Source organism: Mauremys reevesii, linkage group 5 (assembly GCF_016161935.1).
Source record: "Mauremys reevesii isolate NIE-2019 linkage group 5, ASM1616193v1, whole genome shotgun sequence".
Classification (NCBI taxonomy): domain Eukaryota; kingdom Metazoa; phylum Chordata; order Testudines; family Geoemydidae; genus Mauremys; species Mauremys reevesii.
The window spans coordinates 75,956,219-76,028,307 of NC_052627.1; the positions used below are offsets into that span (position 1 = coordinate 75,956,219).

The 72,089-nt window shown below is 40.4% G+C and overlaps 1 long non-coding RNA gene across 2 annotated transcripts; it reads right to left on the reverse strand.

Annotated features, from left to right (window-relative positions):
• Positions 1–5,208: 5,208 nt before the first annotated feature.
• LOC120406721 lies at positions 5,209–58,426 on the reverse strand. Of its 2 annotated transcripts, none has more exons than XR_005599524.1 (3): positions 58,286–58,426; positions 52,040–52,193; positions 5,209–5,375 (listed from the first exon to the last, which is right to left on the reverse strand). It is a non-coding gene; the product is annotated as an uncharacterized LOC120406721 (long non-coding RNA). The 2 variants fall into 2 exon arrangements; XR_005599523.1 differs by lacking the exon at positions 5,209–5,375 and adding an exon at positions 51,151–51,264.
• Positions 58,427–72,089: the final 13,663 nt, after the last annotated feature.

Here is a 72,089-nt window from a genome sequence, read left to right on the forward strand (position 1 = left end):
CAATGAATTATGGATTTTAGCAGCCTTTGATGTGGTATAATAAATCATGATCATTTGACTGATTCTGATCTGCATCCTGACTTTGGGGAATCATATTTAGGATAGAATGCAGGCAAAGTAACACTTTTAAAATAAATCAGATACTGTTAATGATATCAACACTATTTTGAATCAAAAGTTTTGCCCTCTGCACAGCATGCAGACCCTAATATAAAGAAGAATTAATTAAAAGTACCTCCTGCAACACCTTTCCATTGTCTATATATTTGTAAATCACAATAAAATAAGTGCTAATCATGAAGTCACTTCAGGGGTCAAGGTGAAACAAGAAAAATTCTTACCTATATTTCACAGAAACAATGGGGATACTCTTAGTGTTGACAGCCATTTCAAAGGTGCACCTGATCTTTATGCCATATGTAAATGTAAACATATTCCACATCTGACATGAATATCAGAGAAAAAATTTTCTTAGCCTTGTCTTCCTTATGTCTAGTTGGTATTTTTTTCTTCATTTTCTCTGTTCCCACGATTCTCCAGTCACTGGGGTCACTGAAGTCAATGGGAGTTTTGCCATTTACTTCAGTGGGGCCAGGCTTTCATGATCATTTTCTTTTATTTTTGTTCCGATCTGTTATCTTTACCTCTGAACGTCTATTTTTCCTGTACTTCTCTTTGTCACTTGGGCTGGATCGCTCCTTCTTTGTGATTCTAAATTTGGATTTCAGGGAAAGAGCTAGTCTCAGCACGTGGTGAAGGAAGAAAAATGGTTTCTCAAAGCCTCAGTTCAGGAGTGGTGTGTGCTGCCAAGTTATAGTACATGATTAATAGAAATTGTTAAGTAACTGGTATCTTGTATATTACAATGTAGAATCATCATTTTATTCCTTCCAGCTTTCAACAGACCCTTGTATTGACTCCTGCACTAGGGAATAAGGAGGAAAGTTTAGCTCTCCCAAACCTTTTCATACTTATGCTGGTCTGGGCAGAATTGGACCCAAAGTTATGAAGACTATGTTTAGTTTCAGAAACTCAGTTACAAAAATTTGTGTTGACATCCTTATGAATTTCTGATCACAGGACTAATTTAGAGCACTGTTGCATTGAGTAGGTGTCCTGGTTACAGGAACAGCTGTGCTTTAGAACCCTTTTTAGTTTCTCTCAACTGACCCTCTTTGGGGACAGGTTTTACTACTACCTTTATCCCTCTTGGGGTGGGACCACACAGACCTATCATTCTGGGACTGGATCTCTGGGCTGCACCCCTTATTCAACAGTGTTAACCCAACAAGCCCAAATGTGTTTGCCACTTGTAAGCCATTTTCCTCTGGGAGTCTGTGACAGGAGCTGATTTATGTGATTCAAAACCCGCTTCGTCAAAACAAGGCATTATTTATTCATTCACACAAAAGTGCATAGCAATCAGAGACAAGGGTTAAAACAATAAAGGCCTATATGCATATTTCGACTTACTTAACCCTTAATCTTTTCTTGCAAGCTTTGGTAAATTGCATTCATAGATTCATAGATTTGAAGGCCAGAAGGGACCATCGTGATCATCTAGTAAACCTCCTGTATAACACAGGACATAAATTTCCACAAAATAATTCCTAGTACATATCTTTCAGGATGTTTTGCTATCTTAATTTAAAAATTGTCAGTGATGGAGAATCCACCATGATCCCTGGTAAATTGTTCCAGTGGCAAATTACACTCACTATTAAAAATGTATTCCTTATTTCCAATATTTGAATTTATCTAGCTTTAACTACCAGCCATTGGATCCTGTTATACCTTTCTCTGCTAGACTGATGATCCTATTATTAAATATTTGTTCCCCATGTAGCTACTTGTAGACTGTAATCAAATCACTCTTCTCTTTGTTAAGCTAAATAGATTGAGCTCTGAGCCTGTCACTATAAGGCATGTTTTCTACTCTTTTAATATTCTCAGGGTTCTTCTCTGAACCCTCTCCAATTTTTCAACATTGTTCTTGAATATTTGACACAGAATTCAACACAAGTTCCAAACACTTAAGTAAAATAACCTCTCAACTCCTACTTGAGATTCCCCTATTTATGAATCCAAGGATCACATTAACCCTTTTGTCCACAATGACACACTGGGAGTTCATATTCAGATGATTATCCACCATGACCCCCAAATATTTTTCAGAGTCACTGCTTCTCAGGAAAAAGAGCCCCTTCCTGTAAGTATGGCTTACATACTTTGTTCCTAGATTTATACATTTACATTTAGATGTTTAAATGTTTGTTTCCTTGCACCCAGAAGATAGCCAGTCTGAACAAAAGACAGGAGGACTTACAGACAGAAATTATAGAAGCAGAGATGCCAAAGAATTGCACCAACACCAGGAAGAGGTAGGTCTATGTGTCTGTGTGCTCCCCACTATAAAGAACAGACAGACATGTCACCAAAACTGATCTGAAGAACAGAAAGGTGTGCTTTCTGTTGGGAGCTCAGATACAGGAGGTGGACCTGAGGCTGTAGAAGATCCTAACGGGAGCAGGAAAGAATCCACTGTTTGTCCTTCATGTGGGAACAAATGATACTGCTAGATTATGATGATCAACAGATGGATCAGGCAATTGTGCTATAAAGAGGACTTTGGGATGTTTGACCACTGGGAAGCATTCCCAGAGAGGGGACTGTTCTCATGGGATGGCCTCCACCCTGAATAGGGAAGAAATTGGCACAACTGATTAAAGGAGCTTCAAATTAGGAATTCAGGAGAGATTGTTAGGAGATGCTCATGTAATCTCCATGCCTGATTCTACTAATGAACAAGAGAAAATCAAGTAAGAAAGAATAAGGTAATGGAAAAAGGAACAACAGAGGGTAGGAGAATGGACATCAAGAGGAAAGATAGTGTTATTGGTATTGGCCCTAATGGTAAAATAGGTGAAACTGAGGTTATGAGTCTATTACAGGAGTAGGTGGGTGAGGTTCTGTGGCCTGAAATGGGTAGGAGATGAGACTAGATGCTTTTAACTAGCCCTTCTGGCCATAAAGTCTGAGTCAGTTTACCAAGCAGTCCAGATAGTTCTGTATCAGTGACCTGTCTTCTTCATTATTTATAACTCCCCCAATTTTTGTGTCATCTGCAAACTGTATCACTGATCATTTTATAGTTTCTTCCAGATCATTGATAAAAATATTAAATAGCACAGGGCCAAGAACAGATCCCTGCATTACCCCACTAGAAACATACCAGTTAACCAACATTTAATCCATTTAATGTGTGTCATGTTAATTTTTTTGACTAAAATGTTGTGCGGTACCAAATCAAACCCCTTACAGAAATCCAAGTATTACATCAACACTATTACCTTTATCAACCAAACTTGTAATCTCATCAAAAATAGATATCGTTAGTATGACAGAATGGATTTTCCATAAATACATGTTGATTGGAATTAATTATATTTTTCCACCCCTTTATTTGTCTAGCCCTATATGAGCTGCTCCACTATCTTGCCTGGGATTGATGTCAGATTGTCTAGATTATAATAACCCTTTCTACATATTTGAACAACATTAATTTTTTTCCAGTCTTCTGGAACTCCCCCCGGGTTCCAAGATTTATTGAAAAATCAATATTAATGTTCCAGTGATTTCCTCAGCCAGCTATTTTAAATATCTTGGATATACGTTATCGGGACCTGCTGACTTAAAAATATCATATAGCCCAGTCACCAGCATATCTGGGTTGGGAGAAGCAGATGGCTCTCCTGCAGTCTCTGACTCCTATGTGTCAGTGTCAATGTCTCCCCCACTTTCTAACAGCTATTGATCACCCACACATGACCCCCTTCCTGCCTAGGCCTGGTGTCCTTAAATAGTGTAATATCCCTTTTATTTTAGGCTTAGCTCTTGAAAGAAAAAACCTTAATAGCCTGGTTAGAGCCAGGGGCATTCCCCAATTAATTGCCCCCCCCCATTGTTTCCCTTAAGGACTTTATCTCTGTCATTGATTTGTTTCCTGTTTGTTTCCATCTAAATTCTCCTTGGATTTAATTCTATGCAGTCAAGCAGGATATCACACAAGTAACTTGGTGTGTGATATTTATACAAATTAATACACATAACTTTCTCCACACTTGGCATCAGATTGAGCTAAATGTTTTATATGAAAATGTTAACCAGATTATGAAAATTTCAATCTAGAAATCTGTTAAGACCTTTGGTTTCATTTCAAGTTTCAAGACTTTACAAAATGCCTGTTTCTGCCTCCATACACAATAAACCATGCAACAATTTCCCAAAAGTAACAAGTGTACATACCACTTGCTTTGGCTCATGATTTTATTAGATTAAATATTTAAAGCTAACAATGAGCTGCTGTCAGTGATTCCCTTGAAAAATGAAGTTTTATATACAGTTTGTATTACCAGGACCTCCGAATCTCAACCTGAGCCTTCCTGATGGCATTGCCAAATACACAGCAGCTGCACCTCTAAAGGCCTTCAGCAAAATATTACCATCAAAAATTGCTTGCAGCTCACATCTGAGATCCAGTGTGGGCTTAGAAAAATACTGAAAGATTTTTTTATCAGTCTGTTGGCAGTTGCATAGTATAACAAATCTAAATCATGATATTCCCTTTGAAAGATCAATATGCAGATTTTTTTCAGTTTTCAGAGGCTATTGAAAAGTCTCAAATTAGAGTTTAGAACTAAAAGAGTTCATGGCCATGGGCATAATCATTTCACACAGTGCAAGAATATGTTTAGTAGCTGCTAAATAGAAATAATGAGATTTGTATGCATAAATTCTCTATACGACTGATTTTTTTTCTTCTCTCATTTGTAGGGTGACCAGACAGCAAGTGTGAAAAATCAGGATGGGGGTGGGAGGGTAATAGGAACCTATATAAGAAAAAAGACCCAAAAATCGGGACTGTCCCTATAATGTCAGGACATCTGTTCACCCTACTCATTTGCTGGCAGATAGCCTGAGGAATGAAAATATGGCAAAACCTTCTATTTAATCTGTGGTGGCTAGATAATGTTATCCCATTTGTTTTCACTCCATTAGCAAAAAAAAAAAAAAAACACAACCCAATAATAATTCAGCATCTTAATCCCATATAAGAGGCTAGAACACATTGCAATGATCACATATTTAGCACTTGTATACATTGCACACAGAAGCAAAATAGTTCAGAACTAACTGTAATTATGGTCAACATATCTCAAGATCAGCAGCAGAGGCGTTAGATGGCATTACAGACTCACATAAAATAGTCTGTGGTGGTACTTAAAACAAAGATTTTAGCCCCTTTTTGTGGCTTTGGAACTGATGGATGTGGTGCTGGGTTTTCCCCTCCTTTAAAGCAGAGCTGCTCTTGTCTCCTGGAAAATTTTCAAAATATAATGTTAAGATACTCCAAGCAAAAATACAAAAGCAAAAACATGGGACTGTGCCTGGGGTACCCTCTCATTCCTAAACATCTATTGGATATTTGTTCTCTTATACCTGTAAACTGTTACTGGCCGTTCTGTGAGACTTGCAGTTTTGAAAGTTTTTGCATATATTCCCATCCATAACTGCTATAACTAAAAAGTATTTGATAAAGATTGAAGGTACAAATTACAATATCACAGATATAGTAAAAAAGCACACTGGACCAGGTCATGACTCAACTTCTCAGCCAGCATATGCTAGAAAATGCATTTTAAACTCTTATATCTAAGTCACTGAGCTATTGGGCAAATAAAATAGCTCATTAATGGTTACATACTTACCATGTAAGTATTTTCATAAAACTGGTAGTTTATTACCCCAAAGAAGCTACTGTGTCCCTAAAATCTATGTATTTCATGAGACGGCTGTTATCCTTAGCAAATTTTGCTTGTGATTCCTGTTTCATGTTCCTGAACTCACTGGGAGATAAATTCTAACGAAGCTCAAAGAGTCATCAGAACAGTAATCGAAAGGACATATGGCAAGTTTATGTGTGTTTTAGATGTCTACATAAATCTTGTGTCATGTTGTCATACTGCCCATATATAATTACAAGATCTTCTATTACCAACACCTATATTAAACAGATTGTCTTCAAACATAATTTTCTTTACAGGAAGAGGTAGAGGCTAATATGTGATAAACCACTAGTGTATTTGGATGAACATCATTGCCCCCTGAGGACTGGCAAGATGTTATAGAGGTCAAAGCCACAAGAACCTGACTTATCCATCATTATTATTTAGTTAAGTGAAGGAAAGGAAGCAAATCACACTAAAGAAAACTCTTTATATGCCACATTTACTGCATGAAGTGGTATTAAAAATGAAATTAATGTGTTTGCTTTGTTATTTTCAGAGCTCTTCTACTCTGCCGTGAACTACCTCTCTCTAGCTAGGAACTCCATGTGAACAGAAGACACAATTGGTAGCTTCTGAGAGGATCATGTCCACAACAAGTTTTTATCCAGGCCTAAAAATGAGTCCTCACTGAGGCATATGGAGGTAGATCTCATCTCTCCTTCAGTGGAAGCTTATAGGAGAAACTCCATGCTGTTATTGCTCCTGTTTAATAGGTAGGATTTCAAGCACCATTCCTGAACTCAGCACATAGATACTACTATTCACAGGCCTGATTATTTTGTGCTGCATGTGTCATGATAAAAAAAAATCAATGTTATCACTGCCCAGGATTTAGGTTTCTATAATAGTTTTTTTGATGTTTTATCCCAAACATGTCCACCAAATCTTATACAGATATGATCCTTACCTTCTGTGATGGTCCACACCACTAGGGTCAGGGCAGTGTGGGCTATCGGTCATGGTCCGTAAAGCCCTTCAGTGCAAGGCAGCGTGGCATAGCGGCCAGAGTCTATGGCACCACCCTTTGGTGCAGGGTTGTGGGGCCTAACAGCCGGAGACCATTAAGCAGCCCTTTGGCCGGAGTCTATAGCATTGGAGCACCCCTTATGGGGTGTGGCAGCCCCAGTAGAGGGGCCCAGGCCCACCCAACTCCACCGGGCCCCGACCCAGGGCCCTAACAGTGGTGTAGCGGTTTGCCACCGACTCAGCAGGGGAGTCATGCTGAGTTTCCCCTGGTGAGAAGTACTGCTACATCATCCTCCCTGGGTCACTTCCTACCAAAGTCTGTGTCAGGGTTTCCCATGAGACATTGGGTCCTCTGTGTTTGGCGGGGCCAGTCGTCTCCAGGGTTTCCTCCAGTCACCAGAGTGCAGGCGGGTCGTGGATGGCTTCAGTTCCTGCCACAGTCAGAGGCTTTGGCTGGCCCTCTACAGGAGCTTCCCAGGCAGGTCCTTCCCCTTCAGCCTCTCACCCAGAATGAGCTGTTCTCCCTCCCTTTATACTACTAGAACACTTGGAGCATGCCTAGTCTTGCCAGGGGGGCGGAACTTCCGCTGTCAATACCTGGGGTTTAACCCTGTCTGGGCTAGTGTGGGGTAAGAGGACCCTGTCACACCTTCCATAATCTTAAATATGGATGCACAAATGACTCAGTTCAGTTTTTGAAAGAAAGTGCTTCTTATTATTTGCTGCATCTGTGAATGAACAATTGAGCAGCAAATAATAATAAGCACATTCTTTCCAAAAGGCTATGTATGTTCTTTCATTGAAGGCTAAGTATGTCTAATAGTGCTTATCGTAGTATAAAAGTCTGTGGATAAGGTGATAACTGCATAGAGTACTGGATTTGGAATTTTCTAAATCAGCCATTCTTATACGAGTATGGAATCATATGAAACATGTCCAATATTAAAGTGTCTTGGCGTAAGAGATTTTGAGGGATTACAGTGTGTTGTTTCCCTTACATACTTGTTGTTTCTCTTACGTACTTGGATCTCACAATATAACAAGATGTTTATATAATAGCAAAAATAGTATTGACATTCATAATGCACATTGTAGTTTTGTGTCACTAGAATGGCACTACAGTAATAGTTAAGACGACATTTTTCTCCTAAGCCATTTGCTTCCTGGCTGAAACATCTTATACTTGGAGAATTTATCTTGTGAAGTTTTTTGGGGAAAAGTATTCAGTCATTTTTGGGTTCTCAAGCATGGGAAACATGCTAATCATGCTTTAAGAAATGTTTGTGGGATTTTGTGCACTTGGATCATCAAACCAGATTGGATATAAAACTTCAAATTTGGCAAGTAGTCCCCAGTCATCAATGTAGAATGTTCTTTGCTACATTTGGGGCGGGGAGAGGCTAAAAAGTAGAACTGGTTAGAAAATTGGACATATATATATATAATGTCCAATTTTCTTTCTATCTACCTACCTATCTCCAAATGTATATATAAACTATATTTTATATATATAAAAATACACACACTCACACATACACAAATGCACGTGCACACTTACTCATACACACCCTCCCCTTGGAAAATATTGACTTTCTCAAAACTATTAATTTTGGCCAAAAACAGAAAGTGTTTGTTTTATTAGCTAAACTGTTTTACAATGAACACTCATCTTCCATGGAAAGCAGACATGTTTTGAAAAAAATAATACCTTTTAAAATTTTGAAATAAAACTTTCAACCAGCCACACTACGAAGCAAAGAGAGTTGAAACAGCTTTCTGAGGTAGAATTTTTCTACATTAAGTATTGGATCATGCCTTTGGTGAAGTAAATGAAAAGACTCCCATTGGTTCAGTAGGCTTTATATTAAGCTTTAATACTATGGAACCTGATTATTCATCTATAGTCAAATTATATTTACAAAGCCAAATCATTAAGTCTTTTGTTCAGCCAAAATTCTCACTAATGTCAATAAGTGAAAGCTGTGTAGGATATACAAAACTGACCTATAAGTAAAATAGAGTGGGCATCCTGCATTTCTTCAGTGCTTTTCAAAGGACTTGCTCCTTTTACTGTGAAGCTTCACTCTGCTTATCATGAAGTTTAATGCAATTATGTCCATCTTCTGACTTTGAGCACAAGCATTTACCCAATGTGCTACTGTAAAAGTAGTTGTTGCATACATAAATATAGGTACACACCTACGCTTGCATTTCTGTTATAGGCACAAGTCAGTTAAGAAGTTTAGCGAATCTGGTCCTAAATATTTAATGGAGCATTGTTCCATCACATAAACACATCAGTTTGGCATGATGTGTGTGCTTTTTCTCTTGAATATCTATTCTATGCAGTTTTTTTTGTGGCACATTCATTATCTATTGTTCCTTTGACTCCAGTCCTCAACATTTTAAAGTGCATCACTCATCAAATAATCCCAATTCCCAACATCTCCATTAAAACACTCTGCACATTTATGTCCAAGTCTGATTCTACACTGCTTTTGATCCTATATTTCAGAGCAAAAAAAAAACAAACAAAAAAAACCCTGTGGCTTATTTAAATTCATGAATAAACAAGTGTTGAATTACTTTTTGTAAATGATTCTATTTAAAATCAATTGAAAGTTTAGTATACAGTGCAATCCTGTTATACCCAGCTGTTCAAGATCAATATAATACTGGGATTAATCAACACTAGCTCATATGCCCCAGAGGATGGAACATTCTTCAAGTGGCATGATGTCTGAATGATGAAATTGAAAAGGGATAATTGTCACTAGATATCTTGGGACTGCCCCCTCAATTTATATTAAAAAGAGAAAGAAGCAATAAAGTTATTTATCTGTGCTAGCACTGAGGTCTAGCAATATCTATTCCATTCACAGATTATTTTCATTGTACATCTCTGATGCTACTGTATGCTAACATTGGTAACAATTTATTGTATATAGTCAGACATATTAATTAGGTATGTACTTTTCTTGTAGTAGTCATAATAAAATCAATAGGTAATCACAGAGTAACCATAATTACTTCTAAAGAAGTTCCATTGTAATTCAAAATTCATGAAGCTTAAGCAGATGGGCACTGGGTGTAAAGTCTTTTCCCTTAATGCAAATACATTCTTAGCTTTCTAACATGAATTGGTTATTCTTTCTATAGAAAGAGTTGTTTTAATGAAAGCTCTTAAGACTCCTTTCTTTATTTGAAAAAATATGCCACTGAGACAGAACGATGTGAAAACAGAAAAATGTCCTTTCTTCCCCTAGCTGTCAGGTTTTTTTTTTAATTGCTGTAGTAGAAATATAATCCATAGTCTAAGAACAGTCATTATTAGACACAGAAGCAAACAAAATCAAAACTATTTTTAGTGTCTGACCACAATGTTTGAATCAAACCCCTAATTTTAAATTGAATAGATAGCTATGAGAGAGACTCATCAATTTGTAGGTGGCATGTATGCATTTCTCTGCTTACTGAGGTGTCTACTCATGTGCTTCAGGAAGATATGTCAAAGAATGACATCTCCCAAAGGAAGCATATAGATGAGGAGTAATTTGGGAATCAAGACAAAGCACTTAAGAGATGTGAAGTTTTATGCTAATAAATTGGTCACATTTAATATGATATGAACAGAACTAGTTCAGCAAATGCAAAGAATATGCCTACTTATCACATTAAAGTGCCTAAGGGCATCATTCAGTTCACACACTATGTGATACCCATAAAGTTCCAACATGAGTGATATTTTTAAAAAAAATTCAGTTAAGGGAAAGAGGAATTCTGTGGTTATAGGGAACCTTCCAGTCATTTGCATTAGAGATGGACTGACAGCACAAACATCAATTCCCTGCTTCTAGTTCAGATGATGTCTAGTAATTACCGTCTTCTCACTGACACTATAATTATTTGTTTCTGTTGAGCATTGTGTTATTTTTTTAATCTTATCATAAAACTCAATAGTAGCAACAGATTAGAAACCTGGTTACATCTTATTACATTGTGTGGGTTAACTCTAGGAAGTTACATTGTCTTGGAAAAATGCTTAGGGTAGTTAAAATCAGATGGAAGAATTTAGAGCAGCGTGAATTACTTCAGTGAAAATGGGTGATGACCTTCACCTAGATTGTCAAATCTTCAAGATGGGGTCCTTGTTTTCTTGTATTTGTAAAACAACTATAGAATAATTAACATAATTATCTATACAATCATTGCCCTGTTTATTAATAATGTAAAACTGAAGAGGAAAGTTGCCACACACAGAGTGTAGTACAGGTAGGCAAAGGCAGTGTAAAGGTCAACACTAACATTCATAAGGTTATATAGGAAGACAAAATGTCACCAAATCCTGAATTCAGTGGAGTTACTCTGCATTTATACTCAAATAATTAAGACTAGAATTTAGCCAGTGATGACATTTGTGAAACTAGCATAGACAGAAAAAGTAAGAAAGCCTTTACTCCACAGGTAGGTTTGGAAGATAAAATAAAAAAGAACAAGTTAAAAATCACTTAGAAAAGTTAGATGCCTGTAAGTCACCAGGGCCTGATGAAATGCATCCTTGAATACTCAAGGAGCTAATAGACGAGGTATCTCTGAGCCTCTAGCTATTATCTTTGGAAAATCATGGGAGACAGGAGAGATTCCAGATGACTGGAAAAGGGCATATATAGTGCCTATCTATAAAAAGGGAAATAAAAACAACCCAGGAAACTACAGACCAGTTAGTTTAACTTCTGTGCCAGGGAAGATAATGGAGCAAGTAATTAAGGAAATCATCTGCAAACTCTTGGAAGGTGGTAAGGTCATAGGGAATAGCCAGCATGGATTTGTAAAGAACAAATCTGATAACTTTCTTTGATAGGATAACTAATCTTGTAGATAAGGGAGAAGCAGTGGATGTGGTATACCTAGACATTAGTAAGGCATTTGATACAGTCTTGCATGATATTCTTATCAATAAACTAGGCAAATACAACTTAGATGGGACTACTATAATGTGGGTGCATAACTGACTGGATCAATCATACTCAGAGAGTAGTTATTAATGGTTCCCAATCCTGCTAGAAAGGTATAACAAGTGGGGTTCCGCAGGGGTCTGTTTTGGGACTGGCTCTGTTCAATATCTTCATCAACGACTTAGATATTGGCATAGAAAGTACACTTTTTATGTTTGCAGATGATACCAAACTGGAAGGGATTGCAACTGCTTTGGAGGATATGATCATAATTCAAAATGATCTGGACAAACTGGAGAAATGGTCTGAGGTAAACAGGATGAAGTTTAACAAAGACAATGCAAAGTGCTCCACTTAGAAAGGAACAATCAGTTTTACACATACAGAATGGGAAGAGACTGTCAAGGAAGGAGTACAGCAGAAAGGGATCTAGGGGTTATAGTGGACCACAAGCTAAATATGAGTCAACAGTGTGATGCTGTTGCAAAAAAGCAAACGTGATTCTGGGATGCATTAACAGGTGTGTTGTGAGCAACACACGAGAAGTCATTCTTCCACTCTGCTCTGCGCTGGTTAGACCTCAGCTGGAATATTGTGTCCAGTTCTGGGCACCGCATTTCAAGAAAGATGTGGAGAAATTGGAGAGGGTCCAGAGAAGAGCAACACGAATGATTAAAGGTCTAGAGAACATGACCTATGAAGGAAGGCTGAAAGAACTGGGTTTGTTTAGTTTGGAAAAGAGAAGACTGAGAGGGGACATGATAGCAGTTTTCAGGTACCTAAAAGGGTGTCATAAGGAGGAGGGAGAAAACTTGTTCATCTTAGCCTCTAAGGATAGAACAAGAAGCAATGGGCTTAAACTGCAGCAAGGGAGGTTTAGGTTGGACATTAGGAAAAAATTCCTAACTGTCAGGGTGGTTAAACACTGGAATAAATTGCCTAGGGAGGTTGTGGAATCGCCATCTCTGGAGATATTTAAGAGTAGGTTAGATAAATGTCTATCAGGGATGGTCTAGACAGTATTTCGTCCTGCCATAAGGGCAGGGGACTGGACTCGATGATCTCTCGAGGTCCCTTCCAGCCCTAGAATCTATGAATCTATAAACAAATTGATAGTGGCGTTGATGATTAATTAACTGTCCCTCACCCTTTGCAATAGCTGTGGATAAATTTATAAGACTTTTTATTATCAATAGTACTTGTAACTATGCGTGCGAAGGGAAAAGTAATCAAAACTCATATGTTTCAAGGTGTAAGCTGATCGCCTCCCAACCCATCCCACATCTGCAGAATTACACAATTAGCTAAGTGCACTTTAGAATGAGGTGAAGTTGAAGCATCAGGTATTGGCCAGTGCGACCAGCTGAATACCATACTTGATGGACCAATGATCTAAGCAATACAGCAAATCTTATGTTACCTGTATTGCTGAAGCAGAACATTGTGTAAGTTGACTTGGAAACATCTTGACAGTGTTTAAAAGGTCACAAAGACACTATCAGAGTCCATTACACCAGCATGAACAATTTGGAAGTACATTTCCTGAGAGACAGTCAGGAAAGTTATTTGAGTTAGAGTAGGAAAAAGTAAATTTTATTCGGGTTTACTACTGAAATGAAAATAGAAGCATTTTCTATTAATTTGGATGGGCCATATTTCAAGGGAAAGCAAATAATTTTCTGAAAGCATCCAAGCTGAAACTAGAATGTTTGAATAAGAAATTCTAGAGTGAGGTACGGAACTCAATAAAAACAAAAAAATATTAACTTCTACAAGCCAGGCTGAGGCAATAGTTCTTATTTTGGAGGGCTATTACAGTAGCATTCTCTCTTAGGTCTCATGAATAGTGGGAAAAAAAAACCTGCAGTAGATGAGATCTGTGTAACTGTAGCACCAAATAGGTAGTATGTCAAAAGGGTGACAATGGAAGATGATTATTTTAATGATATTGCCTACTATAGCTTTAGAGATGTACATTTTACATGATTGTGGGAGTGATGAGGATCATGGTACAGTATATAGATAGACTGTCTAAAGCTGTCAATCGTGCTAGTGGGTTTGGGATAGGAATAATAAAGTTGAATATTGTTGAAGGTAAAAATCAATAGTTAAAACTACTTAACTTTTTAACATTCAAGCTGTTAAATATGATTAAATGTAGCAATTGCTATAGGGCATGTAAAGAGCATAAAAAGATTAAAGGGATGCGAAGTGATAACCCAACAGTGCATCAGCAGCACTGGTAGAGACAGTAATAGGCTGCATATTCTTCACACTGCTCCCTTGCTGCTTGAACTCTTCTCTGTTGCAGAGTAGATTAATGAAACCAAGAAGAACTTTATAAAGGTAGCACTTTACTGTTAAAACCAGTTAACTATCTTATCTCCCCATGACACTAATGTTACCTTTTCAAACTGTAAATTCTTCCTACGTTCTCCATGTACCTGGAGGCCCTGATTGTTACAAATTATTTGCTCAGTGTAACTAGCAATTTCATTGAGTTCTAGCTATTCCATTAAAGCTCAATGGATTCAGGGGGAAAATGCAAGCTGTATCTTGTCAAATTTTAAAATGCATTTTTCCTTGTCACCTATTAAGCTGTTTCTGTCTACAGTTCTGTACATTAATTTGCACATTTTTCTTCATCTCTAACTCTTCCTTAGAATGAAAAAATAGTATTGAAAAAATATTCAAAACAAGTTAACTTTTTATTTTCAGTATTTTTCAATACTATGCTCATCTGTACTTTCTGGTACTGGGTTTATCTTATTATTTGTGCTTAGTGACCCCAGTTAAGGATTAGGGTGTCATGGTAGTAGGGCAGTGTACAAAGAAATAAAAAAGAGATTATAACAAGAAACACCATGTGACTGAAACAAATTAATAGAGTTGGATGCAGGGAGGAGGTAAAAGTAAAATTTAGTGGCTAGATCAAGAAGTATCAAGATAAAATGGCAGTGATTGTTCCCAAAGTATTTCTTGAGTAATCCCAATCATGAAGCATGGGAACCTTCATAAGAAAGCCTGACTAATTTCAAAGATTTGAGATTCAGATTATCATTTACTTCTGGGTCCTTACTTAAATCCAAGTCCCTAGATACTGAAGGTATTTCAAGTGCTGAAGTACCTGGGTATCTCATAGAATGCCAGGGTTGGAAGGGGCCTCAGGAGGCCATCTAGTCTGACCCCCTGCTCAAAGCAAGACCAATCCCCAAACAGGTTTTTGCCCCAGATCCCTAAATGGTCACCTCAAAGATTGAGCTCACAACCCTGGGTTTAGCAGGCCAATTCTCAAACCACTGAGCTATCCCTCCCCACATAAGGATATTGCCTTTAAGAATGAAAATGGATGGGCAGAGCCTTGTTCCATTAAGAACTAAACCTCAACATGTTGGTGAACTGTTCTCCCACTGGTTTCCCACACTGGGAACATGCGGACAGAAGATTCTACAATTAAAACTCTAGCTCCTTGAGCTCTAGTTGACCTGATTAGCCCTGTACTCAGCTATGTTGTGAATAGACTGCTAATATATCAGCTAGTTAAGTCTCCCTGCTTAGAGAGGCTGGCATGGTGACTCCACAGTTAGGACTCATTTTAGGGTTGCCAACTTTCTGATTGCAGAAAACAGAATACCCTTGCCCGACCCCTGCCATACCATTCCCTGTGGCCCTGCCCCACCCCTTCTCCATACACCCCTGCTCACTCCATCCCCCCTCCCTCTGTTGCTTGCCCTCCCCCACCCTCACTCACTTGCTCATTTTCACTGGGCTGGGGCGGGGGGTTGGGATGCTGAAGGGGGTATTCCAGGTGCTGGCTCTGGGTGATACCTCTGGTGTCTCCTGGAAGTGGACAGTATGTCCCTGCAGCCCCTAGGCACGGAGGTGAGCGGGGGCTCTGCACGCTGCTCTTGTCCACAGGCACCGCCTCCGCAGCTTCCATTGCTCCCAGTTCCTAGCCAATGGGAGCTGCGGAGCCAGCACTCAGGGCAGGGGCAGTGTGCAGAGCCTCCTGGGCCACCCCTGTGCCTAGGGTCCATAGGGAAATGCCAGCCGCTTCCAGGAGCTGTGCGGAACCAGGGCAGGCAGGGAACCTGCCTTAGCCCCACTGCTCCACTGATCAGACTTGTAATGGCCCAGTTAGTGGTGCTGACCAGAGTCGCCAGGGTCCCTTTTTGACTGGGCATTCCAATCAAAAACCCAATGCCTGACAACCCTTACTTAGTTGTACCTTCATATCATTGTCCACATTGTGGATCTGCCAACCCCTGCAGGAGCTATGGGAAGCACTGTGGTTCAGGCAGGCACATTGACTCTAGGAGCAACCAGATGAGTGTAGGGGAGTGTACCCACTGCTACATCACTGAAGAGGATATAGTGTATGTTTTGGGAAAGGGTGCACTCTTCCCCACCACTCTGCCACTGCTTTTGAGGTGACTAACATTACTAGACAGGAGCAAGCACTGCAGCACTGTCAGAATCATGTAATGGGATTAGGATGCAATTTTGAGGAGGGAATCATTTCACTTGCCCCCACCTTATTCCCAGGCACAAGTGGGGCCTTAATGATTTGCTGAATGTTTTCTTTAGTTTTTTGATACACCGTGGATAACATGAACTCATGTACCCTGAATAAATGTACTTTTCAGAGACATTCTCTACCACCCTACTTAACTATCCTCTACCATGCCAGGGCTGCCTCCCTAGTGTTCTGTGGGAGGCCCACAAAAGAGGTTTTTTTGTCCAGGTGGACAAGCAAATCTTTGCCCTATAGTTGTGGCCTTTGAGACCTGTGGAAAAGATTTATAAAAGAAAGAATGGGAAAGCATACAAATAACCAGGTAAACAAGTGATTGCTTGAGTAGTGATGGATGAACCTCAAAAACTTCAGAGGTTTTGTTTGGATAAAACATCTTACTGTTTCGATGATTATCTGAATGATGGACTGAGAAATCACTCTTGGAAACCCCAGCAAAACATAAGATTTCTAGCTCTACTTTGTTTCATTTGGTTTACAAAAACTTTGAAATTACAGTATTTTACTTCATTGTCAAATGTTTTCAAGCCTCAAAAATCTTTAAAATGTAGGTAACATTTTAGTTGATTCTTGACTTTAATAGTATATTAGTCTCTGTTAATGCAAATGGGACTGACAGTGAACATTTTTGTATGCTGAAGAGTAATCTCAGATGGTTTATCTTTTAATGTGCAATTAGGGGACTGTTGCTATCCACTCCTAATGTTAAATCGTATGAATGGTTTGGGACTGACTGACATAAAATCTGTTGGCTGAGAAGTGATAACACTTATAAAATTTATGGATGACACCATGTGAGAGGGAGTACTGCATTTAGGAAGGAAAACAAATACACAAATACTAAATGGGGAATAACTGGCTGGGCAGTAATATTGGGCTGAAAAGGATCTGGGGATTATAGTGGGTCACAAATTGAACACAAGTTAACAGTGTGATGCTGTTGTGAAAAAGGCAAATGTCATTCTGGGATATATTAACAGCAGTGTTGTATGTAAAACATGAGAGGTAATTGTTCCTGTCTTCTCAGCACTGGTGAGGCCTCAGCTAGAGTACTGTATCCAATTTGGGGCACCACATTTTAAGAAACATATAGATAAATGAATGGATAAGATGATGGTGTAGAGAGGAGGAGTTTAGATTCATTAGGAACTGGGGAAACTTTTGGGATGGGGGAGCCTATACAGGAGAGATGCGCTCCACCTAAACCAAAGTAGAACCAGTCTGCTGGCACTTAATATTAAAAAGGTTGCAGAACAGTTTTTAAACTAAGAGAGGAGGGAAAACAGACTGCTGCAGAGGATTGGACAGAGACTTCTCTTAGAGGACAGTATAGAGATTCTCTAAGTTTTAGTCAGGAGGAGGGGAAAAGGATAATCTAGGGGCCAGATCAGATGAGAAACATTCACATAAAAAAGAATCAGACACATCAGAAAAGAGCAGACAAATAAACAGTGACAAATTTTTAAAGTGCTTGTATATAAATGCTAGAAGTCTAAATAAAAAGATGGGTGAACTAGAGTGCCTCATGATAAAGGAGGATATAATAGGCATCACAGAAACCTGGTGGACTGAGGACAATCAATGGGACACAATCATTCCGGGGTACAAAATATATCGGAAGGACAGAACAGGTCATGGAGGGTGGAGGAGTGGCAATATATGTGAAAGAAAATGTAGAATCAAATGAAGTAAAAATCTTAAGTGAAACCACATGTTCCATAGAATCTCTATGGATAGTAATTCAAAGCTCTAGTAAGAATATAACATTAGGGATCTATTATCGACCGCCTAACCAAGACAGTAATAGTGACGATGAAATCTTGAGGGAAATTAGAGAGGCTATCAAAATTAAGAACTCAATAATATTGGGGGATTTCAGTTATCCCCATATTGACTGGGAACATGTCACCTCAGGACAAAATGCAGAGACAAAATTTCTCGATACTTTAAATGACTGCTTCTTGGAGCAACTGGTACAGAAACCCACAAAGGGAGAGGCAATTCTCGATTTAGTCCTGAGTGGAGCACAGGAGCTGGTCCAAGAGATAACTATAACAGGACCGCTTGGAAGTAGTGACCATTATATAATAACATTTAACATCCCTGTGGTGGGAAGAACACCTCAACAGCCCAACACTGTGGCATTTAATTTCAGAAAGGGGAACTATGCTAAAATAAGGGGGTTAGTTAAACAGAAATTAAAGGGTACAGTGACTAAAGTGAAATCCCTGCAAGCTGCATGGACACTTATCAAAGACAACATAATAGATGCCCAACTTAAATGTATACCCCAAATTAAAAAAACACAGTAAAAGAACTAAAAAAGAGCCACCGTGGCTTAACAACCATGTAAAAGAAGCAGTGGGAGATAAAAAGGCATCTTTTAAAGAGTGGAAGTCAAATCCTAGTGAGGTAAATAGAAAGGAGCATAAACAGTGCCAAATTAAGTGTAAAAATGTAATAAGAAAAGCCAAAGAGGAGTTTGAAGAACAGCTAGCCAAAAACTCAAAAGATAATAACAAAATGTTTTTTAAGTACATCAGAAGCAGGAAGCCTGCCAAACAATGAGTGGGGGCCCTGGACGATCGAGATACAAAAGGAGCGCTTAAAGACGATAAAGTCATTGCAGAGAAACTAAATGGATTCTTTGCTTCAGTCTTCATGGCTGAGGATGTTAGGGAGATTCCCAAACCTAAGCCGGCTTTTGTAGGTGACAAATCAGAGGAGTTGTCACAGATTGAGGTGTCACTAGAGGAGATTTTGGAATTAATTGATAAACTTAACAGTAACAAGTCAGCGGAACCAGATGGCATTCACCCAAGAGTTCTGAAAGAACTCAAATGTGAAGTTGCAGAACTATTAACTATGGTTTGTAACATGTCCTTTAAATCAACTTCTGTACCCAATGACTGGAAGATAGCTCAGTGGTTTGAGCAGTGGCATGCTAAACCCAGGGTTGTGAGCTCAATCCTTGAGGGGGCCACTTAGGGGTCTGGGGTAAAAATTGGTCCTGCTAGTGAAGGCAGGGGGCTGGACTCAATGACCTTTTAAGGTCCCTTCCACTTCTAGGAGATTGGTATATCTCCAATTATTACCTTTAGCGAATGTAATGCCAATATTTAAAGAGGGCTCTAGAGGTGATCCCGGCAATTACAGACCGGTAAGTCTAATGTCAGTACCGGGCAAATTAGTTGAAACAATAGTAAAGAATAAAATTGTCAGACACATAGAAGAACATAAATTCTTGGGCAAAAGTCAACATGGTTTCTGTAAAGGGAAATCGTGTCTTACTAATCTATTAGAGTACTTTGAAGGGGTCAACAAACATGTGACAAGGGGGATCCAGTGGACATAGTGTACTTAGATTTCCAGAAAGCCCTTGACAAGGTCCATCACCAAAAGCTCTTACATAAATTAAGTTGTCATGAGATAAGAGGGATGGTCCTTCATGGATTGAGAACTGGTTAAAAGACAGGGAACAAAGGGAAGGGATAAATGGTAAATTCTCAGAATGGAGAGGGGTAGCAAGTGATGTCCCCCAAGGATCAGTCCTCAGACCAGTCCTATTCAACTTATTCATAAACGATCTGGAGAAAGGGGTAAAAAGTGAGGTGGCAAAGTTTGCAGATGATACTAAACTGCTGAAGATAATTAAGACCAGCAGCATGGTAAGGGGGCTGGGCTGGGGCTGCGAGGATGGGATGGATAAGGGGCAGGGAGCTGTTGGAGAGCGTGGAGGTTCGGGGGGAGCAGTCAGGGGACTGGGTATGGGGGGGTTGGGTAGGCGTGGTAGTTCCGGGGGTCTTTTGGGGTGGTGGTTGATGGGGTCGAGGCAGTCAGGGGACAGGGATCAGGGCAAGTTGGGTATGGGGTAGGCTCCCGTGGCTTTTTAAAGGGCTGGCGCAGTAGAAGCAGGGGAGCCCCGGGCCCTTTATATAGCCCCCAGAGCCCAGGAGTAGTGGGGGGCTCCAGGGGCTATTTAAAGGGCCCGGGGCTCCAGCTGCCTCTGCTGCACTGGTCCTTTAAATAGCCGTGGGAGCCCCGCTTCTTCCCCAGGGCTCCCACAGCTATTTACAGGGCCAGGGCAGTAGAAGCAGGGAAGCCCTGAGCCTTTTAAATAGCCCCCGGAACCCTGGGCTGCTGCTGCTACCCCGGTGGGGGGGCACTTACCTTACAGGGTGGGCTGGAGCTGGCTCTGACTCCCTCAGCCATGCCCCTTCCAGGGACCAGAGCTGGCCCCAGCATACCGGTAAGTCACTGGACTTACTTTCACCTCTGGTCTCGGGAAGGGGTGGTGAGGAGACAAGGAGTGGTGGGGGGTGTTGATGGATTGTGAGTTCTGAGGGGGGCAGTCAGGGGCAGGACGTGGGTTGGGTTGGGGTCGGATGGGGGGGGAGACAGGCACGTGGGGCTTGTACTCACCGCACGGTTCCCTACCGGGTCTTTGGTGGCGGGGGGGGGGGCAGTCTTCACTTGCTCCGGGTGAAGGACCCGCCACCGAAATGCTGCCGAAAACCTGGAGCGAGTGAAGACACCCCCCCCATCGCCGAAGTGCCATCGAGGACCCGGTAGAGAACCTGTTATTAGGATTTTGGGAGCTCATCACTGGTTAAGACCAAAGCAGACTGTGAAGAACTTGAAAAAGATCTCACAAAATTCAGTGATTGGGCAACAAAATGGCAAATGAAATTTAATGTGGATAAACGTACAGTAATGCACATTGGAAGAAATAACCCCAACTATACATACAATATGATGGGGGCTAATTTAGCTACAACGAATCAGGAAAAAGATCTTGGAGTCATCGTGGATAGTTCTCTGAAGACGTCCACGCAGTATGCAGCAGCAGTCAAAAACGCAAACAGGATGTTAGGAATCATTAAGAAGGGGATAGAAAATAAGGTGGAGAGTATCTTATTGCCCTTATATAAATCCACGGTACACCCACATCTTGAATACTGCGTACAGATGTGGTCTCCTCATCTCAAAAAAGATATACTGGCATTAGAAAAGGTTCAGAGAAGGGCAACTAAAATGATTAGGGGTTTGGAGAGATTAAAGAGGCTAGGAGTTTTCAGCTTTGAAAAGAGGAGACTAAAGGGGGGATATGATAGAGGTATATAAAATCATGAGTGATGTAGAGAAAGTAAATAAGGAAAAGTTATTTACTTGTTCCCATGATACAAGAACTAGGGGCCACCAAATAAATGAATGGGCAGCAGGTTTAAAACAAATAAAAGGAAGTTCTTCTTCACGCAGCACACAGTCAACTTGTGGAACTCCTTACCTGAAGAGGTTGTGAAGGCTAGGACTATAACAGTGTTTAAAAGAGAACTGGATAAATTCATGGAGGTTAAGTCTATTAATGGCTATTAGCCAGGATGGGTAAGGAATGGTGTTCCTAGCCTCTGTTTGTCAGAGGGTGGAGATGGATGGCAGGAGAGAGATCACTTGATCATTGTCTGTTGGGTTCACTCCCTCTGGGGCACCTGGCATTGGCCACTGTTGGTAGACAGGATACTGGGCTAGATGGACCTTTGGTCTGACCCAGTATGGCCATTCTTATGTTCTTACGTAAATTGCAGAGAATCCAGAGGAGAGCAACAAAATAAGAGACATAGAAAGCACCATCTATGCTGAATACTGAAATGTTGAAAGAACAGGATATGTTTGGTTTAGAGAAGAGAAGCCTAAGGAAGGTATAAGACACTTCAAATGTTTAAAAGGTTTTTATAAAGAGGATGGTGATCAGTTGTTCTCCGTGTTCATTCAGGGGAGGGAAAAAGGGAATCAACTTCTTTTCAGCCAGGGAGATTTAGGTTAGATGTCAGGAAAACTTTCCACTTGTAAAGCTAATTAAAGCTAATTAATTACTGGAATAGGTTACCATGGGAGGTTGTGAAATCCCCCGTTACTGACAAACAGACAAACACCTGTCAGGGATGGCCTAGGTATATTTAATGCTAACACAGCCCTGGGCTAAATAACCTCTTGAGGTGTCTTCCAGCCCTACATTTCTAGGTTCTATATTTATTTAACCTTAACTCCTGTTCAACATATTTTTTATCTGGGAGTCTAAATAAGATCAAAAGAACTTCCTGTCATATGGCTGCTTTTATCACTATGAATGCGCTATATGGGAAATACTTCTCCATTTCGCTCTTCCTCTCGCTATATAATCAGTTCTCCCCTTCCTCTCCCTTCCAAATCATTATATTTTCTCATACATGAGACACATAGGCACATTCAGTAAGGGATCCTGCAAGGCTACTCAAAATAATTTCCAGGATAGTCCATGAGCAAGAGAGATGCCACGAGACACCCTGTGAAACACTGCAGATTTAGGGGCCCACAAGAGTCCTGAGACAGAACTCAGAATAAATATCCTTGTGATGGAGTATTTACCTCACATAGATGTTGAGATGATTAATGTGGGCCTGAGAGCCAATTAATTTACCTGGAGAGTGGGCCAGACCTAATGAAGGATGACTCCCAGCTGGGGGATGAGGAGCAGGAAGCACTTCATAGAAGTGGCCAGCAGGGATAGAGGAGAAGCTCTCAATAATCTGTCTCTGGTTAGCAGAGGAGCTTCAAGAGGGAGTTTATATCCTAGTCCTGGTGAGAGAGGATATCAAGGGTTAAAGAGGCTCCTGAAATGGCCCTGAGAGAAAGCCAACCCAAAGGTGGATGGTATTGGGAGTAGACTAGAGTTGAGGATCCAGACTAGTTACTCGCTTTAGTGGGAATTTACTTTCTAAATTTAGATTCTGATTATTTTTAACACTAAACCCTGTAGGTCATGGTATTGTTAGGCCTGAATGAAAATATAGCAGACAAAACAGTTATGCTAACCTGACTGAAATCAGGCTAGCAAAGGTTTTGGGTAATCCCCGAGTGGAAAAGTATTGAAAAGCAGCATTGTTTTACAGAGCCCTGGAAAACGTGAGACAAGCCTGAGATAAACCAGGGATTGCATGGCTGGCATACCATTAGCTGTGCTAAGGACAGTGTTTGAAGAGCTGATAAGGAACTCTAGCATCCCACGGTTCAGATTCTAACTTTTGGTTGAGTTATAGGTTTGTTTAAAAACTCCCCTGTATTTCTAACTTTTGGGCAGGGGCGGCTCTAGACACCAGCGCGCCAAGCAGGCGCTTGGGGCGTCCGTTTCCCGGGGGGGCGGCATTTGGCTCCGGTGGAGCTCCCGCCGGCATGCCTGTGGCAGGTCCACCGGAGCCCGGGATGAGCGGACCTGCCGCAGGCATGACTGCGGCAGGTCCGCTCGTCCCGGGCTCCGGTGGACCTGCCGCAGGCATGCCGGCAGGAGCTCAACCGGAGCCGCGGGAAGAGGGGACCAGCCGCGGGACCGGGGAAGGGCGGCGCAGCGCTCCGCGCTGCTTGGGGCAGCCCGATTTCTAGAGCCGCCCCTGCTTTTGGGTGTTGTTAAGATATAATTAATAATCTAAAGTTGTAGACATAAAGTCTAGGCATGTGTGTATATTAAAAGTGTCTAGTTTTAAGTTGTTAAACAAAGGGGGGTGGGTTTTGCTCAAGTGAGTGATGTATGACGTAATAAAACTGTCTATATAGGCTAATGCTAAGCTGTAAAAAGGGGCTGGTTCTCACTGGAGACGAGCAGCCTTTTGTTGATGCGTGCACTTGTCAATAAAAGGCTTTTGATCGGACCTTGCTGGTGTTGCCTGTCTCTCTAGCTGAACAGACAACGAATTTCGCTGTCGGGGTTAAAGTCCCCAACAGTATCGGCTAAAATATTTCAGCAGATAGGTAGACAAATTAAACAGATAAATAGATGCCTAATTGAACTGTGAAATGCTACTATTGTTATTGTTCTCAATTTACTTTGTTGAATTTTAATGTTAGAAGATTATCAAAGCGTAGCCATGAGAAAATGTTTTGCATTTCAAATGCATATGCTGAATGGCATGAATCTTAATTATCTTGGGTGAGCCAGACTCTCAGGTTAGTCCTACTTTTTGGCTTTATACTTTAATGCAAATGTGTATTTCATATGAAAAACTTGGAACAGAATGTTACATGTTCACCAGCTGCCATGATAGTGAAGATTTCACTCTAGTGTTACATATTTTATCAGGGAAAATAGTGCCAGTGCTGTTTGCAGCTTCAGAATTGAATTTTTTGTTTAGGGAGAAACACTGTTTTTGATGTCAGAGAAGTTGCATCTGTGTTCATCTGATCTGTCAAATATGCATTACAATTCAAGAGGCAAACTACATTGTTATTGCAGATTGGGAGGGGGGGGGGAATTAAAATGCCAGGAAATGTAAAGAGCTTGAAGAATGTGTTCCAGTCTCATTTGACAAGAGAGATTTGTCAAACTGTCAATAGTACTGATTAACCCAACAACCAACCAGTATCACTTTTTATCTTCCCTTTTGTATAATTTATTGTAAGTAACATTTTAAACAAGTATTCACTGATAAAGGATTTGTGTTGTGGCAACTGTAAAACATCCAAGCACAAGCTGTGATGAACTTTTCCAAGGTATCTTTTGTTGTATCATTATTTTATTTTTTAATTCAGAATCTAGCACAATTTGAATTTGCACTTACACTGCAAGTTCACTGTACTGGGTGTATGGTGCAATTTAAATGTGAGATAGAAAAATGCTAATGAAAACAGGTGGTATTTTCAAAATAGAAAACAGACAATATTGAGCTCATCTTTATTAAGTAATTACACTTCTCATTACCTTTTCCTTCTGATACCAGATTGGTTGTTACTCCACAGGGAATATATGTAAGGTTTGTATATTCAAAATGACATGATATCAGTTTGTTAGTAAAAATAAAGTTGGCATATAAAATTTTCCTGAATTTGAACAAGGTATATGGTAATTTAACTGTCTAAAAAAGAACACATTTTATCCACAACACCTCTGACCTTATTCATGAACACAATATCTCTTTATTCTGATATCAGAAATCCTGTTAGTTATCACAGTGTACAAGACTGGTAGGAAAAACATTTATCAAAATTGTATCTAAGCTAGCAGCCATCTAGAAAACAACTCAGCTTTAGGAAGCTCAGCTTTCTAATACTCAACTGACAGAAACTATCTTGCTAAAGCTAACTAGCTATCCCACAGTCCCTCCTAGGCACTCATTTTCCAAATTTCTAATGCCTATTTTTGAGAGAGGTGAGAATGATAGACAACATAGGTAATTTCCAAATCCAAGGCTAGAATCAACTTGCCAGTGTTTAAAGAAAGTTTTAAAGGTCAATGACCCCAAAAGCTAGTAGGTCCTTCTGAGCTCAACTCAAAATGTACTTCATTTTCAGATGGCCCTGACTTTGTCCCCGTGCAAAATGCATTCATGTAGCTATTTGTTTCAAACTGGGCTAAGCTGTACAGATGCAAGTCACTTTTTAAACAGATGCAGCACATGTGCACTAGGGGTAAAATGCAAACACAGCAACCCCAAAACAAAATAATAATACAAATCAAAACATTGTAGAAAAAGGGTCATTTTTTCAAAAACATCTAATGACATATTGACTTTCAATTATTCTGAATGATTTTCAATGAGGCTTAGGTTACTAAGTGATTAAGGCCTCAATCTTTAATTTCAATGGGAGCTAGGTGTCCCTTTGAGGGTCTGGACCTAACGCATTTTTGAAAAGGGAACCTAAGCTCCCAAACCTTAGGCACATTTGAAAATTTTACCAATGCTTTAATATTATGAGGTCTCATTGCAGTACCCTGCTATTAAATCTAGACTATGAAGGACTATTTTTATTAGATGTTATTAGGTCTGTGGATTAGTGAAGTGAAAATTAGTGAGGTTCTAATGAATTCCAACTCCATCCCATGTTTTCACAGTTGATTCACATCCTACACATTTTAGGCATAAAACAAACATAGATTTTCTTAAAAGATGTTAACGTTTAAGGGGCCTCTTAGCCCTGAGGCAATTTCATCTCTAGGATGTCATCTAGAAAATATTTTGTTAATACATTCTCTGCAGTTTTGTTTTTTGCCATGAACAATGAGCAACCTTAATTCCTTGAAATAAATCATAATTCTCTTGTTTACTTTTCTGTCACGAACAAGAAAGTTTTTGCTCTTTCTGCTCTGTTTTGTATTATGAACCTAATAAATTATAATAAATGTAATTCCCTATTGATCCTTTTTCCCACTCCCAATCCTTTCTTGCCTAAAATGCCTGTCAGCACTTTCAACACTTTCTTGTTTCTCCAACATGTGGCCTTAGGCTGTAGCTTGACAAAGATACCCTAGGTACCTTCATCACTTCATAGGTGGCAGCTGTCACCTTGCCATAGGTACTTCTGCTGAAATTACATGCTGCTTCTAGGTCCTTTGCTATCCACCCTGTATTCTTACATGCAGAATAGAATGCTTCAGATATGGTAGTAACACAATTCCCTCTCAATTATTCCTATAATAAAACAGAAGTTGTTACTTCTGTTTTCCAGTATATTTTATGGAAATGTTGGCTTTTGGTTTACCAGGCATTGGACTAACACAAGATCCAAAATGCATAAAGTGTCGTGCTAGAAAGGGAACTATAAAATGTCACGACCATAGTGCTGAAAAAGAGCTCATTACATCAATTACATCAGCGCAATTGCTCATTTACCTCAATATGAGCACCTTTCTCATAGCACATACATCTGAGCTCCTTTTAAAAGTCAGCAGATAAACCAAACATTCAGCAATTAAAAGATTGGAAGTTACAGACTACTTGAAGGGTAATGAATTTATCTGCCTAATCATTCAGATTAGGGAATTTAAAAGCATTGTGTATTGCACTAGGCTGACAATTTCACTATATTTCACAATGTGCTGCCAAAGTTTGAACAAAAGGTTCTCTCAAAATTTTTCCACTTCAGTTGGCAATATATTTCTCAGATAAAATACTCCCTCTCTCCCCCACAATGATCCGCCAATTCCAAATTATTTCCCCAACAGCCAAATGTCCCTCCCCTCATTGTCATACTCTCCTCACAAATTCAGTCAATTCCATTCTCCTCCCTCACATAAATTCCATATTTTCCTCCATCTGTTAATTTATTACTCTTTCCCACGTGCATACACATTAATTTAATCTATTCCACACTATGGCCACTACAGATCTTCTCTGGCTGTTCAGCAAATTAAGTTTTTGTCTGGTGATGGATGAAATAGAACTAATTTCTTTGGGATAGTATACTTGGGCAAGTAGGGACATAGGATATCTTAGCCCTTCAAATGCTGGACTCGGACTCGGCATGCATAATTGCTCCATGATATTCTCTGCCATAAGACAATATTGATAAGAACAGTTTTTTTAAGGATGCCAAGAAATCCTTCTAGATGTTTAGACATTTATATGGATAATGATAGAGATGAATAGAAAATTGAGAAGGAGTATAAATCTACATTATTCAGCTCATGAACCAACTTCTAACTGATGTCTTTAGGAAGAAGCTTTTCCTATAACTAGTTAATCTACAATTGTTTGCTCTGGGATTTCATCCACTTTGTCTGAAACATCTGGTACTGGTTATCATCAGAGGGAGGATACAACACTCGATGGACCGCTGCCTTGATCAGGTATGGTAATTCCTGTGTTCCTGTACAGAGGAATCTAATGATTTGGAGGATTCATTATGATATATCTCAAACCTAATCAACACATTTTATATTACAAGAATAGCAGGGGTACTGGTGCGGATCATTAGATTGCCCCAGTCTCCTACAGAAGAAGTAGAATGTGTCAACCCTAGTGTTAGATTTACAATTGTTTGTTTTCAAGGCTAGAAATATTTTTTCCAAGAACAGTTCATATGTTCCTTCATGAGGCTCAAAGGCCAGTTCTGTTGTTAACAAGGGACTTGTACAAGCTCATAAGATTCCTTCAGCTCTGGAGCGACTATGGATAACAAATTTGATGTTATTCACATGTTCTTCAAATGAAATGCATTAATGCATTGCAAAACCCTTATTGATCCAACTGAACTCAGCAATCTGAGTGCCAGCTCCCTCCTCTCATAATCTCTGTAATGCTAATTTAGGTGCCAGATTGTAGTTGACCATGCTGAGAAGTCCAACAGGACGGTAAATATGAAAGGTTCCCTCCCTGTCACCACCACTTATACACAGGCTTAAGATACATTCAAGTACAGCTCTTGCAACGTTATTGCAAGTCTCACAATATTTGGTGTTTTAATAAAATCCCAGCTCTGGGAACCAGGTGAGAATCTGTTTTTATTTAGCATAAAAAAGTAAGTGTTTAGTCCTTACAGTTTTGAAGAATAACTTCAACACTTGAACTGTAAAGTATCAGCGGGGTAGCCGTGTTAGTCTGGCTCTGTAAAAGCAACAGAGAGTCCTGTGGTGAATACCCACGAAAGCTTATGCTCCAATACATCTGTTAGTCTTAAAGGTGCTACAGGACTCTCTGTTGCTTTGAACTGTAAAGACACATAACACTGAAGGCAAATACAAAGAACACCAAAATTACATTTTTTTTTTAAAAAATCTCATGATATTTGAATGGAGTTGGCATACTGAGTCACAATTCTTGTTTGTTTTGACCTGAAGGAGGAGGCCAAAGCACAGTGTCAACAGTAGTACTACTCTTTCCAAAGAGGACTGGTGCTCTTCTACATTGCCAGTGGACTGAAGCAGATGTCAGCAGTGTACATTGCCTCTCTTTAAAGTGTGTATACTCCCCAAGTGATTTTCAGACAAGTCTTCCCTGACCCTCAATAATGAAGCATTCAGAATCTCTCTTTGACCTTCCTCCTGTACAGAGGCTACCTTTTCCACTGACCTCCAATGTTGTTTCAATTAATTCTCAGTTCTGTTTGCTAATAACAATGAATTTTGCAAATTACAAACAAGCAACTAACCTCTACATCAGAATGTTACAGGGCTGCCAATCAACAATAAATATTGAATAAAAATAATATATGCATTCAGAGCACATCCATTTGTTCAGGAGAATTTCAAAGAAGTTACCATACTTGACTTTACTGAATTCATGATCCTGGATCCTGACCTTACAGACGAACCTCCAAAATTCCCATATAGTGTTCTCCACTGAGCAAACCTGCAGCTCATAAAGTATTTGATCATACCTAAAAATGCACTAGAAAACTAAACTTCTAGCCAAGAAAATCCTTTTCCATATGTCTTGCAAAAAAAAAAAAAGTATACGAAAACTTAAATGCAGTGCTTTAGTAAAGAAAAGCTTGTATCTTGTTAGAAAGCTCCACATAACACTTGGAAAATATTCTACCAGTAGGACAGCCTCAGAGGATTCTCTAAAATTAAACAAATAAAATCCAAAATGAAAAATGCATATTTGTCCATCTGTGCATTTTGTAATCGTAATGACAAACTTGTTGTTTTGATACCATGGGCATTAATAAAATCAAAGACCTGCCAGTACAATCTTTGTATTTAACAGATTAAACTAATTATCTTGTAGGGCCAAATTTAAACTCTCAGTATTAACTCTTATTTGTCCAGCTGGAAAAGATAAAAAATATTATATGCAAGGAGCAAAGCTAGGAAATATCCACAATAAAAAGGGATTAGTTTTTAATAATATGATGTGCTTGTAGACCTGAATGCCCTAATTATCCACATGCACACAGGTTGCTGTACCATGACATTCCAGAAGTAATGCTTTTGAATAGGCACTTTTGAATATGTTTCTAGGGATGTCCATTGCAATGCTAATCAATCATCATTTTCTCTAGCTGCAGAGTCTTCTCCTTAATTGTAATGAAAACCTCAGGATGCCACTGTGGTGTACAGTCTCTGATTTTATTTTTATGTTTTCCCTTCCCTATAGGTCTGAATATATCAAAGTTGGGGTAAGACATCAAGTCCTTCTGCTCCAAGAAGCACAGGCCACTAATATGTGAGTTACTGCCAACTGTGCTTAAGCTATAGTGCTATTGAGGCTTATAACATGAAATGACACAGAGCATGCTACTGCTATAATCTTTGGGCCAGATCCTTTAGGGCAGGGTTGCCCAACGTCCGGCCCACAGGCTGTATGCGGCCAACCAGATAATTTCATAATGCCTGTGACCTGCTTCAATGCAATATATTAACAGCTGATTCATTAGCATTTTGTTGTCATGTTTACATCATTATAATTTACACAAGTGTGAAAAACAGATAATATTGTACATAGAAACATCCTATCTACATACATACGAAACAAGTTGAAGTTAAAATCTTATTAAAATGCATAGAATCTCTTTGGCTCACACAAGGTGGTACTTAGGTTTATGTGGCTTTCCTGTGTAATATAGTTGGGCATCACTGCTTTAAGGGAACACTGTAGCTAACATAATTTAGAGCAGCCGTGAGCCTACTTCAGGACTGGAGGAGAGGAAATGTGTTTTGTGGTCATGGGGATCTATCATATTGTCTTCACTTGCCCCCTATATTGTCTTTGGTCTTCAGTGAGGTACTCAAAATTTTTATCCTCGCCTTCAGGGCCCTGCACAGCTTTACTCCTGCCAGTGTACTGGGTCTGGTTCTTGAAGGGGAGGGCAAGAAACATAAACTCAATTAATTTGGATGGGGTATTATGGTCTAAGACGCAGGCAAGCAAGGTGCTTTTGTTGACTATATTGTGGGTAGAATGCAGAGAGGAAAGATGGAAACGAGGAAGCCAGAAAGGAGGGATCTGAAAAGATAATTAAGGATAAGAGTTTATCTGCAGGGATGTACCTTTTTATACAATGTAAAGAAGAAATGGTGTATCATCCCTGATCCACTACATTATGCAGTCACACACTCTTCATCTTCAATTCTTCCTCAAACCCCTCTTCTTTTGGTTGGTCTTTCTAATCTGTGCCCTGTCTTCTGTTGCTGGTACTCTTCATATACTTATTTAAATATCTTGAGGCCAAGAGTTTAGGATTTACACAAGGATTAGACATTTATATGGATAACAAGAACAACCACGGTTACATTACAGAAGAGTAAACCTTTTAATTTTTTTTACATCAAATATAAACCTCATGTTTCATGGGATGAGCCAAGCTCCAATTGTCATGATTTAAGCAGAAACTTCTCCTATGGGCAGATAATTTCATAAATGTACATTACAGGGATTCTTGAACCATCTGCTCAAGCATCTGATATTGGTCATTGAGAGAATTGTAGATTTCATGTTACCTGTAGTAACCATAGATCTCACCTGTCAAAACACAGACTTAAATTAAGGTATATGTGAACTCCACTATCTTCAGCTTTATTAAAGTTATATGGAATCCAAATGATAAGACTAATACACTGTAAATTTACCAATACAGGCCTTGCCTTCCCTGTGTTGAAGGCAAAGATGTTGTTTTGACACACAAAGCACCATGATAATTGAAGTATGTGGGAAATTCTTTTTCATATACCTGTTGCCTATCTTCCAGAACAGAGACAAAGCCCTTGAGTGTCGCTTCCTGGGCTTGATTCTGATCTTACATCACGGTTTTATATTAGTGTAATTCAGTTTAATTCAATATTGAATTACTCCACAAATAAGATCAGAATCAGGCACCCTGTGTATACCCAAGAGCCACAAAGGTGAATAAAATACCACCTCAGGCAGATGAAACCTATGAAAGGTGAGGACTCACATCATGTGTCCACAAAGATATCCCTATTCTTTCTGTACACCTTAATTCTATAAATATAAGTAATAGATTCCAAGGCCAGAAAGAACCATTGGGATTATCTAGTCAGACCTCCTGTATAACACAGGCCATAGAACTTCCCCCAAATAATTACTAGAACATATATTTTAGAAAAATATCTAATCTTAATTTAAAAATGGTCAGTGATGGAGAATCCATCATGACCCTTGGTAAATTTGTCCAAAGGTTAATTACTCTCATTGTCAAAAATGTATGCCTTATTTCCAGTCTCAATTTTTCTAGTTTCAACTTTCAGCCATTGGACCACATCATTCCTTTCTCTGCTACAATGAAGGGACCATTATTAAATATTTATTCCCCCTGTAGCTACTTATGGATTGCAATCAAGTTACCTTCTGTGTCAGCAGCTCTTGTCAGGCCTGACATACTCTATACACCTAACACACTGTTGTCATAATCTGTATCTAAAAGGTCTCATGTAAGGTATCACATACAAACTGGGAAGACTGAAAATCATTTTGTGATATATGGATGGTAAACTCACATAAGACCTTATACAAAACATGCTGCAAACGTGTTCATTAAATGTATTTGGCAACCAGTTCCTAAGCCACGCCTGTTGCTGCTTGAATGTGTCTCCAACGTAAATTGGGCAAGGTGTGACCAAAGACTGAGGGCTGGTCTACACTAAGGGGAAAAATCGATATAAGATACGCAACTTCAGCTACGTGAATAACGTAGCTGAAATCAAAGTATCTTATATCGATAACTTACCCGTCCTCACGGCGCGGGATCGATGTCCGGGGCTCTCCATATCGACGCCGCCACTGCCGTTCGGGGCGGTGGAGTTCCGGAATCGATAGAAGCGCGTTCGGGGATCGATATATCGCGTCTAGATGAGACGCGATATATCGATCCCTGAAAAATCGATCGCTACCCGCCGATACGGCGGGTAGTGTAGACGTAGCCTGAGAAAAGCACATTTACATGCAAGGTACACAGAGCCATCAGAAAAGCAAGTGGGGAAAGAGGAATACTTAACAATCTCAATGGGGGCTGGGGACTGCACCCCCAGGAGGAAGCCTTCCTCCTTCATGTAAAAGGGTCAGTGAACTTTGGGAGATATAAGCAGAAACAGAAAGCCATTTTAGTATTCATCACTTAGGGAATTAAAAGGGGGCAGAGCTCTTGAAATCACAGAACTTTGTATCCTTCAACCAAGGGATTGAAGTCTCTGGGAACTGAGAAACCTTCTTTGGCAAAGATTGTAACTTGCTAACATTAATTTTTAGTCTTGTTTGCTTGTAACCTTTTCTATTTTTGGTCCTTACTAGAACATATATTTTAGAAAAATATCTAATCTTAATTTTAAAATGGTCAGTGATGGAGAATCATACCATTTTATGTCCTTTTGTGAAATAAACTTGTTTTAATTTTATTATAAACCAATCCAGTGTCTGATTGAAATAAGTGTGTTTGTCAAACACCAGTTAAATTAATGAGCTCCAGTGTATTGTCTCTTTAAAGGAGCAACAAACTTAATATCTTCTGTAAGTGTTCAGTGACAGCTACAGCAGCACAGGAGCCAGCAAACAGAGCTGTAAACAGGGGTGTTTGAGTGGGACTTCTGTTGGAGGAGAAGGTATTTGTAGCTATTTGTAGTTGTAGTTGTATATGTAGAGTCTGGTAAGGGAAGCGTGCTGGGAGAGAAGCTGAGCCCTGATTAGGGGATGTGGCTTCTCTGACTGGGGTCCTATAAAGGTAGGTAGCCAGCCAGTCAGGCAGCGGCACAGACAGCTACAGCAGCACAGGATCAAGCAAACAGAGCTGTAAACAGGGGAGTTTGAGTGGGAGTTTGTAAGGGGAGTTTGGGGGGAAGACCAAGAGGCAGGCAGAGGAACAGACAGGCTAGTGAAGAGAGTGTGTGGTGTTCTAGCAGTGCTTTGGTGCTCATTGGGGATTTGTTTTGCTGTGGGTGGCGGTGCTGTGGTTTGTTTTGTTTCCCAGATTTACAGGATTTAGGTGGGAAGCCTATGACAAATACAGAGGCAGCAGTGGTAGTGACCGAAGCAGTGGAAGACACAATGAAGATGACTAGATGTGGAAGCTGCGACATGTACAGGATCCTGGAGAGAGTACCTGAAAAGAGTTTCGTCTGCATGGAGTGCCACCTGATAGAGCTGATGGACGAAAAGATCCGAGGATTGGAGATGCAGGTGGAAACTCTGGTAGAGTTTAGAAGGGGGTCCAAGCAGATGATGGAGCAAAGACATGAGGAGGCTGTAGGGAAACGCTCAGACTTGCAGATGGAAGCAGGACCAAAGAATTCTGAGGGGAGACTGCTGGGTGAGGAAAGTGGGCAATGGAAGCATGTGACTAAGAGAACCAGGCAGAGGAAAAGATGGGCTAGTGAAGGAGAAATAGAGCTCAGGAACAGGTGTGCAGAGTTGGAAAATAAAGAAGGGGCACAACAGGTGGTCACTGAAGGTGAGAGGGCAAGGAGGAAGAGAAGAGCAGCTAGTCTATAGGGAGAGGAGTACAGTCAATGGAGATAACACAAAATATGAACCCCAGGAGGATACGGAATGAGTTGTGGAGGATTGCAAAGGTGAATAGGAATCGAGAGGACTTGCAGCCAGAGGTTACAGGGGATAGACCGGAGAATAGCACCATCACCAGGAAAAAGGCAGGTGATTGGGGACTCCTTACTGAGAAGAACAGCCAGACCTGTGTCTGAATTAGCTGGGGGTTCGTTCAAGCTTGGTATTGAGTGAGGAAAATCAGGCAGGACCAGGGTAACACTGAAAAGCCAAGTGGCTACGTTTATTTAGGGGATAATTACAACTTGGGCTGGGGGAGTAGGCAACTTTGGCTGGGATGGTATTAAGAGTACAAACACCCCCCAAAACACAGTAATAATCCACTTTATACTGCTCACCACACCACACCAAATAGGCAGACACACCAATCACACAGATAGGAATCAGGTTCGTCAGGGCGATGCCTGGTGCAAACACAGAAAAGAGACCCACAGGCCACTGCCTCAGCCACCCTTGTTTTCACACAGAGGGTAAACCCAGAGTGTGGTGCGGCTGCAGCTAGGCAGATTCCACTCACTCAGACCGCGGGGACTGGACCCCCTTGGTCAGCCACTCTCTAAGTAGAGGCAGCTCCCCAGTTAAACACACACACACTGGGCACAGACAGAGCAGTGATTCAAACACATAAAACAATTTGCAATTAACAATTCAATAACTAATAGAACAATAATACAAGCTAGCTAAACAATTGTGCAATTCTGAGCTCACTAATACAATCCTGAGTAGATATTTGGTACCAAGTTAGGGAGGGGAAAAGTAAGAGGCTAAATAAGCTAACTGTCAGATATCAAAAAGCAAATACCACACTCCAGGGGCAGCTGACCAGCAGAACAGACACCAGAAGCATGACGAGCTGACAGGGATCAGGTCCAAACGACAACGAATCCAAACGATACGACACGAGTGCACTTTACCGGGAGGAGACCCTGGCCGAACGAGTGATCAGGTCCTTCAGCTAACACGCGGATGCTCCACATAAATTTTGGGGGGAAAACTAGTTTTGTAGAAGGGTCTCACTCCCTGTGTCAACATCTGATTGGCTCCCTGGTCCCTCCTCCCTTCAGGTTTCGAGCTGTTGCCACCCCACGTCAGAAGGCTTTGCACACGGCACACTGGAGTTGACAAGTAAACAACCCTGACCCTTAGATGACTGGGTCCAAAAAGAGCGGGAAAGTGAGTCTCTGGGCAGAACTAAGGCTCTGTATACAGTACTCTGGAGTTACTAGGCAGAACTAGCCTGACCTCCAGACGACCGACTCAAAAAAAACAGGTTGCTGGGCAGAATCAGGCCTTCATACATAGAACTAGCCTGACCTTTAGATGGCCCAGCAACAGAACAAAAAAAACAAAAAACACAGGAGAGCACAACTGACTTGGTTGTGGATTCCACCTACTACAGCAGTTTTTACCAGAGTTTTTTGCCCTCTCATCTACAACAAGAATCTGGTCCAAAATGGAGGCTGCCTTGTCCTTTTAGCAGGACAAGATGGCCGTGGACCAACAATTGGCCATACAGAGCCATAACTATGAATCGGATTGCGACAACCTGTAACCAGAGCTGATCCAGAGAACAGAAGGGTGTGCTGTCTGGCGGGTGCTAAGATATGGGATGTGGACCTGAGGCTGAAGAGTATCCTAATGGGAGCGGGGAAAGAATCCACTGATTGTCTTTCATGTGGGAATGAATGATATGGCTAGATTCTCGCTAGAACGTATCAAGGGAGACTGTGCCAGGCTGGGGAAGATGCTTAAGGAAATTGAGGCTCTTCAGTGGGTAATCTTCAGTGGGATTCTGCCTGTTCCTAGAGAAGGTCAACAAAGGTGTGACAAGATTATGATGATCAACAGATGGCTCATGCAGTGGTGCTATAAGGAGGGCTTTGGGATTATAGCCACTGGGAGGCATTCATGGACAGAGGACTCTTCTCCCGAGATGGACTTCACCTGAGTAGGGAGGGAAATAGACTTCTAGGACGGAGGCTGGCACAACTGATTAAGAGAGCTTTAAACTAGGAATTGTGGGGACATGGTTGGGAGATATCCAGGTAATCTCCATGCCAGATTTTAACATTGAGAGGGAAGAAAACAAAGTAAGAAAGGATACAGCCATGTGTAGGAGAATGGAAATAAGGTGAAGGGTAGTGTAGATACCATTCTAATAGGTGATACTGGGGGCAGAATGTCTGGGCCTAATCAGGTAGAGAATGTGAGTGAAGCCAAACAGCAAAAATTAAGATGTTTGTACACTAATGAGAGAAGACTAGGTAACAAAATAGAGGAACTAGAGTTACTGGTACAGGAAGTGAAACCAGATATTATAGGGATAACAGAAACATGGTGGAACAGTAGTCATGACTGGAGTACAGGTATTGAAGACTATGTGCTGTTTAGGAAAGACAGAAATAAAGGCAGAGGTGGTGGAGTAGCATTGTATATCAACGATGAGGTAGACTATAAAGAAATAAGAAGGGATGGAATGGATAAGACAGAGTCGGTCTTGGCAAAAATCACATTGGGAAAGAAATCTACTAGAGCCTCCCCTTGTAATGTGCTATAGACCACCGGGATCTGATTGGGATTTGGATAGAGACCTCTTTAATGTTTTTAATGAAGTAAATACTAATGAGAATTGTGTGATCATGGGAGACTAACTTCCCAGATATAGATTGGAGGACAAGTGCTAGTAATAATCATAGGGCTCAGATTTTCCTAGATGTGATAGCTGATGGATTCCTTCACCAAGTAGTTGCTGAACCAAGAAGAGGGGATGCCATTTTAGATTTGGTTTTGGTGAGTAGCGAGGACCTCATAGAAGAAATGGTTGTAGGGACACCTTGGTATGAGCAATCAGGAGCTAATTCAGTTTAAACTAAATGGAAGGATAAACAAAAATAGATCTCTGACTAGGGCTTTTTATTTTAAAAGGGATAACTTTAAAAAAATTAAGGAAATTAGTTAGGGAAGTGGATTTAACTGAAGAACTTGTGGATCTAAAGGCAGAGGAGGCCTGGAATTAGTTCAAGTCAAAGTTGCAGAAACTATCAGAAGCCTGCATCACAAGAAAGGGGAAAAATTGTATAGACAGGAGTTGTAGACCATGCTGGATGAGCAAGCATCTCAGAGAGGTGATTAAGAAAAAGCAGAAAGCCTAGAAGGAGTGGAAGATGGGAGTGATCATCAAGGAAAGTTACCTTATTGAGGTCAGAACATGTAGGGATAAAGTGAGAAAGGCCAAAAGCCATGTAGAGTTGGACCTTGCAAAGGGAATTAAAACCAATAGTAAAAGGTTCTATAGCCATATAAATAAGAAGAAAACAAAGAAAGAAGTGGGACTGCTAAACACTGAGGATGGAGTGGAGGTTAAGGATAAACTAGGCGTGGGCCAATATCTAAACAAATACTTTGCCTCAGTCTTTAATGAGTCTAATGAGGAGCTTAGGGATAATGGTAGGATGACCAATGGGAATGAGGATATGGAGGTAGATATTACCACATCCGAGGTAGAAGCCAAACTTGACCAGCTTAATGGGACTAAATCGGAGGGGGGGGGGGAGGAGATAATCTTCATCCAAGAATATTAAAGGAATTGGCACATGAAATTGCAAGCCCAATAGCAAGAATTTTTAATGAATCTGTAAACTCTGGGGTTGTACCGTATGACTGGAGAATTGATAACACAGTTCCTATCTTTAAGAAAGGGAAAAAGTGATCCGGGCAACTACAGTCCTGTTAGTTTGGCATCTGTAGTATGCAAGATCTTGGGAAAAAATTGAAGGAGAAAATAGTTAAGGACTTTGAGGTCAATGGTAATTGGGACAAAATACAACATGGTTTTACAAAAGGTAGATCATGCCAAACCAACCTGATAGCCGCCTTTGAGAAGGTAACAGATTTTTTTTTTTTAGACAAAGGAAACACAGTGGATCTAATTTACCTCGATTTCAGTAAGGCATTTGATATAGTTCCACATGGGGAATTATTAGTTAAATTGGAAAAGATGGGGATCAATATGAAAATTGAAAGGTGGATAACAAACTGGTTAAAGGGGAGACTACAACGGGTTGTACTGAAAGGTGAACTGTCAGGCTGGAGGGAGGTTACTAGTGGAGTTCCTCAGGGATCAATTTTCAGACCAATCTTATTTAATTTTTTTATTACAGACCTTAGCACAAAAAGTGGGAATGTGCTAATAAATCTTGCGGATGACACAAAGCTGGGAAGTATTGCCAATACAGAGAAGGACCAGGATATCATACAGGAAGATCTGGATGACCTTGTAAACGGGAGTAATAGTAATAGGATGAAATTTAATAGTGAAAGGTGCGAGGTCATACATTTAGGGATTAATAACAAGAATTATTGTTATAAGCTGGGTACACATCAGTTGGAAGTAACAGAGGAGGAGAAGGACCTTGGAGTATTGGTTGATCACAGGATGACTATGAGCCACCAATGTGATATGGCTGTGAAAAAAAGCTAATGTGGTCTTGAGATCCATCAGGTGAGATATTTCCAGTAAAGATAAGGAGGTATTAGTACCGTTATACAAGGCACTGTGAGACCTCATCTGGAATACTGTGTGCAGTTCTGGTCTCCCATGTTTCAGAAGGATGAATTCAAACTGGAACAGGTACAGAGAAGGGCTACTAGGATGATCCGAGTCTTATGAAAGGAGACTCAAAGAGCTTGGCTTGTTTAGCCTTCCAAGGGGAGCAGTGGGGGGCAAAAGACATCTGGCTTCAAGACTAAGCTTGATAAGTTTATGGAGGGGATAGTATAATGGGATAGCCTAATTTTGGCAATGAATTGGTGTTTGATTATTAGCAGTAAATATGCCCAATGATCTGTGATGGGATGTTAGATGGGGTGGGATCTGAGTTACTACAGAGAATTCTTTCCTGGGTATCTGGCTGGTGAGTCTTGCCCACATGCTCAGGGTTTAGCTGATCGTCATATTTGGGGTCGGGAAGGAATTTTTCTCCAGGACAGATTGGCAGAAGCCCTGGGGGGTTTTCACCTTCCTCTGCAGCGTGGGGAATCTTGCTGGAAGATTCTCTGCATCTTGAAGTCTTTAAACCATGATTTGAGGACTTCAGTGGCTCAGACATAGGTTTGATACAGGAGTGGGTGGGTGAGATTCTGTGGCCTGCATTGTGCAGGAGGTCAGACTAGATGATCATAATGGTCCCTTCTGACCTTAGAGTCTAAGATTCTATGACAGGGCAGAACACTTCAGGGAGACAGTTTTGGGGAAATTCTGGACCGGGGAGGTGTTGGGGTCATATTACAAAATGTAACTAGGCAATGGTAGCCAGGGCCTGACCTGCGTGCTTGCATGCTGCTTGTTGATGTCATGGCTGTGTGCCACTGCAGCATAGCAATAAAGGCACACAGACTTTTCAGGGCAGGCAGTGACACAACCCCTTATTGGTCTGAGTTGAATATCAATGTGTGACAGTGACTTACAGAAGTCTAAGCATATTGTATAAATACTATTACCTTTTTCAACCAAACTTGTAATTTCATCAAAAAAGATATCAGGTTAGTTTGTGAGGATCAGTTTTCCATAAACCCAGTTTATTAATCAAGGCCTTATCAGCCACTCTATTATTTTGCCCGGGATTCGTGTTCAGATTGTTTGCCCAGACTGGAACATCCATTTATTCTATTTAAATGTTGGCACATTAGCTTTCTACCAGTCTTCTAGAACTTCCACAGTGTTCCAAGACTCATTGAAAATCAATATTAAGAGTCCAGGAAGCTCCTCAACCATTTTTTTTTAAAACACTTGGCTAGAAGTTATCCAGACCTGCTGATATAAAAATGTCAAACTTTAGTAGGTGCTATTTAACATCCTCCTGAGATACTGATGGAATGAAAATCACCATCTGAGATACCTGCTTTTTCCCCAAATACAGAACAGAAATATTTATTGCATACTTCTGCCTTTTTTGCATTATTATGAATAATTCTACCATTTCCCTCTAGGAAATGGCCATTACCATTTTCAGGATTCTTTTTATTCCTAATATACTTAAAAACCTCCTTCTTCTTATCCTTATCTCTGCTGGTCATAGATTTCTCGTTGTGTGTTTTTACTTCCCTTATTAATTTTCTACAGTGCCTAGCTTCTGATTTATATTCATTACTATCAACTTCCCCTTTCTTTGATTTGTTCTGGAGTATTTTTATAACTGCCTTCATTTCCCCTAAAAACCCAGGTCATTTTTTAAAAAAACTTCCTCTATTGTGGCATTGTGGCTTTTTGATTAGCTAGTAAAGTGTTTTTAAATAATTTCCAATTATCACTGCTCTACAGCCAAAATGCTTCTGAAATAAATGTAGTCAAACTTTACTAATTCTGGGTCACTGAGAACGAAAATGATGCTTAAAATTGTTGATTGGCTCTAGTTTTCAAGTTATGCTATTGGGTCAGTATACATGACCCTTGACTTGGGAATAGCGGAGGATAAGTGAGTTATAAAGGGAAGGGATCTCAATTTAAACCAGAAATGACTAAAATATATGTTTGACTGGATCTATGAATAAATCTATGACTGGGTTTGGACAGTACTTGCTTTTTAGGCAAAACAATGAATGATGCAATCTGAAGCTGGTATTGCGTCATACATGATATGAATTGCATCATGTTATTCCTAGAAGTCATGGATGATGCAATCATAACGAAGCTTACATCACTCTGCTGAACAAATTGCCCTATATCAGCTCTAGAAATCATACAGTGTTGTGCTCTCTTATTTGTCAGTGTTTGATTTTGCAAAGGGACACATTTCTGTTTAGCCAAAGTGAGCAGAGATGCCTCGTACTTGTGTGAACAGTGCAGATAACTTCTGCTATGTTTGTGGTGAAGTGACTTTTGCATCACAAAAGCGCAGTATAACCACTATGGTTAAGAAAGCCTATCACCTTTATTTTGGCTGCAAAATTGGAGATCAGGACAAGAGGTGGGCCCCACACATATGCTGCAACACTTGTGCAACAAATCTTTGCCAGTGGTTGAACAGGAAAAGGAAATCTATGCCTTTTGCAGTGCCAATGATTTGGAGAGACCCAACAGATCATACCAGCAATTGTTACTTCTGCATGGTGCCTCCAGTTGGGAAAGGTGTGTCAAAGAAGAAAAAGTGGACTGTGCATTATCCAAACATTCCATCGGCTATACGCAGATATCAAGGGCCATGCTGGATCGGGGCCATGATCGGGACGCACTACAATGCAGGGTGAAAGTTAAAGAGCTGCGGAGTGCCTATTACAAAGCCCGAGAGGGCAATCGACGATCCGGAGCTGCTCCCACGACCTGCCGTTTTTACAGGGAGATGGATGATATACTTGGGGGTGACCCCACTGCCAATCCCAGGATAACGATGGACACTTCTGAGCAGGCTGGGGGACAGGAGGAGGAGGCGGAGGAGGCGGCAGGGGGGGAGAGGAAACCGCGAGTGAAGCTCCTGGGATGGGGGAAGAAACCGCAGATTCCCTGGAGGCATGCAGCCAGGAGCTCTTCTCAAGCCAGGGGGAAAGTACCCAATCGCAGCAGCCAGCAGTTGCAGAAGGACAAGCAGAGGAGCGGTTTACCGGTAAGCGGCTTTTATTTTCTGGGTGAAATGTTTCTGGAGAGGAAGGGGGGTTATGGATGCATGCATGCCAGCCTCTAGATGTGGAATAGCCCGTTGATGTGGTCTATCACGTCGCGGTAATCTGCTTCAGTTATCTCAGCAAAAGCTTCATCCAGAGCGTGGGCAATATGCCTGCGCAGGTTTATAGGCAGAGCCATTGTGTCCCTTGTCCCAGTGACGGTGACGCGTCCGCGCCACTCTTCTGCCAGTGGTGGGGGGACCATTTCTGAACACAGGCACGCCGCATAGGGTCCCGGGCGGAATCCACATTGCTCTAAAAGAGCCCCCCGCTGTTCCCTAGTGACTCGCAGTAGGGAAACATCTTCCAGGATTAAGTCCTGTGAAAAATGTTGGGAGACTCTTTAGTGAAGAGATAGGGAGATAAGATCACCCCTGCATCTGCATCTTCACTCAACCCCTCTAGCACTCCAGATTACCCGAAGCAACCAGCTCCCCTCTATCACTCAAGCCCCACTTCTCCCTATATAAGTAAGCACTCCTCACTCACCATTTCGTGGCTTCTGTTGTGTTTTCCTTTTGGGATAAAGAATGCAAGTGAGAACTCCCTCAGTGTAACAATTCATGTCTGGAGATAGTGGATACAATGCTGCCCGTGTTAAATGTTGTCATTTCTGTTTCTACAGTGACCTTGACTACTGGACTGCCCAGATGTTCAACATCACAGAGGCTTCAAAATTTGAGAAAAAATCCCCGAAAGAGCAAAGAGGACATGCTGAAAACTGTTCTTCATCACTCTGCTACAGAGAGAAAAGAATTGAAGGAGTGGCGAGAGAAAGAAAGCAGGACCCGCAAGAGAAATGCAGTGGCCAAGAGGAAAAGCACAGAGTGGCTGCTAAGCATCCTGGAGCGCCAAGCGGAGTCTATAGAGTCACTCGTTGCCATGCAAGCAGAGCACTACCGTGCCACTCCCCCACCCGCCCCGTCCTTTGTGCCTTGTGCCCCAATGTCAGCTCAAACCACCTTTCCCCAGCATCCAGGTTCTTACCACCACCAGCTGCCTCCAACACCTGTACGTTCCCCAACCAGCCCTGATACCTACCACCACCCTTACCCTCTGCATTCAACCCCCATCACCATGCAGTATATGAACCCTGAAGTGCAGGATTCATTAAATAGCAATCCAGACAGGGCATATGCAAACTTGTGACTGTACAGTTCACCAACCCACACCCCTGCCCTCTTGTGTTAATGAAATGTTGTGTGTCTGTCTGTCTGTCAAGGAAGTTTTTTTCTTTTCAATAAAACAATTCTTGGCTTTGAAAACAGTCTTTATTATAGCAGATAGTGAAAGATACCTTAGCCCAGTAAAGAAAGAGGCACTGCAAATCATATTATTATTATGGATAATAGAATAACAGTGTAAGCAGTGCAATTCACTCCCATGCAAGGCAGCAAACATTACTGTTGGCTTTCAGCCTCAAATTCTTCCCTCAAGGCATCCCTAATCCTTGTAGCCCTGTGCTGGGCCTCTCTATTAGCCCTGCTCTCTGGCTGTGCATATTCAGCCTCCAGGACTTGAACCTCGGTGGTCCATGCCTCACTGAATGTTTCACCCTTCCCTTCACAAATATTATGGAGGGTACAGCAAGCGCTTATAACCGCGGGGATGCTGCTTTCCCCCAAGTCTAGCTTCCCATACAAACATCTCCAGCGAGCTTTTAAACACCCAAAAGCACACTCCACAGTCATTCTGCACCGGCTCAGCCTGTAGTTGAACCGGTCCTTGCTCCTGTCAAGCTTCCCTGTATAGGGTTTCATGAGCCAAGGCAGTAACGGGTACGCGGGGTCTCCAAGGATCACAGTGGGCATTTCGACATCCCCTACTGTGATCTTCCTGTCTGGGAAAAAAGTCCCTGCCTGCATCTTCCTGAACAGGCCACTGTTCCGAAAGATGCGTGCATCATGCACCTTTCCAGGCCAGCCTGTGTAAATGTCAATGAAACGCCCGCGGTGATCCACAAGCGCCTGGAGAACCATAGAGAAATACCCCTTACGATTAACGTACTCTGATGCCAGGTGGGGGGGGGGGCAGAATAGGAATATGCGTCCCATCTATCGCCCCTCCACAGTTAGGGAAACCCATTTGTGCAAAGCCATCCACAATGTCCTGCACGCTCCCCAGAGTCACGGTCTTTCTTAGCAGGATGCGATTAATTGCCTTGCAAACTTGCATCAAAACGATTCCCACGGTCGACTTTCCCACACCAAACTGGTTCCCGACCGACCGGTAGCTGTCTGGATTTGCCAGCTTCCAGATTGCAATAGCCACCCGCTTTTCCACCGTCAGGGCAGCTCTCAATCTTGTGTCCTTGCGCCGCAGAGTGGGGGCGAGCTCAGCACACAGTCCCATGAAAGTGGCTTTTCTCATACGAAAGTTCTGCAGCCACTGCTCGTCATCCCAGACTTCCATGACGATGTGATCCCACCACTCAGTGCTTGTTTCCCGAGCCCAAAAGCGGCGTTCAACGGTGCTGAGCATTTCCGTGAATGCCACAAGCACTGTAGTGTCACACGCGGCAGGCAAATCCATATTGATATCATCGTCGGACTCCTCACTGTCACTTTGGAGCTGAAGGAATAGCTCGACTGCCAAACGTGTTGTGCTGGTGACACTCATCAGCAGAGTCCTCAGCAGATCGGGCTCCATTTGCCACAGAAATCGCGGAATGACCCGCACACTTCCTTCCCCTTCCCACAATACTCAGCGCCAAAATGGGACGAGGTGCACTGTGGGATAGCTGCCCACAATGCACCTCTCAATACAGCGCTGGAAAGTGCTGCAAGTGTGGCCACACTGCAGCGCTGGTAACTGTCAGTGTGGCCACACTCCAGCGCTGGCCCTACAAAGCTGCATGACCAGCGCTGTAACTCCCAGCGCTGCAACTTGTAAGTGTAGCCAAGCCCTCAGACGAGGAAGAGGATGAAACTTCTGGTCCTGAACCATCAATGTCACAGGACCCACATTTTCTCCCATCCTCCTCCTCTGAACCACACCTCATAACACAAGGTGAACTGAATGACCTTGTCAGGGATTTGGAACTACCCAAGAGTAAGGCAGAGCTGTTGGGCTCCAGACTACAGCAGTGGAGCCCAACAACAGGTGATGTTAGGCTTTCCATGTTCCGTGACCGTCAAAAGGTTCTTGTCCCATTCTTCTTCATGGAAGGTGATCTTGTAGCCTGCAACAACATCGATGGTGTGATGGCAGCCCTCAACATCGTTCACGATCCAGATGAGTGGAGACTGTTCATTGATTCATCGAAGATGAGTCTTAAAGCTGTTTTACTGCATCTGGCAATGTTTTGCCATCAATTCCAGTTGGTCATGCAGTCCATATGAAGGAAACCTATGACAACATGAAACAACTTTTGAGGTGCATAAACTATGACCAACATCAGTGGCAGCTTTGTGGCAATTTGAAGGTTGTTGCTCTCTTGCTTGGTCTGCAGACTGGATACACAAAGTACTGCTGTTTTCTCTGCGAATGGGATAGTCGTGCAAGAGATTCCCACTACATCAAGAAAGATTGGCCACTCCGACAGTCATTGGAGCCTGGGAGGAAAAGTGTTCAGCATCCACCACTTGTTGAATCAAGGAAGATTTTGTTACCACCCTTACACATCAAGCTGGGTCTGATGAAGAACTTTGTCAAGGCCATTGACAAAACACAAGCAGCTTTCAAGTACCTCCGTGGAAAATTTCCAAGGTTAAGTGAAGCTAAGATAAAGGAAGGTGTCTTTGTTGGTCCTCAGATTTGTGAACTTCTTCGAGATGATGCATTTGACCATGCACTGCGTGGCAAGGAAAAGACGGTATGGAAAGCCTTCCAGTTAGTGGCAATAAATTTTCTCGGAAACAACAAGGCAGACAACTACAGGTTGTTGGTGGAAAACCTCCTCAGGGCATACAAAAGCCTTGGTTGCAACATGTCACTAAAGATACATTTTTTGCACTCTCATCTAGATTTTTTTCCACCGAACTGCGGAGCAGTGAGCAACGAGCACGGCGAGCGATTTCACCAGGACATTGCAACAATGGAGAAACGCTATCAGGGCAAATGGAGCCCATCAATGCTTGCAGACTATTGCTGGACAGTGACAAGAGATGCTCCATTTAATGAATACAAGAGACAAGCCAAGAAGCACCGAGTAGACACTGAATAAGACTAAACTATGTACATAATAGTTTTTTGCCTTTTGTTTCATAATAAATTTTAGTTAGATAACCCTTTTGCTGATTTTTAAAGTGTTACATAAACAGGACAGGTGAACTATTATCATGTAAAGCAACCATAAACACATGAAAAGACCTAAATTTACAATTTATGATTAAAACTCTACTATCTACACAATATACATAAAATGTAAAAACTTAAATATCTTAGAAACAGTAGCCAATCAGTTGTTTTAATTGTCATATTTGAATTCAGCACATCAAAATATATAATAAATATCACATTTTATCTCTGAAGCAGACGACTTCTCAAAAATTGTAGACCAGTGTTATCATTCACATTTTTTCTGATTAAATTGTTCCCTCTTGCTGATTTGTCCTATACTTGTTTTCAATTTTGTGAAAACTGGTCCTTTTAAAGCACCAAGTGTGTGTGTGTGTGTGTGTGTGTGTGTGTGTGTGTGTGTGTATATATATATATATATATATATATATATATATATATGTGTGTGTGTGTGTGTGTGTGTGTGTGTGTGTGTGTGTGTAATTGGTTTGGACTTTATTCTGTTTGTGTATTATAATGTGATGAAGTCATGTCCCTAATCTACCATTAATTTTTAGTTCTGTGATCAGTTCCTCTTTATCTGTCATGACAAGGTCTAATATAAAATTTCTCCATGTTGATTGCAACAATTTTTGGTTGAATCTACACTACATGCTTCTTTCAGCAATGTGTACTGTATATACCTATGTAGTGCCTCCTAGCACAGGTATAAATAGCAGCATAGATGATGAGCCATGGCTTGGGCAAGTAAAGACATGCCGGAAGGATGTGGGTATGTACGCTAGTACCACGTGGCGCTCTACTCACCCAAGCTGTGCCTCCCCATCTACACTACTACAGGGTTCCAGCAGCAGTCAAGGTCTCCAGCAGTTGGGGAAGTCCCTTTTGTTGGAGCCCACAGAGAAAGGCTCTGACAGAGGGAGCTGCTGAAGCCTTTCCCCGTTGCCTCCCCTCTGCCAGAGTCGTTCACTGACATGGCTCAGACATAGGATAGGGGTTTCTTACAGGAGTGAGTGGGTGAGATTCTGTGGCCTGCGTTGTGCAGGAGGTCGGACTGGATGATCATAGTGGTCCCTTCTGACCTTAGAGTCTATGAAAACTATGAAATCTATGTGTAGATATATATGCAGGGTGGATGCGATGTAGCTACACTGACACTAAATGTCACCTCCAGTGGTGTGTAGACATAGTCTTTGAGTTAGGAAATTGTCATGTATAATATTTACGAATTCCAAGGATGGTTTAGTAGTGGCAGCATGGGACCTCCAGAATATGTCACAGAAATTGAGGTCCCCCATAATCACTGCTGCTTTTCTTACTACATGTAAAATGCAGATTAGGAGCTGGTAATCCTGCGCCCTTGAGTGATTTGGTAGTTTGTAGCAGTAATAACCCACCTCGTAGATTATCTGGTAGGGCACTGATCCATAAGCATGTAAGATCATTTTCTTCTAAGTTATCACTGACTCAGAAACAGATAATGCCATTTTTGAGAGTTCCACCCCACTCCCATTTTGCCAGTGGGCAAAACGGGTTATAACCTTTGATTTTAACGTTCCAAATGTGAAAATTATCACACCAGGTTTCAGTAATTCCAGCTAGATCAAATTTATGCTCATACAGGAGCCATTCCAATTCTTCTTGTTACCCAGGCTCCTAGCATTGGTGCATAGGCAAATGAAAGAATTCTGCTCTTCATGTCTTTTGGTTCCTTGATCTACTTTGTTCTCAAAGTGCGGATTCTGTGCTAAATGAATGCTCCTATCTTCCCTGTTTTTAAACCTCCATGCTTTTTACTTGTAATAACTCCTTACCTTTTGTTAATTAATATCCCAAAGTAAATTACAAGTTGCAGTATTACTGAACCCAAGCATTCAAAGATCAGGAATCAGATCCCCAAAATGCATGGGATTGGCTTAAAAATGATATTTGTAAGAAATAATAAATATGGACATGTTTTTTTTCCTTACGAGTTTTTGAGCCTATAGGATATACTTAGGTTATACTTGAGTTATGTTTTCAAGCTTGTCTCTGTAAGCATGAGGGCAAGAAACTTACTTTTATTTAAATGAAAAGTGAGATTCTCACATAAGGTCTTGTCTTCAGGAGCTGGGGATTTAAGGAAAACACCCAACAACATGAAATTTGTGATAAAATCACAAGAGTTGGCAACACTAATACTGTATGCATAGAGATTAGTCACCTACTCTGAAATGCAGTCACCTCTGAGGTGAAATGCAGTGGTATATGTCTTAGGTAGGTGACTGACAGGAAGAGTAACTTTTATTGACTGAAATTACAGAGTGACATTTTAGGTAGTTGGACTGTAATTATGAAAGTTGGAATCTTCAAACAGGAATGGCTGGTACCCATCAATAATTAGTCACATTATGGTGCTGCTGCTGCCAGGGGAGTTCTGGTCCTGAAGCACATAGACTGCAAGCAACAAGTCAGAGGGGGTTCTATTCACAGGAAGCAACAGAGGCTTCTGTGCAATTAATTCAAGTGGTCACTACAGAGGAAAAATACAGGGCTTCCTCCAGTCTGTGGAGTCTCTAGGATTTGGAAGAGGCATGGAACATGGTATCCCTGCTGTGTAGTGGTAATTAAGATCAGCTTCAGCCTTGCAGTGGCAAAGCTATTCTCATTTTTCCTGGTCCAGCAACATGTAACATGGGTTTCTGTGTTCCCTAATGGTTGCTTTTGAGTAGGAAATGGAAGGAGAAGCATTCTGAGCATGGGGGGTTATATGTTCATCAGAAGGAGTTGTTCTGAGCCCAAGGTTTTTGGATGGAGAGTTTTCAGAGGGGAAGGTGTGGTCCGAGTAATGGAGAGTTTAGGTATGGAGAAGAGTAGCTCGGAGTTTGGGGCACTTGAGGGGTGGTCTGTGAGCTGGGAAGGGAATGGGCTGTATTGACAGTGTTAAGTGCAAGAGGGAATGGAATCAACTGATGAATGGGGATGAATTGATAATATGTGCTGGGGGATAGTAAAGTAAGGGTTAGCTTGGAAGAGGATATATTGGGAATGGGAGAAAAAGGTTCAGGGTCACAAATGGACAAATAATTTTTTCTCCTACTCTGCCTTTTATTGCAAAGTGCTCAGTATTTCATTGTGAAAAGGCAGTCCTTTTTTCTTCCTACTCCCCCTGCCACTTACAACCTATTTCCCCATGACACTCCTCCTCCCCCACGCAGAGGGTCCCAGATTTTCACTTTTAAAATATGTTCAAGGAAGGCAGGAGGTCTAGAGTGGAAAGGTGGGAAGAGCAGCCTGCGACTTGCAGCCTCACCAATTATTTTGGGAATCAATCACCCACTGTGGTCATATTAACCAAATCTATCATGTTTATTCTTGTAAATACAGGGAATTTACATGAGAATTTAATGTCCATCAGTGTCTCTATATTATGCCCTTGATCATACCTATGAAGCCTATTGAGGAAAATGGAGTTGCATGCAAGTAAGTGAAGGCAGAAGTGGGCATGCAGAACTATCATTATTAGTGATACATAAGCCAGAGATAGCCCAAGTTGGCACTCGTATCCTAGGATAAGTTTGCAAGTCAATCCATCTAGTAGTTAGAAAAATCATCTATTTTATTTCCTAGTAGGACACATTTTATATGGAGTTTTAGAGAAACAATAAAGTTAGAATTCTATGATACCATTTTTACAGTCACCTTTTAGAGCAGAAGTTTATTTTAACTTATTAAATCTGACCTCATGTGGCTTTATAAGACTCTGAAATTAACATGTTTACTATAATTATATCAATATGTAAAAAACAAAAGTAGTTGAAATATGTAGAGAATGATTTTTTTCATTCATTCTTTCTGGGGAGGCAGCTTGGGTGAGTGAGTCAATATCTGAGTTACCAGTACTGGTTCAGTTTGAGCCTTTGGAGTGATTTATTCTAGATTTATTAAAAATAAAGATATACAAGTAAGTGAAAATAATAGGTGTGGGATCCCAGACAAATGCCTTCTTTCATCATACAATGGGAAGGGATAAACTGAGTGACTACTCCAAGTCCAGGAAAATAAATAATATTTAACTTTGTCCAAAAATTTATTAAAATATGGAACCCTTTTATTTACTTAACTTTTATGAGATTTTTTTTCCTAAAGAGAAAGATCTATTTGATTTTACACCTCTTACCTCAGCCAGCTAAAGTGTAAAAGAACTAAGACAACTACTATCTGAGGGAAAGAGAGCAGGGTGAGGATTTTAAAACTTAAAATGCAGATTGTAGTTGATAATGTTCTTGGCTTTCTTGTAGGGCTGTTCATTAATCGCAGTTAACTCATGCGCTTAACTCAAAAAAATTGTCATTAATCGCAATTTTAATCACATTGTTAAACAATAGAATACCAATTGAAATGTATTACATATTTTTTGATGTTTTTCTACATTTTCAAATATATTGATTTCAATTACACAGAATACAAAGTGTACAATGCTCACTTTATCATTTTTACAGTGCAAATATTTGTAATAAAAAATATAAACAAAAGAAATAGTATTTTTCAATTCACCTCATACAAGCAGGGCCGGCTCCAGGCACCAGCCCAGCAAGCTGCTGCTTGAGGCAGCCAACGGTGAGTGGCAGCACGTCCGGCTTTTCTGCAGCAATTCAGTGGTGGGTCCCTCACTCCCTCTCAGAGCAAAGGACCAGCCATGGAATTGCTGCCGAAGACTGAAGCGGTGGCCGCAGAGCTGCAGATCATGACTGCGGCCTTTTTTTTTTTTCCCCTTTCTTCTTCTCTTTTTGCTGCTGGGGTCGGCAAAAACCCTGGAGCCAGCACTGCATACAAGCACAGTAGTGCAATCTCTTTATTGTGAAAGTGCAACATACAAATGCAGATTTTTTTTGTTACATAACTGTACTCAAAAAAACCCCCATAGAGCCTATCAGTCCACTCAGTCCTACTTCTTGTTCAGCCAATCGCTAAGAAAAACAAGTTTGTTTACATTTACCGGAGATACTGCTGCCTACTTCTTATTTACCATGTCATCATAAAGTGAGAACAGGCATTCATATGGGATTTGTATAGCTAGCATTGCAAGGTATTTATGTGCTAGATATGCTAAACATTTGTATGGCCCTTCATGCTTCAACCACCATTCCAGAAGACATGCTTCCATGCTGATGACAGTTGTTAAAAAATAATGCATTAATTAAGATTTGTGACTGAACTCCTTGGAGAGGAGAATTGTACGTCTCCGGCTCTGTTTTACCTACATTCTGTCATATATTTCATGTTATAGTAGTCTTGGATGATGACTCAGCACATGTTGTTCCTTTTAAGAACACTTTCACTGCAGATTTTGTTACCCTCCCAATTTCTGTACATCATCTTCTCCCAACTTCTGCCTATGTTCCCCACACTTCTATCCACCCTGACACCTGTCGTTGTCCAGTGTCCCCAGCTCATGTCCATATTTACCCACCCAAATTGATCCCATCTCTGCCCATGTCTTCTGCCCCTCCACTCCTGCCCTGACCCCCAATCCTACTCTTAACTTCCCCACCCTTTTCAGGTTCCAATCCTTCTCCCACACATCCATGCATTTCTTACCTCTTCTCCGCCAGTCCCTTGTTCATCATCCCTGTGCCAGGTTGCTTTCTCCTCACCTTCCAGGCTGCATGGGCACCAGCAAGAGGGGAATTGAGAGCACAGAAGGGACCATCCATCAGCTCTCACTTCCAGTATCTGGTGTCACTGTGGCATCCTGGTAGGCAGGCAGAGCAATTTTAGGTAGCCTCTTGATCAGTCCCTGCCCCCTGGGATGCTTGGTGGGGATGGGGCATGATCAGTGCAGATGGAATCTAAAGAGAATTTGGTTGCAAAATTCTAACAACTCTCTACTGAACATATGTGAATGGAGATTTTTCAGAGGCTTATAACTCATCCAAATGTGGGCAGATTTTCAGAGGAATGGCAAAAGATACACCTGTGACACCAGGGTGATCTCCACTGCCAAATTTAAAGTCCCTGCTCCAAAGAGGCAATAGAGGCAATAGCGCTTTTCAACAAAACAGCTGTAAGAATTTTAATGTAGGGGGAAATATATTTTCTGTAATCTTGTTCTGAGAAACAACTGCTGTATTTTAGCTTAAATTCTCCAGATAAATTCAGTTTGAGGCAGATAGTTGGCAGGGAAGTACACTCTTGATTGGTGCTCCCATTATCTGCCCCACAAATCCATCTTTCCTTTTCCACTTACGAGTAATGCAGTCATCCTAAACTCCTGCCAATAAAAGCTTCAGACTACATTACAACATCATGTACTTTATTCCCTATATATTGATTTGCTGGAACACCAGTGGCAGCTGTGGTAATGTTGTCAATGCTTTCCCAGTGCACCACTTTGTTTTCATTCACTCATAGTCTTTCTAAAGTTTCACACACATTTTTCTATTCAAGATACTTTCAATCCCCTCATCACAATGGGAGTCATTTCCCCGGATCCTCTCCTCTTTTGTCCCTATTCTTGCCACAGAAAGGAAAGCCCTGGACCTCTGCACAGTACTGAGGCCTGTCTTCTGACCTTAGGGCCCTTGATCATCCACATCTGACTTTGGCCCTTCAGTTATCCATTCCCGACCCATATTATGGATATGGCTGGGGGAAATCCCTCCAGTCTATCTGCAATAGCATGATGACTCCTACAACATAACAGCCAGATTGCTACTTGTGACAGTTCCTTGGGGTGCCAAAAACTGTGAGTCACCTTGTTATCCCCTGGCCTCAGTGAGAGTGAGAGACTTCCTTGTGCTTAACTAGATGTTAGCTTCCTGACACTTCCCAAACAACCTCCTCAGAGCTCTGCCAGCAAAGTGAGTTTGATCTGCAAGCTAAGAATAGGTGCATGCCAATCCCCAAACCCCTCTGAAAGCATCTTCAAGCAGTATCCAGCCCCGTTCACTGGACACTCACAGTAATTACCAGGGTTCACTGTTCCCAAAGGAACAGGATACATACAGCTTGATTGGTACAACTCAGGATCAGGTCCTTTACAGATGCCCCCCAATTTACGTAACTTGAATTTTGCATAAGTCGGAAATGAATAACTGTATGTTACGCAAAAATTTCCGCAACTCAAAAATCCTATTTCTGGCTTATGGAAATTTTTCCATAAGTGCAAATTTGCGCAAGTCTGGTCTTGCGTAACCCAGTGAGTGTCTGCATAACACTACAAGATGGGGATATATTTACAATAAAACAGTCATAAATTTATTATCAAAGATTAAGATTAAGAGATACTGAGTAAAAATAATGGAAACAGAAATAGTTACATATAAAACGAAAAGTATAACATACTTCTTAGAGTCTAAACTTTAACAGGTTAAATCCTTGCCTAAAGTAGTTTCTCACCTAAAGCAGTTTACCTGTGTCACCAATGCACATGACTGAGATCCACTGTTCATGGATGAAAAAGGTGTTTGTCCTTATTTCTCCCTCAGTGATGGATAACTGGGTCCCTATCCCAATACACCTTTGAAGTGCACTTCGAGACAAAACTTTTTCTCCCTGCTGTTCTTCTTTTCCTCTTGACTTCCCATCCCCTGTTGACTTTTTCTAAATGGGGTTCTATTGTTTTGGCTTCTAATGCTTAATCCACAAATCATAGAATCATAGAAAATTAGGGTTGGAAGAGACCTCAGGTGGACATCTAGTCCAACCCCCTGCTCAAAGCAGGACCAACACCAACTAAATCATCCAAACCAGGGCTTTGTCACACCGGGCCTTAAAAACTTCTAAGGATGGAGATCCCATCACTCCCCTAGGTAACCCATTCCAGTGCTTCACCACCCTCCTAGTGAAACAGTGTTTCCTAATATTCAACCTAGACCTCCCCCACTGCAACTTGAGACCATTGCTTCTTGTTCTGTCATCTGCCATCACTGAGAACAGCCGAGCTCCATCCTCTTGGGGACCCCCCTTCAGGTAGTTGAAGGAGGCTATCAAATCCCCCCCACACACACACTCTTCTCTTCTGCAGACTAAACAAGCCCAGTTCCCTCAGCCTCTCCTCGTAAGTCATGTGCCCCAGCCTGCTAACCATTTTCGTTGCCCTCTGTTGGATTGTCTCCAATTTGTCTACATCCCTTCTGTAGTGGGGGGGACCATAACCGAATGCAATACTCCAGGTGTAGCCTCATCAGTTCCGAATAGAGGGGGAAAATCACTTCCCTCGATCTGCTGGCAATACTCCTACTAATGCAGCCCAATATGCTGTTAGCCTTCTTGGCAACAAGGGTACACTGCTGACTCATATCCAGCTTCTCATCCACTGTAATCCCTAGGTTCTTTTCTGCAGAATTGCTACTTAGCCAGTCGGTCCCCAGCCTGTAGCAGTGCATGGGATTCTTCCATCCTAAGTGCAGGACTCTGCACTTGTCCTTGTTGAACCTCATCAGATTTCTTTTGGCCCAATCCTCCAATTTGTCTAGGTCATTCTGGACCCTATCCCCATCCTCCAGCTTAGTGTCATCCATGAAATTGCTGACGGTGCAATCTATCCCATCATCCAGATCATTAATAAAGATGTTGAACAAAACCGTCCCCAGGACCGACCCTTGGGGCACTCCCCTTGATTCCGGCTGCCAACTAGACATTGAGCCATTGATCACTACCTGTTGAGCCCCACAATCTAGCCAGCTTTCTATCCATCTTATAGTCCATCATCCAATCCATACTTTTTTAACTTGCTGGCAAGAATACTCTGGGAGACCATATCAAAAGCTTTGCTAAAATCAAGATCTATCACATCCACTGCTTTCCCCATATCCACAGAGCCAGTTATCTCATCATAGAAGGCAATCAGGTTGGTCAGGCATGACTGGTGAATCCATGTTGACTGTTCCTGATCACCTTCCTCTTCTCCAAGGGCTTCCAAATGGTTTCCTTGAGGACCTGCTCCATGATTTTTCCAGGGACTGAGGTAAGGCTGACCGGTCTGTAGTTCCCTGCATTCTTCTTCTTCTCTTTTTTAAAGATGGGCACTATATTTGCCTTTTTCCAATCATCCAGAACCTCCCTGGATAGCCACGAGTTTTCAAAGATAATGGCCTGTGGCTCTGCAATCACATCAGCCAATTCCCTCTGTACCCTTGGATGCATTAGATCTGGACCCATGGACTTGTGCATGTCCAGCTTTTATAAATAGTCCTTAACCTGTTCTTTCACCACTGAGAGCTGCTCACCTCCTCCCCATACTGTGTCAATTTAGGCAGACGGATGAATATACATCCTGTGTCTGGCAAAACCAGCTTTTCCCCTCTGCTTTGCGGTACCATCTTGATACTAACTATAAGGATATATTTTCAGTATATAGACAGAATTTTTTAAATATCATCCGTACGTACATTTCACAATGATTTTAATGAGCATCATGAGACTCGCTTTCATTTATGATCTCACACAACATTCTTTATAGAGAAATACTATGACAGCAATGTGACAGATATAGGGAGTTTGTCAAACCTGTCAAGGGCTTCATTGTCATTGAGGGATTTTTAGGGTCACACCAATAAATTCCTGTAACAAGACTTTCACATTACTCACAATATGTGTTCCTTACATGCCATCTGATGGTGTCTTGTAATATGCCTCCTTAAGAGAGATCAAAAACTTTACCACCTCCTCATTCACTCCTTTTCTGCATCAGTCTATCTTGCCTGCCCCATGACAACTGATTGGGAGCAAGAAAGACCCAAAATGGCTTTCTGATTGCTGCTTGGGAGCCACAATACTGCTCTTCCTCAGGTGGCCAGCTCTTACAAACCACACCACCACCATGGGAGCCAAGGAGGACTGACCTGGGTGCAGTCTTTGGCCCCATACTCATGTAAACTCAGTCCCTTCATGAGGTGCATGAGATAAGGAACTTACAACATATGAGTGCCTGGTGAGGAAGCGGTGCTAACCAACTGACAGAGGTCTAGCAAACATGGCCCCTTCTTAAAAGAAAAACGACCTTTCTACTGAAATCAAATAACTTATAAACAGAATCCACAGCTTAGAAGATAAAGTACTATTAGTAACATTCTGCCTTGTAAAAAAATTATTGGCCTGACGTTGTCATCACCAAAATGTGAAAATATATCTCGGATCACAGAAGGGACATTAGCTAATAAAAATCACATTTAAAAAAAACCCTCCATACCTAAATAACATTCTCCACTATTAAAAATGAGAAAACTTTTAAAATATAGTTTATCATTATTTACTTTTTAATTCTCCTTAGTTTGGACAATGAAAATAGACTAGGCCATCTAACTTTTTGTCATAGTCAATTTCATTTTCAGATATTCTTGCATTGTGTTAGTGTAAAGTGACCAAAGTGAAATAATATGATCCTTTGATCAATCTACCAGCTTCCAATAGCTGTCAACTTCTATTTTGCCAAGCCTTTCAAAGTCCATAGAAATAATTTGGTCCAGTATACCTAATTTAAAGCTTCTTTTAGTTTAGGAGACAGTATATTTGCTTTTACTTAATCTTTTCATTTAAAATCTGGTTTAAATTAAAATAACTGTTCAATATAAAAATTGCTAGTTATTAATGTATGTGGCCTCTCTACATAATGATTCTGTTGTTATTCCTATGCAAATTGCAATTTGATTAATGAAACTTTCGAAAATTATGAGCAATTGAAAGCAGTAGCTCATAATGGAAACATTTTAGAATTTTTTTCTTTTTAGCAGTCCTTAGCACTATAACTATAATAAATGGAAGTATTCCAATTGCCAATATTAACAGTTGTTCTGCTCCTGCATGTATTACCCTGAATATTATTTACTAAATGTATCACAAATAGAGGCCAACAGTATATAGCAATAATAATGAGTTCTCTTCTGGCAACTTTAGAGGCAGCACAATGTTGTCTACCCAAGATTGTAAGAATCTTTCACAGAATGTGTCCATTCAGCCATCTCGACCCTGTCATTCAGCATATGAGAGACAGGCTGCTTCTAACATATGAATTATGTTTGACTCTTGCACACTGCAATATTGTGTAGTAAGGATTGTGATATTTTGTGGCATCTGGCATACATGTCACTGAAATGAAAATGTACCACACATATTGGGCACATTTCTGCTCCCTCTCAGTCAATGGCAAACCTTATATTGACATTAGTGGGAGCAGAACTGAACCCATGTTTAGAGATTTAGCTGTGGCAAATTACATAGATTATAACACAACACTGCTATCTTGTCGCATGACACAGCCTAAAAATATTATTGAGTGTGTGACATGTCTCTCACTTCATTGACAAGGATGCCATATGTCATCAAATGCTAATGCCTTAGCTCATATTTGAATTTACAATTCCCTATCCAGTGTAAGTCTTTATATAATAAACAGAATATCCTCAGTTTTCCTCATTTTAGAACTATATAGTTCTAAAAGATGATGCCAAATTAATTCTTGAATAAAGTTCTGCATTTATTCATTCATAGAAGTGCTAATCATTTTTTGCAAATTTGTAGAGCTGATGTTATGGAAATGGATTCAGTTTTCCATTAACAACATGAACAAGTTTGGAGCAAATCTGTGTATCACAGGTAAAAATACCATTCTCTGCTCCACTATATTTATGTCTCATTAGTTTATGGACCTAAAGCCCTCCAGGGATTGTCACTCACAGATCCACAGAATCTTTTGAGCACCAGAGTTTGCATTTGCATCTCTAATTTAGCCAACACGTGGAAAATTCATATATGGATGGAACTCCCAAGTGACTACAAAGCTGTGGAAGCTAACGAAGTGGATAGAAGAATCACAGAATAAAGTTAAGTAACATTATACTGTACCAATTAGAAAAGAGATTCTGGAAGAGAAACTCTGAGTATGTTCCACAAAAAGTTAACATAAATTTGGTCTCAAAATCTTCCTTCTAAAGCTGCCTTTTTTCTACTCATTTTCTATTGTTTTGTGTTAATCCCACCAGTGGCTTCAACTCTCAGAAAACTCATAATAATTGTGAAAGAATTGTGAAAATGTTACCAGATTGTGGAACTGTATAGTGGGTTTATGAGCACACAAAATTCCAAATAAACATGAAATGGGTTACCAAGACAACAAAAACCTGTGAATGGAACCCACCATTTTTGGTCATGAAACAGACATGAACCAACATCTGCAGAGTTCTAGTCCTGAACACTTTTGGCCACCAAATATGGTGGTGATTTTAAATTAAAAAAAAAAAGGAAACAACAAATTCTGTTATATGCAACTGTAAAGCCTCACTTTAGTGTATCAGCAGCAAGGTTTTAACTTAGATCTTTAAATTTGCAGCATGGACCTAAAATACTAACTATAATGATAACTGTATTTGGAAGTAAGTTGTTATGCTCTGTAGATCAGCCAGAAGAGGAGGTCACATAATAGTAAAACAGTAAATTATATATGTATGGATTGCCCACATTTTAGACAGTACAGCTTGGTACATATATTTGGCAGATTCTTTCTGAGAGTCAAGCTGAATAAGTAGAGGAAGAGATTTAGGTCTGCTATTTTAGAGATTTGGGCTCACTTCTCAACTCTACCAGAAATGTCCTTGTACAACCTTTTAGAGGGATCTAGTAGAAAAGGTGACTCTAGAACTCAAACGCCTGTCTCCTAACTCAGTGCACTTTTGTCTACATATTTGAAGGGAGAAAAAAAGCAGAAAGGTGATCATCTATTTTAACTCTGTCTTGTCTGAAGGTTTTGTTTGGGGAGATGCTGAGTGGTATAATCAGCGCAGTTGGAATGTTCAACAATTTTAACAGGAACCCTCTAAAAAGATCTGATGAGGATGTGATTTTTGAAAATGGTTAATATGAACTAATTCTAATTAAACAAGTCATTTGACCCCAGCATTTTTTTCCTGTCAAATTTCTGTTGCAAAACTTGGGGGCACTAGGGCTAGGGTGACCAGATGTCCTGATTTTATAGGGACAGTCCTGATATTTGGGGCTTTTTTTTATATGTCCCCCCACCCTCTGTCCCGATTTTTCACACTTGCTATCTGGTCACCCTAACTAATTCCAAGATTCTCAACAGTATTTAGAGCCCTCAGTCCCAGCTTCTAACTTACCAGAAGAGTTAGGAATCTAAAAACCTTTGACAGGTTTCAGAGTAGCAGCCGTGTTAGTCTGTATCTGCAAAAAGAACAGGAGTACATGTGGCACCTTAGAGACTAACACATTTATTTGAGCATAAGCTTTCATGGGCTAAAACCCAGCTCTTCAAAAATCAGTCATAAAGATAGTTATAATTGAAAGTATAAGTTGGGCAATCTTAAAGTCAGGGGCACCGTCACTTCCATATAATACAACTTTTCCTCATGTTCTCCCTCTTTACCTCTGCTTGCCTCAGTTTAGCACTGCTTCCTTTGCCTGTCACTCAGTAAATGCCAGAAAAGCCATGTACTCAATACTCAGTTATAGGGCCAAGCCTGCACTCACCATATGGATTTACCATGTATAGTTTAGAGAAATGAATACTAGAAGAGGTGGGATTTAGTAACCATTTTCATTGAAGAACAAAAAGTGAGTAGAGGAACAAGGAGCAGTGAAAAGAAACTGTAAGCAATAGGATGGAAATTTAGCAGAGAGATTTTGGGACTACATATCAGTAATAGTATCAGAAAAGTCAATACTATTAAAATAAGAAACAATGTCTTGGAAGCCCCACTGCTTGATTTATTGAAAATTAGACTGGACAAAGCACTCAGATAGAAATAGAGGATACAATCCTGCATTGACATGGCCTAGCCAAGTGGAATTGTAGGACTTCCCCATCCATTATTTCCATAACTGAAAAGGTTGCCTGTACAGCATACTCTATCAGAACATTCAGAGTAAATGTGATGAACCAATACAAACTCTAAATATTTTGGAAATTATGAGTATTTTAAAATACATATTTAATGTATTTGTGTAAAAAGTATTTAAAATTATCTAATCTAGTTAATACCTCTAGTTCTTCTGGTAAACTCTTTAGAAATATAACCTTTATTTTCCCCCATAGATATGAATTGGTTTCCTGGATGATGCCCAGAGAAGTCATGCATTTTACACAGGTTATTTTATACAGCTAGAAATTTTGAAATCCTTAGAATATATATGTAGACAAGGATGATCCAGTTGATATAGTGTACTTGGACTATCAGAAAGCCTTTCACAAGGTCACACCAAAGGCTCTTAAGCAGTTAAGCTGTCATGGGACAAGAAGGAAGGTCCTCTCATGGATCAGTAACTGATGAAAGGACAGAAAACGAATGATAGGAATAAATGGTCATTTTTCACAATGTAAAGAGGTAAATAGAGGGTCTGTAGTGGTACTTGTGCTGTTCCACATATTCATAAATTAGCTGGAAAAGTGAGTAAATAGTGAGGTAACAAAGTTTGCAGGTGATACAAAAATATTCAAGATTGTTAAGTTCAAAGCTAATCTTGAAGAGTAACAAAGGGTAAAAACTGAGTGATTGGGCAACAAAAGGCAGATGAAATTCAGTGTTGATCAGTACAAAACTATGCACGTTTGAAAAATTAGTCTCACCTATACATACAAAATGATGGGTCTACATTAGCTGTTACCACTCAAGAAAGAGCTCTTGTCATAGTTAGCTCTCTGAAAACATCTGCTCAATGTGCAATGGCAGTCAAAAAAGCTAACTGAATATTAGGAACCATCAGGAAAGGGATAGATAATAAATCAGAAGATATAATGACACTATGTAAATCCATGGTACACCCCCACCTTGAATACTGCATGACGTGTAGGTTGCCCCATCTCAAAAAAAAGATGTTGAATTAGAATTGGAACAGGTACAGAGAAGGGTAACAAACATGACTAGTGGTATGGAACAGCTTCCAGAGGAAAAGAAATTGAAAAGACTGGGACCGTTCATCTTAGAAACGAGATGATTAAGGGGATTATGATCTATAAAATCATGAATGGTGTGGATAACGGGAATAAGGAAGTGTTATTTATTGCTTCACATACCACAAGAAGCAGGGGTCACTCAATGAAATCAATAAGCAGCAAGTTCAAAACAAACAAAAGAAAGTATTTCTTCACACAACACACACTCAACCTGTGCAACTTGCTGCCAGGGGATAATGTGAAGGCCAAAAATAGAACTAGGTTAAAAAAACATTTAGATAAGTTCATGGAGGATAGGTCCATCGATGGCTATTAGCCAAGATAGTCAGGGATACAACCCCATCCTCTGGTTGCCCCTGAACCTTTGACTGCCAGAAACTGGGACTAGATGACAGGGACTGTATCACTTGATAACTGACATGTTCTGTTCATTCCCTCTGAAGTATCTGGCACTGGCCACTGTCAGAGGCAGGATACTGGGCTAAATGGACCACTAGTCTGACCCAGCATGGCCATTCTTATGTTCTTGTGTACTGCACTCCACTTGCATTTACAAGCCAGTCTAGCAGAATAAAAAGAGGACATTGATACTATTGTTCTGTCTGCATTGTGTCTAAATGAAGTCCAAAAATAAATGGCATTGCCATGATAAAAATATTCAGACATAATCTACATATCTACACAATAATTCTTTGAAGTCAGATACTGTAGCTAGTAAGATAAAGGGTTTAATAAAAGTAGTCTTTATAGTAACACTTGGTGGCACTGACTACCTAGCAGCAGATATGGTACTGTAGAAAAAGGCATATAATGATGGTTCACTACATATAGTGCACAAAATTGCCCATGCAACATTTTCTGGTTGAGTTAAAAAATAAACAACTATTTCCTTGGTTTAGGGAATGGTCACCTAGCTAAATAAAAAGCATTGAACATAACTGTTAAATGAGGCATCAAACAATTAGCAGATATAAATAAGCTTTGTTTCTTGAAAAACTGATCATTTACCATAATATAACTTCATGCTGTGAAATGATAGACTCACCGCTGAAATATTTCACTAGAGATGATATCTTCTATAAAGTAATGAATGATCCTTAAGTGATGACAAATATTATAGAAATATATCTATGATGAACAGATGGTCTGTGGTTAGGTCTGGAAGTTGGGAAATATTGATTTGATTCTGTGAGAAACTTTCTGTGTGATCTTGGGCAAGTGAATTTCTCTATACATCGGTCCCCTATCTTTGAAATGTGGATAATAATATCTCCCTACCTAACAGGGACTGTGTGAGGGGAAAATTCATGAATGATGTGAGTTGTTCTGATACTCAGATAATGTGATACCTAAATTAGATTATACTTAACCATTTGGAACTTCTTAGTATCTCAGTCAAAATAAGCCGAATGTGCTTTTCCAATTAACTACAGTGACATTAATTGGAGGAGCATAACAATGATAAGAAAATGAAATATATTAATCAAATGAGCACAATAAGGGGTCCTTATTTACAAGAAAGATCCAATCCACTCCATTCTGGAGGTAAATTTCCAGCTTCTTCATGAAAGGAAAGATTCTCATTGATTTCAATGCGTATTGAATCAAGTCCCCAAATTCTGCCACACAGAATGTTCCATACTGAAAAGGACATTGTCATAGGTTTATTCCCCACTTTGAACTTTAGCGTTCACAAGATGGGGACCTGCATGGACTCCTCTAAACTAAAATCCTAGTTTAGATCTGGTTCTTGCTGCCACCAGTCAAGTTTTAAGTGTCTGACACACTCCCTGCTCCCCCAAAAACTTTTCCTGGGGAACACAGATCCAAACACCTTGAATCTCAACACAAAAGGAAATAATCCATTTCCCTCCTCCCCTCTCCTAGTACTTAGGAGAGATACCTGGATTCAAATTCCTTGAATCAAACAAAGAGGGATTCACTTTTCCCCCTCCCCTTCTTCCCCCTCCCCTTGTCCTTGGGAGAGATACCTTGATTCAAACTCCTTGAATCAAACAAAGAGGGATTCACTTTTCCCCTTCCCCTCTCCTAGTGTTTAGGAGAGATACCTTGATTCAACTCCTTGAATCAAACAAAGAGGGATTCCCTATCCCCCCCTCCCTTTCCCTTAGTCCTTGGGAAAAATACCTTGATTCAAACTCCTTGAATCAAACAAAGAGGGATTCACTTCTTCCCCCCTCCCCTTCCCCTGAAAATCCAAACAAGGGAAGAAATCAATCAAGTTCTAAAAAAGAAAAGATTTTATTAAAGAAAGAAAAAAAGTACACTATCTCTGTATTACCAGGATGCAAAAATACAGGGTCTAACTTATAAACCTGGAGAGGATCTCCCCCCCACCCTCCTTTCTCAGAATAATCAAAGTAACAGCAAACAGAAATAAAGATATTTCTCCAGCAAACACACAATTGCAAATGTAGAAATCGAATTATAAAACTAATTCGCCTTTCTAATACTCACTATACTGGATAGTAGGAAATACTCCAGGAGAACTTGGAGACATGTCTGGCCTCTCTTAGATCCAAAGAGAGCACACAACTCAAACAAAGGACACAGACAAAGCCTTCCCTCCACAGAGATTTGAAATTATCCTGTCCCTTGATTGGTCCTCTGGTCAGGTGTTCATCAGGTTACTGAGCTTGTTAACCCTTTACAGGTAAAAGAGACTTTAACCCTTAACTATCTGTTTATGACACATGTTCAGCAACTGGTGACAGTGAAAACAATTAAATTATTCCCTCATTCAGTGCCTGCATTTTGGATGGGTTGATGGCAGGGAAAAAAATCTAGAGAAAATATCATAGAAATCATAGACTCATAGGACTGGAAGGGACCTCGAGAGGTTATCTACTCCAGTCCCCTGCACTCATGGTAGGACTAAGTATTATCTAGACCATTCCTGACAGGTGTTTGTCTAACCTGCTCAGAAAAATCTCCAATGACAGAGATTCCACAACTCCCTACACAATTTATTCTAGTGCTTAACCACCCTGACGGTTAGGAAGTTTTCCTAATATCCAAACTAAACTTCCCTTGCTTCTATTAAAGCACATTGATTCTCGTCCTATCCTCAGAGGTTAAGAAAAAGTGTTTTTTCTCCCTCCTCCTTGTAACAACCTTTTTATGTACTTGAAAATTGTTATTATGTCTCCTCTCAGTCTTTTCTTTCCAGACTAAATAAACCCATGTTTTTCATCTTCCCTTATAGGTCATGTTTTCTAGACCTTTAATAATTTTTGTTGCTCTTCTCTGGACTTTCTTTATTTGTCCACATCTTTCCTGATATGTGGCACCCAAAAATGGACACAATACTCCAGTTAAGGCCTAATCAGCACGGAACAGAGCGGAAGAATTACTTCTCATGTCTTACTTATAACATTCTGCTAATACATCCCAGAAGGATGTTCACTTTTTTTGCAACTATGTTACACTGTTGCAAAATATTTAGCTTATGGTCCACTAAGACCCCCAGATCCCTTTCCGCAGTACTCCTTCCTAGGCAGTCATTTCACATTTTGTATGTGTGCAACAGATTGTTCCTTCCTAAATGGAGTACTTTGCATTTCTCCTTATTGAATTCCATCCTTATTCATTCAGACCATTTCTCCATATCATTTTGAATTTTAATCCTATTCTCCAAAGCACTTACAACCTATCCCAGCTTGGTATTGTCTGAAAACTTTATAAGTGTACTCTGTATACCATTATCTAAATCACTGATGGAGATATTGAACACAACCAGATCCAGAACTGATCCCTCTGGGACCCCTCTCATTATGCCCTTCCAGCGTGACTATGGACCACTGATAGATACTCTCTGGGAACTGTTTTCCAACCAGTTTTGTATCCACCCTCTACTAGCTCCATCTAGGTTGCATTTCCCTAGTTTGTTTATGAGAAGGTCATATGAGACAGTATCAAAAGCTTTACTAAACTCAAGATATACCAGATCTACTGCTTCCCCCCATCCACAAGGCTTGTTACCCTGGCAAAAAAACCTATCAGGTTCATTTGGCATGATTTGTTCTTGACAAATCCATGCTGACTCTCACTTACCACCTTATTATCTTATAGATGTTTGCAAAAATTGATTGCTTAATTATTTTCTCCATTATCTTTCCACGTACAGAAATTAAGCTGACTGAACTGTAATTTCCCGGGTTGTCCTTATTTCCCTTTTTATAGATTGGCACTATATTTGCCCTTTTCCAGTCATCTGGAGACTCTCCTGTCTTCCATGACGTTTCAAAGATAATTGCTAATGGCTTAGATGTCTCCTCACTAAGCTCCTTGAGTATTATAGGATTCATTTAATCAGGCCCCGGTGACTTGAAGACATCTAATTTGTCTAAGTAATTTTTAACTTGTTCTTCTCCTATTTTAGCCTCTGATCCTACCTCATTCACTATGTTTGACGTACAATAGCTACTAACCTTTTTGGTGAAAACCGAAACAAAGAAGTTATTAAGCACCTCTGCCATGTCCACATTTTCTGTTATTATCCACCACATTCCCCTCTCATTGAGTAATGGGCCTACCGTGTCCTTGATCTTCCTCTTGCTTTTAATGTATTTGTAGAATGTTTTCTTGTTACCCTTTATGTCTCTAGCTAGTTTGATCTCGTTTTGTGGCTTGGCCTTTCTAATTTTCTACTTACATACTTGTGTTATTTGTTTATATTCATCCTTTGTAATTTGACCTAGTTTCCTCTTTTTTGCAGGACACTTTTTTAAATGTTTAGATCATTGAAGATCTCCTGGTTAAGCCAGGGTGGTCTCTTGCCATACTTCCTATCTTTCCTATGCAGTGGGATAGTTTGCTCTTGTGCCCTTAATAATGTCTCTTTGAAAAGCTGTCAACTGTCTTCAATTGTTTTTCCCCTTAGACTTGCTTCCCATGGGGGATCTTACCTACCATCTCCCTCAGTTTGCTAACGTCTGCCTTCTTGAACTCCAGTGTCTTTATTTTGCTCTTCTCCCTCCTACCATTCCTCAGAATCATGAACTCTATCATTTCATGATCACTTTCATGAAAGTTGCCTTCCACTTTCAAATTCTCAACCAGTTCTTCCCTATTTGTCAAATTAAATCTAGAACAGCCTCCCCCCGAGTAGCTTTCTCCACCTTCTGAAATAAAAAAATATCTCCAATACATTCCAAGAACTTGTTAGATCGTCTGTGCCTTGCTGTGTTATTTTTCCAACAGATGTCTGAATAGTTGAAGTCCCCCATCACCACCAACTCCTGTTTTTTGTATTATTTTGTTAGTTGTTTAAAAAAAGCCTCATCCACCTCTTCTTCCTGGTTAGGTGGTCTGTAGTAGACCCCTACCATGACATTATCCTTGCCCTTTTATTCTTATCCAGAGACTTTCAACAAGTCTGTTTCCTATTTCCATCTCAACCTCAGTCCAAGTGTATACATTTTAAATATATAAGGCAACATCTGCTCCCTTTTTTCCCTGCCGGACCTTCCTGAGCAAGCTGTTCCCCTCTATACCAATATTCCAGTCATGTGTATTATCTCACCATGTCTCTGTGATGTCGACTATGTCATAGCTGTGTTTATTTACTAGTAATTCAAGTTCTTCCTGCTTATTCCCCATACTTCTTGCATTAGTATACAGACTTCTAAGATACTGATTTGATTTCCCCCTCCATTTCTGTCTTGTCTCTCCTTTATCCTGCTATTATAGCCCATGCTCCCCTCAAATTCCAACCATTCTCCCAGGTCTCCATGTTGTTGACTTACCTGTGCGCTTAGGTCACCTGCCCCCTTTGAACCTAGTTTAAAGCCCTCCTCACTAGGTTAGCCAATCTGCATCCAAATATGCTCTTTCCCTTCCTCAATAGGTGGACGCCATCTCTGCTTATCAGTCCTTCTTCCTGGAAAAGCATCCCATGGTCAAGAAAGCCAAAGCCATTTTCACAGATAGGCATTCACATCCAGGATGCATCTGTCTCTGCCTGGACCCCTACCGTTGACCAGAAGAATAGAAGGAAACACTACCTGCACTCCCAGCTCCTTCACCCTTACTCCCATGACCTTGTAGTCACTTCTGAGCTGCTTAAGGTCATACCTCACAATATTGTTAGTGCCTACATGGATGAGTAGCATAGGATAGTAGTCAGAGAGCCAGATGATCCTCGACAATCCCTCTGCAATGTCTCAGATACGGGCATCTGGCAAGTAGCAAACCTCCCAGGATGCCATGTCAGGGCAACAGATGGGTGCCTCCGTCCCCCTCATAAGAGAGTGACCAACCACCACTACCCTACGTTTCCACCTGGAGTGTTGGCTGTGATCCTCCCAGCCTTGGGGGTACATGACTTCTCCTCCTCCACCTTTGGATGTGATTCCTCATCACTCTCTGCCAGGGCAGCATATCATTTTTCCATCACCAAGGTGGGTAGGTTAGGAGTAGGGGTGGAAAACTGCCTGCTGCCAGAAGTAACCAGCAGCCAGTGTCCTCCTTATGACAGACCCATGTCCTCCTCCCCCGGTGGTGGTGACAGCAGTCCTCTCTAGCTGGATAGCTTCCTCAGCCTTCGATTTCTCCATATGAATACTCTCAAGGAATTCTGTCTGGATACAAGCGCAGGTGAAGGAGCAGCATTGGCACTGGCAATGGTCCTTCCTAACTATATCAATTATATTAGGACTCCCTCTTACAACCCCCCTCCCAAACTCCCTGTTTGGGGTCCCCTGTTCACTAGCTCCCCTTGCTTGCTTAGCCTCTGGCTTTTAAGGCCTTCTGTCCTAGGTCAGCCTTAATCACTCATTAATCACACAGGGGTAGGGTGATCACAAGGCTGATTGAAGCTGATCAAAGATGGTCAAGGATGATCCAGGGAACAAAGGCTCAAACAGTTCCCAGACACACAATCCCAACTGACCCAGTAATATGACTGACAATTATTATTAGTTATTAATTACTTAATTATTAGTCAGTAATATGACTGACAATTATATGAACAATGATTATCTGGGTATAGACTATACCACTGTCAATGCACATTAGTTTTCAAGTCCACCAATAGTGCTAACTTCCCATACACAAAATCACTGCTTAGTCACAAATAACAAAAGTTGACTAACTTTTGCAAGGTACCTTTGCAAGGAAGATAGAAATGGAAAAAGAACTTGATCCTAATATTATATTTCTCCAGGAAGTGGGGAAATTCTAGATGTTGTCCGTGCTTTTTTGTTTTTCAGTTTGGTTTCAACAAATTTATGCATATATTACCCTAATTTACCGATCCCTTGTAGTAGTGTTCATTATGTTAAAACATTTTTTGTTTTTCCTAAACTGTCATGTCTGGTTATTGATCTTGCCCTGCTTTAAACCATTTTTACCCACAGTTCCTTACAGCAACCTTAAATTTATCAAATGGATAATCAAGCCTGAGCTTATTTTATGCAGAAAAATAATGATAAAGAGAAAGATTTTATACTCAGGGCTTTGACTAAAATAAACACCAAAGGACCAAATTGATTGTTGGTTTAATTCCACTGACTTCAGCAGAGTTTTTCCACTGATGACTTTGGCCCAGAACTACTACAGCTATATTATTTTCTGTTCCTTATTTTCTCCCTCTCTTCATTTTCTAATAAATAGAAGAGTATATATTTTTCATATAATTTAAAAATGTGAACAGATGCACAATACAAAATATGTATAACTACAACAGTTAGTATATTCCCTCTGCAAATAGTATCATTTCATTGTACTCTTGCTTTAGTAGGCTGGGACACACAGAACTGCCTGGATTCACATTTTCAAGCTTTTCTCAGCAGCCATGAAGGCTAGCAATTTGGTTTGTTTTTCAATGATGGCTGACTCCAGGGGCTCCTGCCTGCAGAAAGCCAAACTAGCTTTGTTTGCACTTTGACTTCAGTGGGCCCATGGGTATATGTAAGGATCTGCTCAAGGGGCATATCCCTGCTCCTGCAATTTTTTTGATCTTCCACTGAACTCAATGGATCTACTCATGCATTAAGTTAAGCATATGTGAAATGTTTACAGGGTCAGGTCCTATGTCCTTATTCTCATGGACAGCATGAACAGCTATAATGTTATATGCAAATGTTAAATAATAAATTGTTTAAATTTACCTTTATCTTCAGAATGAAAGTTTTACTTATGTAAGGATTACATGACAGACCCCTTAGTTTATTCTAACTTAGTTTAGTCTGTCATTCAGCGAAATTAGCCTCTGCAGTTTACTCAAGTAAAAAAAAAAAGATCTTCTGACAACTGAACAAATGTTAAAACTAGGACTTTCCAATTTAATTGGTCACCTTGCCTTATCTTTCTTTGCAAATGTGAAAGCACAGTGCAATAATGAAAAGAATTGCTAAATCTGGAAATTAACAAGAGCTGTTGCATTAACCATATTATGTGTAATTTGGAGTGGCAAATATGTAGGTTGAATGGAAATATCAGTTGTCAATACAGGTGAGGAAAATAGGAGATGGGCAGAACTGGGATTGTATTGATTTTGCAAAAACAAAAGTGATATGGATCCACAACCCAAGATTTGATTTGAATTATTGTTGTAGCTTTGATGCATCATTTAAAAATACAAGAGATAAATGCAATCATTATCATTATCATGAAGACTTTGCATCAACACCATTTTCCCAACAGCTATAATGCCTTTCCAGCATTGTAGATACTGAAACCACTGTTAAACATTGTAGCCCTGATTTATAGCTAGGTATCAATCAGTGTCCAATACTGCAAAAGCCATTTAGGCCCTACAGCTAAATTCTGGTACAATTGTTTGCACTTGCAGTTGTATCCATTTAATATTTATTGGACCCAATTTAGTTAGATAGCTAGGCTTCTAAATAAGTGTAATCACTTATCAACTGTAGATGACTATTTTGGCCCCATTGAAGCCAATGGGAGTTTTGCCACTGACTTCGCTGAAGTCAAGATTTCAGCCTATGTCTGCAATTTTGCATCTTTATTGAATAGCAGGGGCAAAATTGTGCCCACGGTATTGGATGCTGATTGTGAAAATATAGCTGTCTCTGTACCATCACATTTGTCAGTTCATAGCAAATGCGCACACAAACATGCAAATTACACATCTGAAAATTTTATTTCCAATCTTTGCTAATATTGTCCTTATAGAGTAAAGTGAGGCTCTCACCCTGACGAAGGCATTTCTTGATAGTCCAACTGTACAACACTGTCTGTCTGCATAGCTTTTGCCTTTCATTTTTTGTACCTTCAAACATACCCTGAGTGAGATGTTTAAATGGTATCATCTGTAGAAACAGAATTTATTTATAGCAGGAAGTATTACAGGAGCATAATTCCTTTTTATCCATTGTTCTTTTAGTTTCTAATGTCCACCACGGGAATTTAAAATGTAGTGTTTACATTTGTGAAAGAGGGAGGTACACAATTTATAAAATAAACCTGTAGAAACCAGTCAAAGGGTGTGTTTTCAGAGGAAATGGTGTCTTACTTTAGAGTGATAGCTGAAGATTTGAGAAAAAGCCCTTTGCATAGGCTGCTTTGTATATTTCTGGTATTATGCCCTTGTACCTACTAATAGCTCTTTCAAACAAACCAGCCTATACTGGAGGCACCCAGTTAACCACGGATAATAAGCTTTATATTTCAACATTTTTATCAGGGATAGCAGCATTTTCTTTAAATCTTTGTTTATATTTAGAAGTGATTTTGTTGCTCACATTTCCTCCCCAAGATACTGATATTTTTCTTATTTTATGCTAGGAAATTTAAGGCGGTTTCCCATTTGCTCTCTTTGTAAGATCCATATGTTGTGAAAATGAGCCATTTTCACAGAGGAATATGTTGGTTTCACATCCCATTCAAATATTCTGAATTTTGTGTTCTTTTGGTTAGGATTTGCAGCATTCTGACTCTCCCCACATTTATGGAAATGGTTTCCTCTGACATGCGTAAGAAATGAGCTTCGAAACTGAAATATGAAATATCTCAATTTATGGGAAGAGATGTTACTATTGTCAGCAAAAATTTCAGCACTGGTTGAAGGGCAACTTCCTCCTTTAAAAAATTGCATGCATGGTGTATAAAATAGTTCTACCAGAGGGTTTGGTTCTCTCTTTGGGGGGCATGCATGGGAGCTTCTGCAATTTCTATTAAAAAGGTTTTCCTATAAAGTCTTAACATGGGGATAGATTCTAGTGATTCAGGATGGTTTAGGAAATTACTTGATAAATAGTAATAAATCCTATGGAAGGATAATGTGTCCTTAGGGAGAAATTCTTAAAACTTCCCATATGTTTAGAAAGATGCTAAGTGGGTTGAACTCATGTTATAACCAAAGCTGGAAGATTGCAATTCAGAAACTCTTACTTGTTGATGCTTTTATTGTTATTGCTTATATTCATGTATGAGATATGCCTCACACTAGTGATAGTGAATATATATTATGTAATGTAACTATTATTTATACTATGTTACTGTTTTAAAATATATTCAGCAGCTTTGAAAAAGTTTGCCTACAAGTTACGACACTTAAAGGTACCCAATATACAGAAGGTTCCTTATACACTTATTAGACTATTGTTGAACTCCTGACTTTATAGAAGTAAATGAGAATTTTGCTGTTGACTTCAGTGGGGGCAGAATTTCACCATATAGTTCTTTATATATACAGATGCAGAAATAGTTGCTCAGAATTGAAATGCAGTCACTTCTGGCTGCAATGCAGCAGCCATT